The sequence below is a fragment of the Carassius auratus genome, unplaced genomic scaffold, assembly GCF_003368295.1.
Source record: "Carassius auratus strain Wakin unplaced genomic scaffold, ASM336829v1 scaf_tig00216160, whole genome shotgun sequence".
NCBI lineage: Eukaryota > Metazoa > Chordata > Actinopteri > Cypriniformes > Cyprinidae > Carassius > Carassius auratus.
The window spans coordinates 406353-478441 of record NW_020528434.1 but is presented as its reverse complement, the minus strand read 5'-3'; the positions used below and the strand labels follow the sequence as shown (position 1 = coordinate 478441).

At 43.9% G+C, this 72089-nt stretch overlaps 1 protein-coding gene across 1 annotated transcript; it reads left to right on the top strand.

Annotated features, from left to right (window-relative positions):
- The first annotated feature begins 42666 nt into the window (after window positions 1-42666).
- LOC113097235 (nuclear factor 7, ovary-like) lies at window positions 42667-46755 on the top strand. The gene is made up of 6 exons (XM_026262446.1): window positions 42667-43037; window positions 43317-43412; window positions 44284-44514; window positions 44593-44615; window positions 44697-44815; window positions 46038-46755. The coding sequence occupies exons 1-6, from the start codon at window positions 42861-42863 to the stop codon at window positions 46529-46531; spliced, it is 1140 nt and encodes a 379-aa protein (XP_026118231.1). The 5' UTR covers window positions 42667-42860; the 3' UTR covers window positions 46532-46755.
- Window positions 46756-72089: the final 25334 nt, after the last annotated feature.

Genomic DNA, 72089 nt, shown 5'->3' with positions numbered 1-72089 from the left:
TGAAAGCAGGAGGAAGAGGGAAAAAACAAAACTAGAGGATGAAAACAAAACGGGCACAATCTCTGTGCAGGCTAAACGAGAGGTGAGGACAAGGCTGAAACATGAGTGAGATCAACACGACGATCTGACAACAGACAGCAGGGGATCAGGAATACGGTGACGGTCAGCCGGTGCTTTGGTTCGTCTGGAAACCCTAGCCAAGGTTTCCTCAGCCCTCCTCCAGGTGTGGCGACACCTGCGGACGAAGGCTAAGGCAGACGGAACAGCAGCATCGGGCTCCTGTGTGGGGAACATAGGAGGTTGAAAACCAATGGAGCACTGGAATGGAGACATACCTGTGGCCGCCACTGGTAAGGAGTTATAGGCTTATTCAATCCAGGATAACTGTTGGCTCCAAGAACTCGGATTATGGGACGTCAGGCAGCGGAGAGCTTGTTCTAGAACCTGGTTTGCTTGCTCGGACTGCCCATTGGTCTGAGGGTGAAAACCTGACGACAGACTCGTAGAGGCCCCGATCTGTCGACAGAACTCCTTCCAGAACTGGGAGACAAACTGTGGCCCCCTATCAGAAACCATGTCCACCGGAAGGCCATGAATCCGGAAGATGTGGTCAACCACCACTTGAGCTGTGTACTTAGCTGAAGGCAGTTTGGGAAGGGGCATGAAATGGGCTGCCTTAGAGAAGCGATTAACCACCGTCAATACTACAGTTTTACACCTCGATGGTGGAAGACCAGTGACAAAGTCAAGGCGCTATGTGTGATCAGGGGCGGGAGGGGATTGGTAAGGGGTGTAGCAGACCAACAGGAGGCTGATTAGAACTCTTGTTCTGGGCGCAAATTGGGCAGGCAAACACAAACTGCCTGACGTCCTGGGCCATGGATGGCCACCAAAATCGCTAGCGGATGGCAGCCAGAGATCTCCGAACCCAAGGATGACAGACTAACTTGGATGAATGCCCCCACTGGAGTACTTCAGGGCGCAGCACAGCCGGCACGAAAAGTCTATCCTCTGGGCACCCTCTTGGCACCTCTCTCTCTCGCTTGGCTTCCAGCACTCTCCTCTCCACATCCCAGGAGAGGGACCCTGGGACCCAGGTTTAGCATTTTTGGAGCCTGGGCGATACGAGAGGGAGAAGTTGAACCGGCCAAAGAAGAGTTCCCATCGGGCCTGGTGTGAACTCACCCTCTTGGCCGAACGGACGTATTCGAAATTTTTATGGTCCGTCCAAACCAAGAAGGGCTGCGCTGACCCCTCCAACCAGTGACGCCACTCACCCAAGGACCGCACCTACTCCAATCTCAGAAGCATCCACCTCCACAATAAATTGACGTTCAGGGTCTGGAATCGAAAGAACAGGAGCAGAAATTAATCGGGATTTAGGTCATTAAAGGCCTCCTGAGCCTTCAAGTTCCACCTAAACGGTACCTTAGTGGAGGTAAGAGCTGTCAAGGGTGCAGCAACCTGACTAAAGTTTCTGATGAAGCGGCTGTAGAAGTTGGCAAATCCCAGAAACCGCTGCAGTGCCTTGCGTGAGTCTGGAGGTGGCCACTCGGCTACGGCCCTTACCTTAGCGGGATCTGCTTTGATTCCCTCTGCCGAAATGATATAGCCCAGGAAGGGAACTGACTTTGAGTGGAAAACGCACTTCTCAGCTTTAACGTATAGCTGGTTCTCCAGTAGCCATTGTAGCACCTGCCGCACGTGTTGGGTGTGTACCTGAAGTGAAGGAGAAAAAATAAGAATGTCATCAAGGTACACAAAGAAAACTTGTTAACCATGTCTCGCAACACATCATTAACCAGGGCCTGGAAGACAGCTGGGGCATTCATCAAGCCAAAGGGTAGCACCCGGTACTCATAATGTCCTGAAGGAGTGATGAATACTGTCTTCCACTCATCCCCCTCTCGAATCCGAACCAGGTGATAGGCATTACGGAGGTCCAACTTACTGAAGACCTTGGCTCCCTGCAAAAGTTCAAAGGCAGATGACATTAAGGGCAGGGGGTACCTATTCTTAATGGTAATGTCATTCAAACCTCTGTAATCAATACAAGGGCGCAAGGAGCCATCCTTCTTCTTAACAAATAAAAATCCTGTGCCGGCAGGAGATGAGGAGGGACGGATGAGACCGGCATCAAGGGACTCACGAATATATTTGTCCATAGCCTCTCTTTCTGGACCAGACAGGGAATATAACCGACCCCTGGGCGGAGAAGTGCCTGGGAGGAGGTTGATGGCACAATCACAATGTCGGTGAGGAGGCAGGGACACAGCCCGGGACTTGCTGAAGACCTGCCGCAGATCGCAGTACTCCTCTGGCACCCCAGACAGATCAGCATCATCCACCTGCACAACAGGAAACACAGCAACAGGAAAAGAGGCAGAACCCAAACAAGACTCAAGACAAGACTGAGTTTCTGGCCCAATCCACATGAGGGCCGTGCTGCACCAACCACGGTTGTCCCAGAACCACGGGGGCACTCGGGGAATCAAGAAGGTACAGCTCGGTTATCTCATGGTGATTGCCCGAAACAATAACACTTACAGGAGGGGTGAGGTGAGTGATGGTGGTGATAGGAGAATCATCAAGAGACCAAACAGAGATAGGAGTAGAGAGGGGAATGGCTGGAATTCCCCACTGCTTGGCCAGTGCCGTATCCATGAAACTACCACCAGCCCCAGAATCCACCAGGGCCGAACAGGAGTGACTAGAGCCTCCAAACTGGACACCCACGGGAAGTAGTGTACGGGAAGAGTGGGGGAAATTAAGAGGAGATGTGCCCACCGGAATCCCCCTGGCTACTGATGGGCCCTGGCTTTTAGCGGGCATACGAAGTATCCTCCCGCAGTAGAAACATCAGAATCAGAATCAGAATACTTTATTAATCCCCAAAGGGAAATTCTTTGTCACAATAGCCAGCCTTTCAAGCATAAGAAAGTGAATAAATAAAAATATAAATAGTATAAAAATATAAATAAACATAAATATAAAAAGCAACATGGAATATTTCACATATAAGTATTAAAGATAATATAACACAGAAACAGGGATATTGTCAGTTAAAAATTAACTAAAACTAAATGTCAGTGTATCAGGCACTTAGAGGGAGGCGTTATAAAGCTTGATGGCCACAGGGAGAAATGACTTCCTGTGACGCTCTGTGGTGCATTTCGGAAGAATAAATCTTTCACTGAAAGTGCTCTTGTGTTTGAGCAACACATAATGAAGTGGATGGGATACATTGTCCAGGATGGCATGTAATTTGGACAACATCCTCCTCTCAGACACCACCGCCAGAGAGTCAAGCTCTACCCCCACAACGTTGCCAGCCTTACGGATCAGTTTATTGAGTCTGTTAGCATCTGCAACCCTCATCCCGCTGCCCCAGCATGCAACAGCAAACATGATAGAACTGGCCACCACAGACTCATAAAACATTCTCAACATCATCCTGCAAATGTTGAAGGACCTCAGCCTCCTCAAAAAATAGAAACGGCTTTGGCCCTTCCTGTAGAGAGCTTAAATGTTCTTAGCCCAGTCCAGTTTCTTGTCAATGTGCACTCCTAGGTATTTATAATCCTCCACAGTGTCCACAGGGTCCCCCAGGATGGAAACAGGGTTCACCGGTGTCTTTGCTCTCTTTAGATCCACAACCAGCTCCTTCGTCTTTGTTATGTTGAGCTGCAGATGGTTCTGCCCACACCATGTGACAAAGTCCCTCACCACAGCTCTGTACTCGGTCTCATCACCCTCTCTGATACATCCAACCACAACAGAGTCATCAGAAAACTTCTGAAGATGGCAAGACTCTGTATGGTAGTTGAAGTCCGTGGTGTAAATAGTGAAGAGAAAGGCAAAGAGGACAGTCCCTTGCGGGGCCCCGGTGTTGCTGATTATGCTGTCTGATACACAGTGTTGTAGGTGAACATACTGTGGTCTGCCAGTCAGGTAGTCAACAATCCAGGACACAAGAGGAGCATCCACCTGCACCGCTGTCAGCTTCTCACCCAGCAAGGCCGGCCGAATGGTGTCGAAAGCACTCGAAAAGTCAAAAAACATGATCCTCACCATGCTCGCCGGCTTGTCCAGGTGGGGGTAGATACGGTTGAGCAGAAAGATGATAGCATCCTCAACACCAATTCTGGGCTGGTATGCGAACTGGAGTGGATCCAGGATGGAACTAACCATAGGCCGAAGCTGCTCCATGACAAGTCTCTCCAGGGTCTTCATAATGTGGGAGGTCAGTGCCACGGGTCTGTAGTCCCCGGAGTTACTAAGACGTGGCGTCTTTGGCACAGAACTATGCAAGATGTCTTCCACAGTACAGGGACCCTTTGGAGACTCAGACCCAGATTGAAGATATGATGAAGTACTCCACACAGCTGGGAGGCACAGGCTTTAAGCACCCCAGGACGAACACCATCAGGCCCTGCAGCCTTATTTGAGTGTAGTCTCCTCAGCTGTCTTCTCACCTGCTCAGAAGTGAGGCACACAGAGATTGGAAGAGGAGGAAGGAGAGATGAGTCATTTGGCTGGAGAGTGCTATTAACCTGTGGGATGGAGGATGTGGGTGAAAGGATGTCCCAAGAGGAAGAGGGAGGACAATGAGGAGGAGAAGGGAGTAGTTGGATAGTAGGTGAGACAGCCGCAGAGTTAGTGGGTACATGTGCATGAGATACAGTATCAAATCTGTTGAAAAACAGATTAAGTTTGTTGGCCCTGTCCAAGCTGTGCTCAACTCCACTGCAGCCATTCGATCTGAAGCCAGTGATGTTCCTCATGCTGCTCCAGACCTCCCTCATATTGTTTTGCTGGAGTTTACGCTCCAGCTTCCTCCTGTACTTCTCCTTAGCCTCTCTGATCTTCATCTTTAGCTCCCTCTGAATGGCCTTCATCTCCTCCCTATTCCCGTCTCTAAAAGCCCTCCTTTTGGCATTCAGAATGTCTTTAATGTCCCTAGTTACCCACGGTTTGTTGTTTGGGTAACAACGTACAATTGTTGCTGGGACAATGCTGTCCACACAAAAATTTATGTAGTCCGAGATACACTCAGTAAGCCCATCTATATCCTCTCCATGTGGCTCACAGACTGCACTCCAGTCTGTCACCTCGAAACATCCCTAAAGTGTTTTATAGGCCTCATCAGACCATCTACTCACAGTCCTTGTGATCACAGGCTGCCTTTTCACCAGAGGCACATAACAGGGATTGATGTAAACCAGGTTGTGGTCTGACCTGCCCAGGGGGGGAGGGAGGAAGAGCTATATGCATCCTTGACGTTAGCATACAGCAGGTCCAGGATCCTCTCCTCTCTGGTGTGGCATCTCACATACTGGGTAAAGATGGTTAGTGTGTTATTCATATTGACGTGGTTGAAGTCACCCGAGATCACTATGAGGGCACTTGGGTGTTTAGTCTGAAGTTCAGCAATGACGGAGTAAATAACATTACACGCCGACGTCGGGTTAGCAGAGGGCGGAACGTAAACAGCAATGGCATGTGAAATTTCCCATGGCAGATAATATGGCCGGAGTCCCACAGCAAGTAGTTCAGTGTCCGGGCTACAAATACGCTGTTTAATCGTAATGTGACCTGGATTACACCATCTGTTGTTAACTAGAACAGCAAGCCCCCCACCTTTACGCTTACCACTCTTGTTGCAGTCCCTGTCAGCTCAAACAATCTGAAAGCCATCGATGGAAACGTTATGATCAGGAATATCCGAGTTTAGCCAAGTCTCCGTAAAGCACATTAAACTACACTCCCGGAACTCCCTCTGACTCTGGACTAACCCTGTTAGCTCGTTCATCTTATTAGCCATTGACCTCACGTTGCCAATAATGAGAGAGGGAAGACACGGCTGAAACCTCCTTCTCATAAGTCTCTGTTGTCTGGAGGCCTTTCTCTTCCCTCGCCGCCTCATTCCACCTCTGCAACCTCTGTGTGTCCTCTTCCAGATCTCAGTGGGGATGTCTATGGGTCTGTGCGCCGCAGTCGGCTTCAGCGCGATCAGCTGGTCCCGGGTGTAAACAAAGCAGCCACGAACAATTCCGTGGCTTACAAAAACTTTCTCAAACTGCATGATTAGAGAAAGTCTATTTTAAGTTAAATTACATTTGGACCAAATCCCACCAGTGAAGTTTAAAATTAGAATTAAAGTTAAAAATAAGGTGACGAAACGATGGGGCAACTGCAACAGGCTACATGCAAGCTGGCGCATGCGCAATAACAGTAACATAAGTCCCAGGTGAGTCTCTCTTGCTTCTACTCAGGCATGAGACGCAGACGTCCCACCTGCATAGGTTCAGGGTCAGCAGGAGATGGCAGAGGCAGGACCGGGGATGGATTCACTGGTCATTTCTCCCACCCTCCAAGAAGTGCGAGCAGTCAGTTGTTGGTGACGAAGGCGAAGGTGGCTCTCTACACGGAGGGCCAAGTCGACCAGATCATCAAAACTGCGTGGAAGCTTTTGGGTGGCGAGCTTATCTTGGATCTCCTCGTCTAGTCCAGTGCAGAACACGGCTCTGCAAGACCCCTCATTCCAGTCACAGGCCGCTGCTAAGGTTTTGAATTCAATGGCAAACTCAGTCACTGAACGGCCACCTTGCCGTAGCCATGCCAGCTGGGCTGCTGCCTCATCACCCCGAGCAGAACGATCAAATAACTTGACCATCTCCTGTCGAAAGTCCTCAAAAGAAGCACAAAAGGGAGCCCGGGCCTCCCATACTGAAGTTCCCCAGTCACGGGCCCTGCCTGTGAGGAGGGTTAAAACATAAGCCACCTTAGTCTCTTCCTGGGCATACCGGCGGGACTGGAGGGCGAAAACTAGGGAGCACTGAGACAGGAAGGCTCTGCAGGAGTTAGGGTTCCCATCATAGGGAGGTGGGTTGTTGGGATGAGGCTCAGGTTCATGACGGGTAGAGGAAAGGCTAGTGGGGTCCTCCGATCTGGCAGATGTCTGTCTTCGAAGTTCCTGGAGCTGGGCAGTCAGCTCCGACAACTGGGCATTAAGGAACTCAACCTCCCGGGACATGATGTTAGCTGGGAGGCATGCTGGCCCAAGAGAATGCCTTGCTGGATGACGGCTGATCTGAGGGGATCTGCACCTGCTGAGTCCATGGAGGTCAGATCGTTCTGTCAAAGTGAGACTGGCACTCAGTTGCAGGTGCTCAAAAAGGGTCAGTTTATTAGATGGGCTTTAATTTCAAAGGACAGAAAAAATAAAAAAAATTAAAATTAACAAACAAAAACAATCAAGGAACAGGGCAGTCTGGAGCAGATCCAAAAGAGCCTCCTGGATGAATTCCACTTGGAAATCCACTGATGCAATGCCCAGGTAAACTGACAGGGAGGCGGGAGCGCTGTTGAGGCGGGGAACTGGTGGGCCGCCGCAGCGCGGCGAAGAAGAGTTACAGCGGTCGGTGATCGCGAGCCCGGAAGGCTGAAGTATAGCGCTGCCTGAAAGCAGGAGGAAGAGGGAAAAAACAAAACTAGAGGATGAAAACAAAACGGGCACGATCTCTGTGCAGGCTAAACAAGAGGTGAGGACAAGGCTGAGACATGAACGAGATCAACACGACGATCTAACAACATACAGCACACGAGGAGACTAAATAGAGAAGGAGTGATTGTGATGATGCAGAGCAGGTGATGGTGACCAATAACAAGATAATAATGAAACAAGAGGGCGGAGACGGGCACCACGGTGACACAGAAGCACATGGTAAGTGTAAACAACACACACTATAGGGAAAAACAGACAGATCAGCCCGGGGACGTGACACTAGATAAAAAAAATAAATTAATCTATGCCCACCACTAGTTTTTTACTATTATACCTTCATTGAATGTAGTGTTGCTAGAAGGTAGAAAGTAATGTTGAGTAATGTCCATCAATCAGCATGTGCTTAAAAGTTGATGTTTTTACACTATCACTAATATTTTGCTTTTCAAGCAGGAATAAACTTGTTGGCCAAATAGTCCCTTGAAGGCGGAGACACTTGTTTATTTCCCTAAATTAATTAACTATAATCATGTTATACATACTGCTAGATTATATCACGCTTTCTGCCAGGTGTTTTTGTGAGTTTGCCTCTCTGCAATCCCTCCTCCACACTTCTTTCTTCCTTCTCGCTCCCTCCTCCCTTCTGTTCTCTCTCTCTCTCTACTTTTGGTACCTCTCTCTATTTCAATGTATGCACACATGCGCACACATGTATATTTTCTCATGAGTTCAGATGTTCAGACCAGGACGGGGGCCAAGTGTATGCCTAATATGTCCAGAACTTCCTGGCCATACTTCCATTTGATTTAACTTATATTTTTTGGCTTATGTACCACACATATGTAATCAATATCTTAAACTAAAACACCACCTTTTGCAATGCAACTATATAATGTGTCGATGTAATAATAAACTTGAAAGAAGTTTTTGAACAGACAAAATGGCTTCGTGTTCATACATCTTTCCATGAGCTCATGCAAGGACTGAGATTAATCGGACGGCATCGAAAGAAAAATAAATATGTTAATTTCTCACACTCTCCATAAAGCCCCTATTTTGCAAATAAAAATGCAGTCAGGAGATTGTGTGATACAATAACTTGTTAAAACTGTTCCTTTTACACATGGCCACATAAATGTGCCCCCTGCCCATTCTTTAAAAAAAAAAAAAAAGAATATAAAAAAATAAAATATGATTTTCAATTCCTGCACTACAAGCAAATTCAACAGGTTTCACATCACTGAAAGCAACAGATATGTGCTGCATTTTATTCATCACACTTTCAAGATCAAAGACATTAATGGAAGAGTGAGCACTGTTGAGACTGAATTATTATTTCTCTTTTCTGTCATACTGACTCTGTGAGCCTGTCCCAATACCCACATTTGTGTGGTTTTAGTCACTTGAGAGCGTGCATGTGGCAGGAAGTGTGTTTGCATGACTGTCCCAGCTCTTAAAAAAGCAAATGTTCAGTGGTCTAAACACACACAATATCCACATTATGTTTAATAGTGCTTATTTGAGGCCTGTTCCGTTATTCATAATGTTCAGAAAATCACAATCATTTGTCCAGAAATCATGAGATATGAGAGGAATCCTTTGCATGTTAAGTTCAATTAACATTAAAACATTTGCAACTGCTTCTTATCACTTAATTAGAAGCACCAAAAATAAATGACATCATACATAAGAACAACTGAGCAGAAATGAATAAGTTATTAAGCACAATGTACAAATTTAACTTATAAGGTTGCTCACTCAGTGTAAACATATATTATTGTGACAGTTCCCGTTTAGTGTGATATTGCAGTTAAAGGGGGGGTGAAATGCTATTTCATGCATACTGAGTTTTTTACAAAATTTTTCTTCCGGTTTGTCACAAGTTTCGGAAAGTTTTTTTCGAGTATGGCTCTGTGTGACGTTAGATGGAGCGGAATTTCCTTATATGGGTCCTAAGTGGCTCCGGCAGAAGAGCGCGCGCTCCCATATAGCAGAGCACGGAGAGGCTGAGCACAGACTCACTGATCAGAGCGAGAGCGTCGCGAAAAGTCATAAAAGAAGTGTGTTTTTGGTTGCCAGGGCAAGACAACCCTGCACAGATTACCAAAAGAGAAACAGCATTAAGGGACCAGTGGATGGAGTTTATTTTTACAGAGCATCAACGGAGTTGTGCAAGTGTTTTTGTTTGTTCCCTGCATTTCGGATTGCACATTGTTTATTTCTTAAGGATAATGCAGTCCCAACGGAAAAGGGTCACGATTGTGTGTTGGAAACAAATGCGGTGAGTAAAACTGCTTCAAATATCTCTGTGTTGTTAACTTAGCTATCAGCGCGTAAGCACATCAAGTAAACAACATGCGATGTTGTCATCAAACTGCACTTTCCACATGTACAGCTTAAAAAAAAAAAAAAAAAAAAAAAAGAAGACATAAAGTGGAACTTAGTCATTTTCCAAAACCGCTAAGCAAATACAGTTTCAGTACATACCACATAGCATACCGCCTTTGCTGATGCTGCTCTTGTTAAATTTCAGCCTCTGGATCTGTGTCACAGCTTCCACATGCTCTCAACTCAAAAGCTTACTCGCGCTCATGATTCTTTAGCTCCGCCCACACGTCACGCCTCTAGGCGCTCGTGTTTTTCCGGGAAAAATCGGTACAGACTATCTTTCTCTTATAAATATAATAAAAATAAAGACTTTTTGGAGTTATGAAGGATGCAGTACTACTCTATAGGTACTCAACATTAACAGGATATTGAGTGAAAACGAGCATTTCACCCCCCCCCCCTTTAAAAGGAAATAAAATGCAAAGAATGGAATAAGAATAAAAAAAAATGTTTTTAGATTTTTTTTTTTTTTATGTGTTAGACACAGTGGGAAAGCAAGAATACAGTGGGTATGGAACGTATTCAGACCCACTTAAATTTTTCACTCTGTTATATTGCAGACATTTGATAAAATCATTAAAGTAAAAAAAAAATCCTCATTAATGTACACACAGCACCCCATATTGACAGAAAAACACAGAATTGTTGACATTTTTGCACATTTATTAAAAAAGAAAAACTTAAATATCACATGGTCCTAAGTATTCAGACCCATTGCTGTGACACTCATATATTTCAGGTGCTGTCCATTTCATCTGATCATCCTGGTTCTTCACCTTCATTTGAGTCCAGTTGGGTTTGATTATACTGATTGGACTTGATTAGGAAAGCCACACACCTGTCTATATAAAACCTTACAGCTCACAGTGCATGTCAGTGCAAATGAGAATCGTGAGGTCAAAGGAACTGCCTGAAGAGCTGAGAGACATAACTGTGACTGATCTGGCTAAGGTTACAAAACATTCCTGCTGCACTTAAGGTTCCTAAGAGCACAGTGGCTTCCATAATCCTTAAATGGAAGATGTTTGGGACGCCCAGAACCCTTCCTAGAGCAGGCCGTCCGGCCAAACTGAGCTATCAGGGGAGAAGAGCCTTGGTGAGAGAGGTAAAGAAGAACCCAAAGATCACTGTGGCTGAGCTCCAGAGATGCAGTCGGGAGGTGGGAGAAAGTTGTAGAAAGTCAACCAACACTGCAGCCCTCCATCAGTCGGGGCTTTATGGCAGAGTGGCCCGATGGAAGCCTCTCCTCAGTGCAAGACACATGAAAGCCCCCATGGAGTTTGCTAAAAAAAAAGCATCTTCTTGTTTAATTTCTGTTTCAGCTTTTGTTTATAACCAATTCTTACTATGTGTTTTCCGATCCCTACTATCATTACCACTCGTAAACCATGCATCACTCAATGTAGACAGCGCAATCTTAACAACCTGCACACTTTGCCTATGTCTGCTAATACACTACTTTCTTTTTCTATTGGTCTCTGGAATTGCCAGTCATGCTCTAAACAAAGCCGATTTCAATTCCTTCTATTATTAGTCATTCAAAGCTTAATCTCATGGCCCTAACAGAGACCTGGATCAAACCAGAGGACACTGCTACACCTGCAGCACTCTCCAATAATTTCTCATTTTCCCACACCTCCCGTTTGACTGGAAGAGGTGGAGGTACTGGTCTGCTCATCTCTAATGATTGGTTACTGTTATATACCCATTTTGTAGTTGTCTATCGACCCCCAGGACCACTAGGTAACTTTTTTGATTAATTAGATGTGTTGCTCTCAACCTTTTCTGAATATCATACTCCCCTAGTTATATTTGGAGATTTCAACATACACCTAGATAAACCTCTGTTTGCTGATTTCCAACAATTCGTCTAACTCTCACATGCTTTTTAAAACATTTTCCTCACTTCTTTGTCCTCCTCCTCCCCATCCTGCTTCATCTCTAATAGCTGACGACTTTGCAACGTTTTTAATTAATAAAATTAAACACATTAGTGCACAATTTTCCACACCACAATCAGTCAAGCTCATATCACCAGCAAACTTACACTCATTTACATCCTTCTCTTCACTCTCCGAGGCAGAAGTCTCAAAACTCATCCTTTCTAATCACCCTACTACTTGCCTGCTTGATCCTGTTCCATCTCATCTCCTTCAAGCCATTTCTCCTGCAGTTGTACCTGCACTTACTCACATCATCAACACTTCCCTCCACACTGGTGTTTTCCCCTCATCATTTAGACAGGCAGGTATAACTCCACTACTTAAGAAACCCAACCTCAACCCATCTCTTTCCCATCACTACAGACCAGTTTCCCTTCTTCCTTTAATTGCAAAAACACTTGAACGAGCTGTGCTCCAACAAGTCTCTACATTTCTCACACACAACAACCTCCTTGATAGCAACCAATCTGGCTTCAGAAGTGGACATTCAACTGAGACGGCCTTGCTCTCAGCTGTTGAAGCTCTAAGACTGGCAACAGCAGAATCCAAATCTTCAGTACTTATCCTGCTTGATTTGTCCGCTGCTTTTGACACGGTTAACCACCAGATCCTCCTATCAACCCTACTGGCAAATGGTATCTCAGGAACCACACTTCAATGGTTTGAGTCTTACCTATAAGATAGGCCCTTTAAAGTATCTTGGAGAGGTGAGGTGTCCAAGTCTCAACATCTAACTACTGTAGTGCCTCAGGGCTCAGTTCTTGGACCACTTCTCCTCTCTGTCTACATGGCATCATTAGGTTCTGTCATTCAGAAACATGGCTTTTCATACCACTGCTATGCTGATGACACTCAACTCTACCTCTCATTCCATCCTGATGATCCGACGGTAGCTATTCGCATCTCAGCTTGTCTAACAGATATTTCTTCCTGGATGATGGACCATCACCTTCAACCCAACCTTGCCAAGACAGAACTGCTTGTGATTCCAGCAAACCCATCGTTCCATCACAATTTCACCATCAAGTTAGGCACATCAACCATAACTCATTAAAAAACAGCTAGAAGGCTTGGGGTTATGATTGGTGATCAGCTGACTTTCTCAGACCACATTGCGAAAACTGTCAGATCCTGCAGATTTGCTTTATTCAACATCAAGAAGATCAAGCCCTTTCTTTCAGAACATGCTGCACAACTCCTTGTTCAAGCTCTTGTTCTTTCCAGGCTGGACTATTGCAATGCCCTCTTGGCAGGTCTTCCAGCCAATTCTATCAAACCTTTACAATTAATTCAGAACGCGGCAGCAAGATTAATTTTTAATGAGGCAAAAAGTATACACGTCACACCTATGTTTATCAATTTGCACTGGCTTCCAATAGCTGCTCGCATAAAATTCAAGGCATTGATGTTCAGTGTTGGGGAGTAACTAGTTACATGTAACGGCGTTACGTAATTTAAGTACAAAATTAATGTAACTGTAATTAGTTACAGTTACTAAGAAAAAATGAGTAATTAAATTACAGTTACTTATGACATTTTTAATGATTACAAAGGGGATTACATTTGAATATTTACACACATTGTCATGGACTACGCTCCATTCAGTTTAAACACTCCCAAGAAACTCCAGGACACAGATGATTAATCTCCATAAAATTTACTGGGAATATTGTGAAACTGTAATACAATGCAAATGAGATGTATATTAATATTAGATCCAAATACAGAGAAAACAGAACGGATTATCTACACAGCGGTGATCTATATGATAAACAAAATTGAGCTAGTAAACAATCAGCAGTAATAACATAAAGCAAACTTAGCCTTCTCAATAGTCTCACAAAGATAAAAATAGACATTATCCTAATATTGCATGAGAAGAAATACTCACAGACGTTGCTTTAGCAAAGGGAAAGGAAAAACGCGATCGCTGGAGAAACAGGTGACTGAGAGAGATTGCAGGCTGTTGTGATTCACTATCGCATAGCGATCAACTTCCTGATTCGTGACGTGCGCAGTAGCGCGTCATTACAGTTACAAAGATAAACATATTACACTACATTGTTAAAACCCAAAACAAAAGCCTTTTATTATTATTTTCCTTTAAGTGGCATGACACTCCCCACCTGGGGTCTTTGAAGAGCCCACATCAATTGACAGAATCAGACTTTGGAGAAAGAAGCAAAACTACCTCTGTAACAGGCCGAGAAAAGGCCTTTCTGGCTCCATCCTTAACAATTTCCACTTGAACTTTCCGAACTAATCCATCCTCTTCTGGAAAGGTTTTTGTGATGAGACCGACCGGCCATTGATTTCTCTTAGCTTGATTGTCTTTCAAGAGAACCACATCTCCTTCTTGAAGGTTCGGCCTCTTTCCTTGCCACTTGTACCGAAGCTGTAATGTTTTGAGGTATTCATGTTTCCAATTGTTCCAAAACATGTCTGCTAGGCTTTGAACTTGCTTCCATTGTACTCTGATGAGATGCGCTTCTTGAAAGCTTCCTGATGGAGGAGGAGGCACAGAGCCTAGCTTGAGAGTTAGGAGCATCGCTGTAGTGAGGATGAGAGGCGATTCCGGATCTGACGAGACTGGAATGAGTGGTCTGGCATTCATGATCGCTGTTACTTCGGCCATGAGGGTTGTCAGGACTTCATGTGAAAGATGAGACCTTTTCTGCTCAAGCAACATGCAATCCAGAATACGACGGGCAATGCCGATCATTCGTTCCCACGCCTCACCCATGTGAGATGCGTGGGGTGGGTTGAATACCCAGGTGCAGTTCTGGGTGTTCAAGTACTCCTCTACTCGTTTGAAACCTGGATTCGACAGGTCCATTTCTAATTCACGAGAAGCGCCGATGAAGTTAGTTCCGCAGTCGGAACGTATCTGCTTTGCGGGGCCCCTGATAGCAAAGAACCTCCTCAAGGCATTGATAAAACTGCTGGTACTCATGGCTTCAATCACCTCGATGTGAACTGCCCTCGAACACATACAAGAGAACATCACAGCCCATCGTTTAGAGTTGAAGATTCCTCCTCTTGTACGACGTGAAACGATCTCCTAGGGTCCAAAAACGTCGACACCTACGTACGTGAAAGGAGGTGCTACTTGTACCCGTTCTGCTGGCAGAGCTGCCATCTGCTGATGTTCCATTTTGCCCCTCAGTTTCCTACAAGTGACGCATTTGTGAAGTAAACTACTAATGCAGCGTTTAGCTCCCACTAGCCAAAATCCTGCTGTTCGAATAGCACCTTCAGTCAGATGTCTTCCCTGGTGTTTCACTGCGTCGTGATAGTGAGACACAATCAGAGTAGCTAGATGATGCCGGCCAGGAATGATGATGGGATGAACCTCATCCATACTCAGATCCGATTGCTCAATTCGACCTCCTACTCTAAGAAGTTGGTTTTGGTCTAAGATGGGGTGCAATTTCCAAAGGCTGCTATTTGGTGGAAGGTTGGATCCTGAGTTAATACACTTAAGCTCCTCTGAATAGTACTCGTTCTGGACACTCTTCACAATACACACTTTGGCTTTCAACAATTCTTCCTCTGTAGGTCGACAGACATGCCACCCTTGACATTCATCCTGGATAGAGTGAGCGGACAGACATGCCACCCTTGACATTCATCCTGGATAGAGTGAGCGGAGGAACGAGCCACATGAATGAGGCGAGCTACAGCTGTAAGGAGAGTGCTGAACTTGGAGAAGCATTCGAAGCGTTGTGGATGTATCACATTTTTGTTAACACGAGTGAAACTTGCCACCACCTGGGGACGCACTTCAGAGTCAGCGTCAGGGTCGATAAGGTCATAAGCTTCTTGAATCTCAGGTGAATGCAAAGACGCATCATGAAGAAAGGCTGGACCTTTGAGCCAGGTTGTGCTGCTAAGCAAGTCTGAAGTCACAGTTCTTGATCCAATGTTGGCTGGGTTGAGGTGTGTTGGGACGTACTTCCAAAGGCCAGAACAAGGTGACTGACGGATTCTTTGGATCCTATTGTGTACGTAGACATAGAATCTTCTCGACTGGTTCTGGATGTATCCCAATACAACCTTGCTATCTGTGTAGTAGACGATGTTGTCAAACATGGTGTCCATCTCTGAAACTATCATCTCAGCGATCTCGATGGCGAGTACAGCCGCACAAAGCTCAAGCCTTGGAATGGTTAGATCGGGCGCCAACTTTGCTTTCCCGAAGACAAAGCCAATCTCAGTCTGTTCCTGGTGGCTTGTCACCTTGATGTAGGCTACAGCTGCTATTGCCTTTACCGATGCATCTGCAAAGACGCAAAGCTCTCTTCTTAGAGCACCTGCAGTGGAGAATGACGTATAAGGACGTGGTATCTGGAGTCCCTCCAGATCTTGGAGCGATCGTTTCCATCTAGTCCATTCAGTCTCCATGTCTTTGGGAAGAGGTGTGTCCCAATCCTCTGCTTGCTTAGTTAGCTCTCTGAGTATCAGTCTTCCATGGACCGTGATGGGTGCGAGGAATCCTAGAGGATCGTAGAGGCTGTTCACAGTCGAAAGCACTCCAAGAATTTTGGCGTCCGGATCTAAAGCCGGAATCTTATCAGCGATACGCTTTAGGTGGGCTTGATGGTAGGCTGCTTCCGGCGTAGGAATCTCAGTGCGAACGTTAGGGATTTGGTTGCACTCCAGGAGTGTAGGTAAACGAATGCCAATTTTATTGTCCACCGACTCCACAGTATAACCACTGGCTCTCCTTCCCGCCGTCTCTGAACACCCCGCACAGGTCTTGAGGGTGTATGAGTAGGAATTTCCAGAGATCTTAAAAGATTTAACTGATTTCCCAAATTGCACTGACTATTCTGAGACATACGCCTTAATAATTTCTGGGATGCGGAAATACAGTCTGGTTTATAGAATCCAGTCATAAAAACGGAATGCCTAACGCAGACGGAATATGCCATATTTTGGGTGATTATATCAAAAGTAGGTCAGTACACTTGAATCAAAACATGATATGGACTAGTGTCTGTGAATATTAAGCCCCAAAAATGCAATATATGACTCCTACACGTTCTGCGTGTCAGTTGAAATCAGGCGCGGACTGGACACCGGGAGAACTGGGACAATTCCCGGTGGCCTGGCAGCTTCCTCAGTCTTCCTCAATTTGGCCCTCTATTTTAATATCATTATTGTATAATTGCCTGCCGAATGTACTAAAGCGATCATTTGTGAATCCGCCATTTGATAATTAAATCTCGAATAAATCTGTTATATAGATCTTGGAGCGATCGTTTCCATCTAGTCCATTCAGTCTCCATGTCTTTGGGAAGAGGTGTGTCCCAATCCTCTGCTTGCTTAGTTAGCTCTCTGAGTATCAGTCTTCCATGGACCGTGATGGGTGCGAGGAATCCTAGAGGATCGTAGAGGCTGTTCACAGTCGAAAGCACTCCTCTACGAGTGAATGGCCTCTGGTCATCTTCGATTCGAAACATGAATGTATCTGTGCGCATGTTCCAGAGCAGTCCAAGGCTACGTTTTATTGGCAAATCATCAACGAAAAGATCTAAGCTGTTGATGTCCTTGGTGCGATCTTCAAATGGAAATGCTTCGATAACTGCCGTTCGGTTTGAAGCAATTTTGTGTAGCCTGAGGTTAGAAGTGGCAAGCATCTTCTGTGCTCGCCCTAGGACGCTGATGGCCTCTTCCTCTGTGCTGAAGGACTTCAGAGCATCATCAACATAGAACTCGCGTTCGATGAATCTTCTTGCATCACTACCATAGTCTGCTTCTGCTTTCTTAGCTGCCCGTCGCAGACCATACACTGCAACGGCAGAAGAATCAGAATCAGAATCAGAATGAGCTTTATTGCCAGGTATGTTTACACATACGAGGAATTTGTTTTCGTGACAGAAGTATAATAGCTGAAGTATAATAGGCGAGGGACTATTCCCAAAAAGGTGCACCCGCATTCTGTAATCAATGATGTCGGAGGTAGGGTCGTTGTCCCTGTACCACAGAAAGCGAAGAAAGTCACGATGGTCTTCCTTGACTACAAAGCAGTGGAACATCTGCTCGATGTCGGCAGTGATCGCCACCTGTTCCTTCCTGAACCTCATAAGGACACCTAACAGGCTATTATTAAGGTTGGGACCAGTTAGCAAGACATCGTTGAGCGACACTCCTTCGCATGATGCACTACTGTCGAAGACCACACGAATCCTATCTGGTTTCCTTGGATGATACACACCAAACAGGGGTAAGTACCAACACTCTTGTCCAGGCTGTACTGGTGGAGCAACTTCAGCGTGTGCCTTCTTGAACATCTTCTCCATAAACTCTAGGAAATCGGCTTTCATCTGTGGTCGTTTGTCCAGTGAGCGCTGGAGCGAGACAAAACGGTCAAAAACCTGCTTCCTGTTGTTAGGCAGCCGCTGTCTCGGCAACTTTTAGAACTGTCCTGAAAACACTCGGCCTCCATTATCTTCAGAAACTCTAGATCCTCCATGGATGCAGCGAGTCTATGATCATCGGGAGAACGAGCGAAGACAGTTTGCCCTAAGCAGTCTCCACTGAGCGTCATGGAACCACTGATGGAGATTGGTGCTGAATGATGCTGAGGTCTAAACGCTTGCTCAAATACCTCTTTTATTTTGATCTGGTTGTTGCATGGTTGGAGATAGCTCGTACGCCGTTCTCGAAAATGGCTGTTTTGTAGCTTCTCACCTCTTGTGTTCTGTGAGCACCTCCAAGGCACACATCACCAATGATGACCCATCCTAGATCAAGCCTTTGCGCAAACGGTGCATCACCTGGGCCGCTAATCTGTTCTCGGACCTTGTGTACTTGTAAGATGTCTCTCCCCAGTAAGAGGAGAATTTTGGCGTCCGGATCTAAAGCCGGTATCAGCGATACGCTTTAGGTGGGCTTGATGGTAGGCTGCTTCCGGCGTAGGAATCTCAGTGCGAACGTTAGGGATTTGGTTGCACTCCAGGAGTGTAGGTAAACGAATGCCAATTTTCTTGTCCACCGACTCCACAGTATAACCACTGGCTCTCCTTCCCGCCGTCTCTGAACACCCCGCACAGGTCTTGAGGGTGTATGAGTAGGAATTTCCAGAGATCTTAAAAGATTTAACTGATTTCCCAAATTGCACTGACTATTCTGAGACATACGCCTTAATAATTTCCGGGATGCGGAAATACAGTCTGGTTTATAGAATCCAGTCATAAAAACGGAATGCCTAACGCAGACGGAATATGCCATATTTTGGATGATTAAATCAAAAGTAGGTCAGTACACTTGAATCAAAACATGATATGGACTAGTGTCTGTGAATATTAAGCCCCAAAAATGCAATATATGACTCCTACACGTTCTGCGTGTCAGTTGAAATCAAGCGCGGACTGGACACCGGGAGAACTGGGACAATTCCCGGTGGCCTGGCAGCTTCCTCAGTCTTCCTCAATTTGGCCCTCTATTTTAATATCATTATTGTATAATTGCCTGCCGAATGTACTAAAGCGATCATTTGCGAATCCGCCATTTGATAATTAAATCTCGAATAAATCTGTTAATCGTGACTTGCGCGCTCTCCGCGCCTTCGCGCCTCGGCCAAACGGTTTGGATCAGACTCCGAGTAATCAATGCGAAAGAGAGAGAAAAGAGTGGACTGTGGAAGCGCACAGCTGGAACAGAGAAGCAGAACTACTGTTCAGGGTTTCAGGTCAGTTTCATCTGTAAAGATGCTTTTTTGTCTTTGTTCTTTGTTTTTTTTTGTTTCTTTTAAATCAAGCAGCAGCACGTTGCTCATTAGTCATCACTCAAAATATATAAAGGACATCATTATTATCTGTTGTAATGTTACAGTAGTAATTTAGCTGAAAAATAATCAGAATTTTTTGGGAAGCTGAGAAAATGGTTACTATTGTTTAACTGTGGTAACCAAAAATTTAAAATTATTTTACAAATGTATTCATTTAAAAATAAATACAAATCCATTTGCAAAACAAAAAACAAAACAAGGTTATTGTACTTTTATATAGGCTAATAAAAGCATGGTAAATTTGTGTAAAGGAAAAACATGACTCGTGTACAGTATTAGGATTTTTCTATAAATATATTGTTGTATTGTAGAGTATTGTAAAGTATAGTTTTGTTCAATCTTGAGTATTAAAGTCATGAGAGAGATGGATAACAGGGCAAAATAAAGAGACTGAAGAGAAAAATGGAAGTGAAGGTGCAGTTCAGGAGAGAACTTTTAATTATTTGCATGTCCCCAATTTAAAGATTTAAACCTTTTTTATGTCAGGTCCATACAAAAAATAGTTTTATCCATGAATTTGTTTGTATGAGTTTGTATGAATCCATTCTGAATTTTTTTCCCAGTCCGCCCTTCCTGTAAATTAATGGCAAAGACATGGTTTCATTTACTACACATAGGCCTACTGAAGCTTGCAGTGTTATCAACCTCTGCCGTCTCAATATAGGAGTACACAAGCACATAAACATAATTTCTTGTAACGCCACGCCAGCAGAGGGAGCCCTCTCCCGAGTACTGACTGTGATCCGCTCCCTCTGCTTCACCTGTACTTCCTGTTTGTGCTATATATTAGCATGGCCGCCACCACTGTCACGTTGCGAAGTATTGCCAGCCTGTCTGCCTTACCGAGCGTTTTTCCCATTGCCATAGTTTGCCTTCTTGTGTATGATCTTTGCCTGGTTTCCCTGTCTCTGTCTTTGAATTTGCCCACTGTCTTGTTGTTTGGATTGGACTGCCTATCTGTGTATGATTCTCTGCCTCCTATGATTACGATTCCCTGCCTACTGTTTGGATTTGTCTGCTGTGGAAGTTATTAAACTGCACATGGATTCTAACGCCGCCTCCGCGTCATTACATTTCTAGAACTGCTCTGTCACTTCATGCATTTTACTTATTTTGAGAAAACTATCATCATATCATATACAAAGAGACAGCAGTTAAAAAAAAAACACCAATGTTTCAGGAGTTTATTATACAGAATATGACACATGCTTATTAGATAACTGTATTTGAGTTGATGTATATGCTTTTATTTATTATTATTTAATTTTCACAAATTTAGAAAAGTAATCAAAAAGTACTCAAAAGTAATTAGTTACATTACTTTAATAAAGTAATTGAAAAAGTTACACTACTATTACATTTTAAAAAGTGTAACTTGTAATCTGTAACCTATTACATTTCCAAAGTAACCTTCCCAACACTGTTGATGTTTGCCTACAACTGGCTCTGCACCCATTTACCTAAATTTGTTACTTTAGACTTATGTGCCCTCTAGAAGCTTGCGTTCTGCAAGTGAATGTCGCTTGATTGTGCCATCCCAAAGAAGCACAAAGTCACTTTTACGGACTTTTAAATTAAATGTTCCCTCCTGGTGGAATGACCTCCCCAACTCAATCCGAGCAGCTGAGCCCTAAGCCATCTTCAAGAATCGGCTTAAAACACATCTCCATCTTTATTTGACCCTCTAACACTCACTATTCTAATTCTATTCTTAAAAACAATCTAACTACCTTTCTAATCTTTTTGTATTCTATTTTCTTTTCATTTATTATGCAATTGTATATGTGTGGATGTGTGTATGTGTAAAGACTTCTAACTAGCTTGCTCTATTCCTTTTTTATTTTTTTATTCTATCTGTTTTCTTTTTATTTATTATATTATTTAAAATCCCATGCTACGTGTAGTGTGTTAACCTAACTGAGACTTGTTATACCACTTATATATCATTGCTCTTTTTGTTGTTTTTGATTGCTTCCACTGTCTTCATCTGTAAGTCGCTTTGGATAAAAGCGTCTGCTAAATGAATAAATGTTAATAAAACATTATATGAACTGTAATCAGATTGATATATTATAGCTTGACAAAAGTAATGAAAAAAAATCTCAATTACATGTTTAACAAAAAGTTGCCCACTATGCTTGTGTTCACCCTAATGAAACGTTCTACACTCTTGTGATTTTCATGCCCACTTGCATATTTGGTCCGAATACAGGAAATATGTCATATACTTTAGATAGACAAGTGCTCAAGTAGAAATACTACAAGTGTGGTTATTACTTCCTTTTTATAAAGAGTAAAAAAATAATCATTGATCAAAAAAGAGCAACGGTAAACACCTAAAGATTTTTGAGAAAAGATCTTTGGGATTATTTTTCTTTTATCAAGTTTAGATTGCCGGAGCTCAAATAGTGAAAATGGATTGTATAAATATAGAACATTCTTGTCCTGTGTGTCATGAAATCATCGAAGCTCTTGTTCTATTATCATGTGGTCACAATGTCTGTAAAGAGTGACTTACCAGATTCTTGTTCAGCAAAGCCATTTATATAGTTGGAAATGGCTTTGCTGAACAAGAATCTGGTAAGTTGACAACGCGGGTTCTTGATGAGTTTGTTTGGAGTGAGATGGAGGCTTTCATCTGATTCTTCTTAAGATCGGAGAATCCACAGAAAATCAACAAAGTTACTTATTGATAAAAACTGATGGAAGATCAGACTCAAGGGTGCTGATTCTTGGAGAGGGTCTATCTCAAAGGTTTGAGCCATGATTGGTTTGGGTAAGGGACTTTTAATGGTTTCCCAGTTACACCCATCTTTGGTGGAATGGCCAATACATGGTTTGAATTTCTACCAGGAGAAATTTCCCATTTACAGCCCATATGCATGTTTATTGCTGGTCTGTATGATTTGTACAATATTAAGCCAAAGTGTGGTAAAAAGAGAATTGTGGAAGTTATGGTGACATAGTATTGTCATGATTCTGCCCTTGTGTCCTTGATTTTTCTCTAGTCTTGAGGCAGGATCATGACAGGCCCGTGTTTTGTGTGCAAGCACATGGCCTGGTCGTTGGGCCATGTGCTTGTGTTGTCTCATTTCCTTGCCCCGCCCCCTTGTTATCCTAGTTCTGTCATTATTGCTTTACCTGTCTCACCTGTTATGTTATCATTAGTCTCCCTATTTCAATACCCTTGTGTTCACTGTATAGTGCGGTTCATTGTTACACTTTGAAGAGACGTTGTTAAACCTGTGATTGTTTGTCTGTAGTAAGAGTTCCTGTGGGAAGAGTCTTTTGTTTATTGTTTGTTCCTAGTCTCGTTAAATTATTTGTCTTTGCCCTAGTGGTTGTTTTCCCCCTTGTGGGTTTTGTTTTCCCCTTTTGTCGATAATAAACCCTGTGTGTAGTGCATCCTGTCTGTGCCTGAGTTCATCCCAACCCTCCATGTGACAACTATACACTATTAATCTGGGAATCAGAAGACAGTCCTTTTGATAGCATACATGCCAGTGTTTGGAAAACATTAAGGCAGTGATACATTTAGATCCAAGTATTTGGAGATTTACTACTTTACTACAGCTATAACTAAGCTACTATAACCTAGAAACTTGCATACAACACATGAATACACTAAATACACTTTGGGACAATTTGATTGTGGATAGGTGGAGTCAATGTTCTTTACTATTTTGTCACTGGAGGAGCAAACGACAGACACAGTAGGCATGGCGTCAGGCCTCTGATAGGCTTTTGTTAACAGAAAATAAAGCAAAAGAGGGAATAAACTGGCCAAGGGGGAAAAGTGTCCAAAGAAACCGGGAATCTGGTGTCTTCGTCGTGCTGCTGGGTTTGTGTGGGCCGTGCAGTGTTCATGGAGGAAGGGTCCAGGTAAGGGGCGGAGTCCGGCGGCCGTACGCGCTCCGCTCTTTTGTCCGGGGAGTGAAGGGCGGCGGCTTCTTCTAGCGGCCACATCCTTCTCGATGGCCATGGCTCTTGCAGGGGATGGACGGCCTGGCATTCTGGCCTAATGGCCAGACCCACGAGGACACCAGTGTGCATGCACGGGGATGTCCGGAGTCTGATCTCCCGAGGAGAGGCGCGTTGGGCTTTTAAACAGTGGCGGTGATAAGGCTCCATTTCCTTCAGGTGTGTCCCATCACACGTCGCCAGCCCTGGCTCATCCAGTGCCCCTCCCCTCTCACACCCCCTTGTTATCTTTTTTGATCACTGATTCTTGACTCCTGTCGGGAGCCTGGTGAAGGGCGGCGATTTAGGAGTGGTTTCCACATTTCCCTTTGTGTAATAAGTTACAGAAACTATTAAACGCACCCACTTAAATAATAAAATACACTTACCGGTTGTGGTCCATAAACAACGCCTTCTCCAGACAAAGAGGGAACTGCTGCATCTTTCAAGAATAATCTTTGTGTGAATCCTGCATTAAACTGAATGAGACTGAGGAAGCTGTCCTCAGCAAAATGTGCTGCACACTTAGTTTTACATGTGGATTATAATTTTCGGGAACCGAGTTAAACATAAATTGTAACCGTTGATCTCCAAGTACAGCATCCCTGGGAAGGCCAAACAAAGGTGATTGGACACCGAGATAAAAAATAACAGCGTTTCGACGACATGGCGACAAACACACTCAACAAACACAACACTTCCTCTTCTCCGTCGGCGCAACAAGACCACGTCCCCTTTTTGTATATTCCTGTGGGCAGAGGTTAGTCAAAAAACTGTTCTAGTGACATCATTAATGAAGGAAGTAGAGAGATGTGGTCCAAACTGGTCATTCGATGTAGATGAATTCTGTTAAATAAAATATCTCGCTTGGCATTGAACTTTGAGCTTTAGAATTTTACAGATATTATTTATACTCTAACAACAGCATTACACATTAACTAAAGTTTGAAACATGCGATCACGAAGAATGGGACCTTTAATGACAATATGGGATATTATATTGTCAAATATAATGTAATTTAGTGGTGGCAGGTGCTGTGCGCTGCCGATACATGTACAGTCAGGCAAAACGACCTGCACAGTTATCAAAGGCGCAAGTGCGCATACAGTTGTGGGAAATGTGTTTGGTAGTAAAAGACACTATGCAGCACGGCGAGTCTGTGGAGTGCACGTCATTGGAAACAATGTGCTCAGTAATTAAAGAGGCAGGGCAGTGTTTCTGTTATTCGGTTTGTGACATCCTTTACGGGAAATGCAGAATCATCAGAACACCAGCGCAAGGCTGCTAACAGTGCTTGGTCAAGTGATGCACCAGAACCGTTTTCGGAATTTAACTTAGAAATTGCTCATTGTTCCGGTTCTTTTCAAAAACAGAACAGGTTCTGAATAAGAACCGTTTCTCGGTTGCCAACCCTTGTTATTATCTGCATTTTGTAGAGGGTTTTGCCAATCTGGCTGCCCCTCTGCATCGCATGGTAGCAGAGTTGGTTGGCACCAAGAAAAAGAGGGGTTCAGGTAGAACCCTAGAGTGTGAACAAGGATTCCAGTGTCTCAAGGAGATATTGGTAGCAGCTCCTGTGTAAGCATAAGCTGATTTAGCTTTGTACTTGATATTGATGCTAGCCATTTAGGACTAGGGGCAGTGCTTAGCCTGGAGCATAGTGGGAGGTTACGGCCAGTAGCTTATGCTAGTCAAGGGCTTAGGCCTACAAAGAAAAATATGGAGAATTATAGTTCCATGAAGTTGGAACTTCTCGCCCTTAATTGGGTGATGGCAGAAAAGTTGCCAAGGATTATCTCCTGAGCCATCGTTGTACCATCTATATGGATGACACCCTACTGAACTTTCTGAATTCAGCTAAGCTAGGTGCAATTGAGCAGCGCTGGGTGCAATTTTTGATTATGAGATCAAGTATAGCCCTGGTCGTGTTAATGGAAATGCTGATTCATTGTCGAGGCAGTATTCCTCTTGTAATTTGACACAGTTCTCTGGTACACCGCTGCCCAAGATACTCCAGTTAGTGGATATCCATCAGGGGGTGGGAAGTGAGTTAGTAGGGGCAGACCAGCATGCTATTGCTGCCTTTCCATTTCGTTCTAAGGAGATGCAGCTGAATGATCCAACATTGGTGGTATTGTATTTCAAGGAAAAAGTACCCATCTAAGGTGGAGAGACAATCAGTGTCCAAGTCTGAGCTGGAGCTCTTTCTGGCAATGGGGGCAATTGTTTTTTAAGGAGGGATTGTTGTACAACCACCTCCAACTTCCTGATGGAGGGGAGGAGGCAGATCAATAAGGGCAACCAGAAGATTTGTGGGATGAGGTATTTAGGCAGTTACATGATGGGCATGACCATCAAGGCCGAGAACAAACCTATGAATTAATTCATAGGAGATGCTATTGGCCAAGCATGGGTGCCTATCTTCAAGAGCATTATCAGAATTGTTGGCAGTGTACTATTTCAAAGTCCAGTTATCCAGTAGCCTCGTGCTGCCATGGGGCATTTGTTGGCTTCTAAGCCTAATCAAATATTGCCAGTTGATTTCACTTCCTTAGAACAATCTAGTGATGGACGGGAGCATGTCCTGATTATGACAGATGTATTCTCAAAATACACATTGGCCACATCTTTATGGAATTCAGAAGACTTACATGACTCTGTATCATCCTCAGTACAATGGACAGTGTGAATGTTTCAATCGAACACAGCATGATCTTCTTCGTTCCCTTCCACCCAAACAGAAAAGTTCCCGGACTCAGGACTTGGCACATGTGGTTTTTACCCATAATACAACCTGCCATAATACCACAGTTGAGTCTCCCCATTTTTTGATGTTTGGACAGACTCTGCGTTTGTGTATAGATTTTCTGCTGGCAGGGGTGGAAGATCCATTCATGGGTAGTGTAGAAGATTGGGAAGCTAGACATCAGAATGGGTTAAAAGAAACGTATGAGAGTGTAAAGGCCTGTCTTGAGGAAACTGCTGAACATAGGAAAACTTTGCATGATCGGACAGTATGGGGTCAACCCTTGATGGAGGGTCAGTTAGTACATCTGTGTGAGTGTGGAATTTGAGGCTGGAATAAGATTCAGAACATTAATGCAATGGGGACTCTGTGATGGTGGTTATTGACCCTTTAGTTCCGACCCCTATATATTATGGTTCTGTGGCAATTGTCCTGGATGTGACATATGGTTGCACTTTCGCTCTGGCCTCTGCTTCAAAATTGGCTTCTAAAGAAGCCTCAATTGTAAAGGGCTTACATTGTAATCGTTATCATTTGCCTAAAAATCTTACTGCTAATATATCTGCTAGTGTATTAATATAGGCTGATAATTCAGTTCCAGAGTGAGAGGTGGACTGTTATTTTTTCATCCTTGGCTGTAGAAAGTCTTTTGTTTGTTTTTGTTAATTGGTTTGGATTGTTTCATTATTTTTCCCTCCACTCTTGGTTCATGATTTGAGCTGTATCTAATGTTGGGTGTAAAGGTATAACATAAAAAAAAAAAATGTTTTGTAATGTATTTATTTATTTGTTTGTTTGTTTATTTATTCATTTATTATTATTATTATTATTATTATTATTATTATTATTATTATTATTATTATTTTATTCATTGTTGTCATTGTTATAGTCATTAATTACTTTTTTGTGAGCATAGGGGTGGCCGGTACATTTGGTCCGACTAAACCAAAGCCAGTGGGGTGGTTATATACAGTAGTATTGAAGCACAGTGTACAATAATTGAAGGCTTGTCTCTTTGGGGACCCTTAAGCAAGGTACTGTACTTGGACAAATCTGCTTCAATGCCAATGAATGTTAGTTTGGTTTAAGCAAAGTGGTTGACTAAGGTGTAAATTGTCTTTTTTATGAATGATGGACTAAATGTTTTTAGTAGTGATTTTCATAGTAAATTTGATCTTGTTGCATTGTTCCTGCTTGTCCTTATTATTTAATTGAAAGCCTGCTACGTTAAGATTAATACATTTGGGTGTTCATCAGGGGTGTCCGCGATCCGCTTTATTTTTTTTATTTATTTTTTTTAGTTGATGTCAGACTTAGTGGAGGAAATGTGTAAAGCAGTATGTTTGGCCACGGGTGTGCTAGGGCATCCACACCCATAGGCACACCATCTCTCACCAGTGAGAAGAATAGAGGGCTGTGAGTGTTTTGTGCAAGCAAATAGATATATGGCAGCACTGCTGAATATCTTCTACAACTGGCCCACTACCTAAGGGTGGCTCAAGACCTGCACATTTACATTTAATAATTTAGCCAATGCAGATGAGCTTCCCTGAGATGGATTCTGACAGTTTGTGCAGAAATTATTTTGTTCCACATCCAGTATCTTCACCTCCCAGATCGTCTGAGACCAGCCACCCGGACAGCTGCTGCAACAGTCGGTTTGCATAACCAAATAATTTCTGCGCAAACTGTCAGAAACCGTCTCAGGGAAGCCCATCTGCATGCTTGTCGTCCTCATCGGGGTCTCGACCTGACTGCAGTTCGTCATCGCCACCGACTATAGTGGGCAAATGCTCACATTCGGTGGTGTCTGGTACTTTTGAGAGGTCTCTTCATGGATGAATCCCAGTTTTCACTGTACAGGGCAGATGGCAGACAGTGTGTACGGCATCCTGTTGGTGAGGGGTTTGTTGGAGTCAACGTTATGGATCGAGTGGCCTATGGTGGCGGTGGGGTGGGGGAACACAGGTGCATTTTATTGAGATACCGTGATGAGATCCCAAGGCCCACTGTTGTGCCATTCATCCACGACCATCACCTCATGTTGCAGCATGATAATGTTGTAAGGATCTGTACACAATTCCTGGAAACTGAAAACATCCCAATTCTTGCATGACCAGCATACTCACCGGATATATCACCCATTGACCATGTTTGGGATGCTCTGGATCAGCGTATACGATAGCGTATATGACTCCCTCCTGTCTGTGAAGCATGTTAAGCAAAGGGTCCCCTTGTTTTATATGCCTCCAAGGTTGGTGAGTGAGCTCTTTATCATTATCGTCTGCAGTTTGCTGTAAAACTACCAGTGTTTAACAGTGTGTTGATGTCAGCTGCACAAGGGGAATCATCTCAAATTTTAGAGGCATAAATAGCCTTTATTAAGAAAAGGGGCAATCCAGGTTGAGCTTTTACTCCCTGTACTTTCATTCCCAAGAGAGGGGGAGGCCTACATCTCAGTCTGAACTCAGATCGCTACCAAGTGTTTCTATCAGAGGAGCGCTTTTTTAAAAGCTGGAGCTGATGGCCTCTGCAGTTTTGGTTATTCATTTAGGACTGTTGTGAATGAGAGTGTCAGGAGAAGCAGGCTGGATTCAGATGTGGGTTTACACAGAGCTTTATTTAAGCAGAGGAGGCAGAGCAGATGAGTAACGTTCCACAGTTTTCACTCGTAATGAGAGGATGAGAAGTCGAAGCAGATGAGTCAAAGCAGATGTGTAACGTTCCACAGTAATTCGTATGACTGCCAAGACCGGAGAGATGACAGCTGGAACCTTCTAAGGAGCTCTGCACTTGTAAGAACAGGGGGCAGAGAAATCAACTAAACACACTGGAGCCTGAGGACAAGACATGACAAGGTGAGTACAAAGAGCAGCTAGAAGATCGGAGCTATTGGTACGAGTAACAACAGTCTGACAAAAGACAGAGAAACACAGGGAATAATAAAGGAAAAAAAATAGAAGAACAAAGAGAACAGGTGGCGAGCAATTAAGGTTAACAATGGGGAAATGAGGAAGGCGGGGAAAACTCAAACAGGCAGACGCGGTGAGCTGTCAAATGATCCAAATACACACACACCAAAAGGCAAGTGATTAGCCCCGAGACCCGACAGAGAGAGTTTCAGGTTTGATTGGGTATAAAAAGAGCCTCTCAGAGTGGCAGTGTCTCTCAGAAGTCAAGATGAGCAGAGGATAACCAGTTCCCCCAATCCTGCAGCGAAAAATAGTTTATCAGTGAAAAATTGCAAAGCGTTTGAAGTTATCATCATCTACAGTGCATAATATCATCCAAAGATTCAGAGAATCTGGAACAATCTCTGTGTGTAAGGGTCAAGGCCAGAAAACCATACTGGATGCCCGTGATCTTTAGGCTCTTGGTGCATCACATACAGGAATGCCACTGTAAAGGAAATCACAACATGTGCTCATGAATACTTCCAGAAAACATTGTCGGTGAACACAATCCACCGTTCCATTCACTGTTGCTGGCAAAAACTCTATAGGTCAAAAAAGAAGTCATATCTAAACACGATCCAGGAGCGCAGGCATTTTCTCTGGGTCAAGGCTCATTTAAAATGGACTGTGGCAAAGTGGAAAACAGTTCTGTGGTCAGACATATCTAAATTTGAAGTTCTTTTTGGAAAACTGGGACACCATGTCATTCAGACAAAAAAGGACAAGAACAACCCAAGTTATTATCAGTGCTCAGTTCAGAAGCCTGCATGGTACATCTCTGATGGTATGGGGTTGCATAAGTGAGTGTGGCATAGGCATCTTACACATCTGGAAAGGCACCATCAATGCTTAAAGGTATATCCAAGTTCTAGAACAACATATGCTACCATCCAGATGTCGTCTCTGTGACGACTGGGTGAAGGAGGGGCTGGAAACAGGTGAGAGTTAACAATTTAATGGAAAATGAACAAACAAACAAGAGTACAAAAACAATCCAGGGAAGATGACAATCCAAGATGGCGGTGATGCGGTGAGGAATCCGGATGTTGACAGTGAGAAGGCAGCAGGAGAGGATGGCACAGGAACTGCGGGGAATAGAGCCGAAGGTAAGTCTGGTGCTGAGTGATAGTGCGGAGAATGGATGAGGTTCCGGGGAAGACACGGACATCCAAAAAGTCGGTTCCCCATCTACGAGACGCGGCAGTGGGGGAACCGGAGTAGGCGGATTAATATGTGCATAAAACATGGGTTTGATTTTGGACACATGAAAGGCAGGATTTATCCTTCTGTACGCTGGAGGTAGTTTGATGCGGATTGTCACCGGACTAATGATCTTGGTGATAGTAAACGGGCCAATAAATTTGGGAGCTAATTTATTAGAAACGGAATGCAGAGGAATGTTACTAGTAGAAAGCCACACCTTTTGACCCACGACATAAACGGGAGGCTTTGACCGGTGGCGATCGGCCTTAGCCTTAGTGCGCTCCCTCATCCGGAGCAGAGTCTCGCAGTCTCTGGTCCAGGTGCGGTGGCACCTCTGGACAAACGCATGAGCGGAGGGGACCGCGACTTCGGATTCCAGACCAGGAAAAACTGGTGGCTGGTACCCTAAACTACACTGAAATGGAGAAAGGCCCGTAGCTGACACTGGCAACGAATTGTGGGCGTACTCCACCATAGAGAGTTGTTGACTCCAGGAAGAAGGACATCGCAATGTCTTCTCTAAATCTTGGTTGGCTCGCTCAGATTGTCCGTTACTTTGGGGATGATAACCCGAAGACAAGCTAACTGACGCTCCTAGCAATTTACAAAACTCTTTCCAAAATTTGGAAATAAATTGAGATCCCCTGTCAGATACCATGTCTACCGGGAGGCCATGAAGCCGAAAGACGTTATCTAGGACAGTGACCGCTGTCTCTTGGCTGTAGGTAATTTGGGCAAGGGAATGAAATGTGCCGCCTTTGAGAACCGGTCCACTATGGTCAAAACGACCATCATGCCATTAGAGGGCGGGAGGGCGGTAACAAAATCTAGTGCGATGTGGGACCAGGGTCTCGAAGGGACAGACAGCGGTTGAAGAAGCCCATCAGTAGGCCGGTTAGATGACTTACCACTGGCGCAAACTGAGCAAGCCAAAAAAAAATTGCGGACGTCACGAGCCATTTTTGGAACCCGGGCAGTACGATAAAGTAAACTCAAAGCGACCGAAAAAAAAGTGCCCACCGAGCCTGCCTGAAATAGAGTCTTTTGGCAGTTCTAATGTACTCTAAATTCTTATGATCAGTCCAAACAATGAAAGGTACCCCTGAGCCAGCCAGTGACGCCACTCCTCTAACGCTAATTTGACGGCCAACAACTCTCTGTTACCAATGTCATAATTACGTTCAGCAGGAGATAATTGATGAAAAAAAAAACGCGCAAGGATGTACCTTATCATCCGAAACAGCACGTTGGGACAACACTGCTCCTACCCCCACCTCTGATGCATCGACCTCTACCACGAACCGTGTGGGATCAGGGGCCACAAGGATAGGAGCTGAAACAAAGCGACTTTTGAGGTTAGTGAACGCAGCCTCAGCTGCGTCCGACCACCTGAACGGAGTACTGGGAGAGGTCTAGGCTGTCAGAGGTGAGGCTAGTTGGCTGAAATTGCGAATGAAACGCGATATAAATTGGCGAACCCCAGAAACCGCTGTAGGGCCTTACGGGAATCTGGAGATGGCCAATCTATCACAGCCTTAATCTTGTCAGGGTCCATATGTATTCCCTCGGATGAGACGATATACCCTAGGAAGGGAACAGAGCAGGGAATACGCATTTCTCCGCCTTGACAAAAAGCCCATTCACAAGTAACCTCTGGAGCACTCGTCTGATGTGTTGAACGTGTTCCTGGAGAGATGAAGAAAAAATCAGAATGTCATCCAGGTTAACATATATAAACTGATCTACCATATCTCTCAACACGTCATTCAGGATTGCTTGGAAAATTCCGGCGAGTTGGAGAGCCCGAACGGCATCACCAAGTATTCAAAGTGCCCTCTGGGGGTATTAAAGGCGGTTTTCCATTCATCCCCCTTCCTGATGCGGACATGAGTGGTAATGGATAGGTGTTCTTTATCGTGATGTTGTTCAGCTCTCGGTAATCAATGCAAGGTCGCAGAGAACCATCCTTCTCACCCACAAAAAATAATCCCGCCCCTGCTGGAGAAGAGGAAGGAAGGATGAACCCAGATGCTAAGGAATCAGAAATGTATTTCTCCATGGCCTCCCTCTCAGGAATAGAAAGAGAGTATAACTTGCCCTTAGGTGGAGACTTACCTGGCACTAAATCTATGGCACAGTCATAGGGACGATGCGGAGGAAGCAGCATGGGACCTACTGAACACTTCCTTCAGGTCGAGATACTCTGCGGGCACATTTGGTAATACCATGTTCTCCTTCTGAAAGACAGAAACAGGGACAACAGGACAAGCAGAAACCAGAAAAGACTCATGACAACTTTTACTCCCCAATGTTATTGTGTTGGAACCCCACACCACTCGTGGATTATGTTTAGTTAACCAGGGGTGACCTAACACAATGGGAGCAACAGGGGAGTCAATGAGAAAAAAGGATATGGTTTCGCGATGATTGCCAGAAGTGAGTAGTGTGATGGGTTCTGTGTGGTGCATGACGTGAGGCAGTTCCTGGCCGTTGAGTGCTGTGACATGGATGGGGAGAGACACAGGCAGGACAGGAATGTTCAGGTGATGTGCGAGGAATGAATCGATGAAATTACCTTCGGCTCCAGAGTCCAGAAGGGTGTGACAGTCGTGAGAGAGATTCTTCCACCGCAGTTTCACTGGAAGGAGGGTCGATGATATTGTTGAGGACTTTCCGGCAGAGATCCCACCTGATAGTAGCCTCAAGTTTACAACCAGGCTGGCTCTTTTACCGGGCATGAGTAGATGTTGTGTTCCGAGCCTCTAAAGTATAAAGATAGTCCTTGGGACCTCCGCCGTTCCCTCTCCCTCCGGGACAGTCGAGCTCTACCCACCTGCATGGGCTCGTGGTTGTCGATGGGACCGACCGCATTCTCTCGACTCGAGTGCCCCCTAATTGGAGAGATGGTATGGCACGTTGGACTAGGCTGGTGATCCAGGAGATCAATCCGTGCATCAACTCGTAAGGCCAAGGCCTTTTATTGTGGCCAGCCTAAGGCATACCTGTGCTATAATCATGCTAATCAGCATCTTGATATGCCACACCTGTGAATTGGATGGATTATCTCTGCAAAGGAGAAGTGCTCATTAACATATTTAGACAGATTTGTGAACAATTTTTGTGAGAAATAACCCTTTTGTGTATATAGAAAAAGTATTAGATCTTTGAGTTCAGCTCATGAAAAATGGGGACAAAAAAGTGTTGCATTTATAATTTGTTTGTAATGGTCAGAGTGAGGTTTAAGCAAATCCTTTATTTCACTGAAGAAAAGCACCAATTAGGTGGTGCTGAGAACCGTTCTCTTCTGAAGAGGATGAAAAGTCTGCGTTTTGAATGTAATTCAATAGCTGGGTTACCACACACTGGGTTGTTTTATCAGAGGGAGGGGAAGGATTGTATAGTTTGGGACTGACTCAGCACATAACCCAGTGGCTGGGTAACACAGTTTATAGTAAGTGGCCTTAACTACTATCTACTTATATTTAAATTAATCATTTGGTACAATGAACTTATTGTGTCCATATGTGTTTTTGTATTTTACTCATATTTAAAAACAAAAATCTTCATGTTATTACTTCTATAATTCATTTCTGTAATTGCAATTATAATTACACTGTTGAAACATGCCGTACACCTTAACCCAACCTTAAAGCTACCCATACCAAAGCTGTCCCTAACCTTACCCATATCCCACTTCAATAGCAGCATTTTTTTTTTTCAATATAATATGAACACAGTAAGTACATTGTACTTATTATTTTTTATTATTTCAGTTAATAGTAGTTAATATAATATAACTGCCTAATATAAAGTGGGACAGAAGTGTAGGATTAGTATAGTAGTGTGTAAATTCTTCATTAACTTCTCTTTGATTTGTCATGTGTTTCATTAGAACTGCACATCACCAAAAAGCTTAATTTTATTCATCATAATTTAAAGATGAAAGAATGCGATAATAGAGTGAGCACTGGTGAGACTGAATTATTATTTCTCTTTTCTATCATACTGACTCTGTGAGTGTGTCCGAATACACACATTTGCGGTCTAAAGAGTGTTTGCATGTGGCAGGAAGTGTACGTGCAAGACTGTCCCAGCTCTTAAAAATGACAAGTTTTGGGACAGAGATGAGTGTGTACTTTGGTAAAACATAAGTGCAAAGTATTTAATACATTGTGTGGCCAAAGATCAAAGGACGACAGTCTCATTGTGAAAGGTAGAAAAACCTTTGACATAAGATTTTTATTTCTAACCTAAGGTTGTTCATTAAATGTAAACAAAAGGATAGTTTTCTTGTAAGGAATTCCTTTTCCACTTTGGCTGGCTAGATAAATAGAGCCAATGGGATTCAGTTACATTCAGATTCAGTGGACGACCTTTAACCTTCAGTAATTATAATCCAATCTGTTAAATTAATTGGCATTCAATGGTTATTTTATAGTTGGCATGTATAATCTTCTTTTTTAGAAAACAGACTTTGAGTGTGCAATCAGGAAATTCAAGTCAGAGAAGGGAAGGGAAATAGAGTATAGAAAGTTTTATGCATGGTTATCATTTTAAATGTTCATCTTATTCAGTTTTTTTTAGCCTATTTGCATGTGTTGCATATTCTGATTTCTGAATATTCTGATAAACAAATGTTTATCAAAATGTGCGTTCACACTGTCACCATCGAAAGCGTCGTGAGCCGGCATCGAAAAGTGTTGAGCAGCGGCATGACTTGGCCGTTGAGAGTGTAGAGGAGAGTTGAAATCAGGTAAAATTTATGTTAAAGAGCTATGACGCGGTTAGGCAGCAATGAATAAACTTTAATTTCGACCACATTAGTTCCAAAGCAAAATGGAAGAGAGGTTGATTATTGCTCTGGCGGGTTTCCCCTTTACTCTACGACGTCTGTCCATGTTTGCATACAGGGACATAAATGAATATAAATTATTTGTGGACCAAGGTGTCTGAGATTGTTTGTGTTCCTGGCAAGTTGCTGTCTTGCTGATGTGCATAGGAATAATAGTATTATACTCCCAGTTCACTTTTAAACCTGTAAATACATTTCCTGATTATACTTACATTAAGTAATGTTTATATATGACCTGATTATACTTTCTTAAGTAACATTTTCAATGCAGGACTTTTACTTGTATCAAGAGTATTTTTACAGTGTGGTATTAGTACTTTATACATTATTAGGTAAAGGATCTTAATACTTCGTCATTTGCAAGATCAACAAGCTTGTTTGCTTTGCGGCCACTTTAAATACAAGATAAGCATGTGATCTAAGTCAGACCGTCAGAAGTTCCACAAATCTTTCTACAGCGTTGTTGGCAGTGCTTGCAGAACGATTTTTTAAACTCTCGACGGCAGCGGTGTGAACACAGTTGTTGTATATATGTTTGATCATATGTGTTAATAAATGATGTCTTTAAAAGGATTTGATTAGTATTTGATTATTTAGGGATACCTCACTTTACTTGAAAATAAATTTGTCATAATCTCAGAATGTATATTGGTAATTGTAAATAACACAATGTACTGTATGAACTGTATTCAAACTGAAATATTATACCTGGACCTTAAATAAATCAAATGAAATAAGAGGTGTAAAATACTTGAGTGATTTTACTTGATTACTTTGCTTAAGTATTATTTGGGGGGATTTGTACTTTATTCAAGTACAATTTAAACTGGTTACTTGTACTTTTACTTGATTACATTTCTGGAGAAAAAAACCCAGTACTTTTAACTCCTTAAGTTTTATTTCATCTTAAAAAGTACATACAATTTTTATTTTATCTTATGAATAATAAACATGGTAAACAGAAGTTCAAATGTGTGTGCTTGATGTAAGAATCAATGATCATTGTTTTCTCGCATCAAGCACACACATTTCTACTTTACTTGTGACTTTCATCACGTAAATGTCTGGCTTCAAAAGTTCACCATCAAATATGAGGAAGCATATTGAGGTAGCAATGTTGCGTCCCACCCAAACAGTTTATTCATTATGCTTTCTGTTTTGATATAGCCATTAGCTAAATGCACAAGTTTGAGTGCAAATAAATTATACATAATATATGTCAGAAGATAAGTAAAGTTTGTGGACAAACTTTGAAGTTGGCTTGAGAAAGCCTAGCCTGAAAGTTTGAAGCAGACCTAAAAGTTTGAAGTTTGAAAGTTTAGATAGATGAGATAGATGTTGATAGCATGTTATAAGCATGATATACCATGTTGCTAGGATGTTATTAGCATGATTACCATGTTGATAACATGTTTTAGCACAATTCTCATGTTAGCATGTTGCTAGCATGTTTCTAAAATGATTAACATGTTGTTGGCATGTTGCAAGCATGATTTACATTTAATTAAAGAGCCAGTAAGATGAAAATTCTAAGCTTCCTATCACTGTTTATAAGTCCTGTAGATTAGGTTTAAATCCATCCAAGGTTAAAAAACATTGTCATTTTGTCAAAATATCATTTTAAAATTACCTCAATTCTCAGAGATCCCCAACCGGTTCAAAAGATTCAGTTTCCTTAAACCCCACCTTTCGGTAGCATACTGTGTTCTGATTGGTCAACTAACATAGTCAGGTTTGATTGGTTGTTCCGCACACACCTCCATGGTAAACTATGCGTTAGCATCTGTTTGGGGTGAATTATGTCTTATTCCTCTCACTGCGAAGCAAACAGTAAAATAAAAAACTTGAACAGTCTCGCTGCTTTTTCTTCTGTGTGGGTGTATTCAAGTTGCACGTTTCAGTTTGAACCTGAATAGCGCGTTCAGCGCGGGGGCATGGTCACATTAGATATAATGAAGGGAGACGTGAAAAACGGACATCACGTTGTTTTCATATGGATTACTTTATCACAGAATATTTTCGGCAGCACTTGTTTAGTTTTAAAGAAGACATGTCAAGCTTTCTATAGATATCTCTCTCATGTCTCTTCGTTGAGAATTCACGGAGTTACACTTCATTTTAATGATGTGTTTGTACATGACGATCAGCGCAGACAGGCTGCAGACAGCACACATACTGATAAGATGCTCGGGAGAAAACAAACACATAACTTCATAATCATACTTCACGTTGTGATTCGGTGATGCTCGTTGTTCTAAATAAAGTTGGTAAGGAACCCTCTTTTATGGCCAAATGCTTTGAAAATCCCGCTGTACTCACCGAGATTAGAAAAGCAGTCATCAGTGAAATGTTGTGAACACAACAAAAGGGATTTGTTGTAGCTGGTATTGTAGTAAAAATGAATTTTAGCCATTGGTTCTTCTGATTTTCATTCTTTGGCAGTGAAAATAAAACAAACTTGCCTTTACAATTAAAAACACACGTCTCCTCGACATGATGCTCTCACACCAACCAGAGCGTCTGTGTGGGGGGGTGGGGCAGCTCAGAGTTCCGTTTCTCCCAAGACGGTAGGCGGAGATTATTATGCAAAGTGTTCCTAGTGACTTACATAGAGATGGGCAAAAGATTTGAAATCCATAACGACTCGTTTCAGCGATTCGGAGTCGACTCCTTACTTTAGAAGCCAATAACTTTATAAATCGTGTACTTTTTGGTTTAATTACTTTGGACATTGTTTACACTGATTGACAGCTACATCATACACTGTAATACAGGTAATTTTTGATTTGCCATCTCTGTGGCTCTTTAATATGTTGCTAGCATGTTTCTGTAACAGACAGGCCTAATATGTTGCTAACTTGTTATTAAGTTTAAGCATGGATAGCATGTTTTTAACATAATTAGTATGTTGCTAATATGTGTCTATCATGTGTGTTGTTAACATGTTTTTAGCATGATTAGCATGTTGCTAATATGTTTTAGTATGTTACTAACATAATTTAGCTAGAATTAGAATTAACAACAGACAGGACCAATTTCATTTTTATATACATTTTTATTATCTTTAAACACATGCATTGTTCTGTCACGTGTGCTTGCAACCTTTCAGTCTAATATTAAATATAATGTTAACTAGATGTGTTCACTACCTGTCTATCAGTGTGTGTTTTTGCTGAAATATACTAAATAATGGGTTGTCTTTTCAAATCTTTTATTTTGTGTCATTATATTTATTGAATTGGCTCGTGGCTCGTATGTTTTGTGCTTCAGAAATGTGACAATGTTTTTTTTTCCTTTTTTTTTTTTTTGCAGTGCATTGTGGGATTTTTCAGGGAGCAAATGTTTCACTGCTCTGGAATGATTTTGTGATTAAGACGGCCCTTAAAATGCCAGACTCCCTAATCAGTGCCCTGACTACTGAACTAGGGAGCTGATTGAGACGCACCTAATGTCTTCCTAAGATTCACCCTAGGATTCCACCCCCTCGATGAAAGTGTACGGATCTACGAATACGAGAAAGAAAAGAAAGAACGTAAAGCAATGCAAAAAGATAAGGCGTAAGAAAGGGGACCTTACAGGAACAAGCTCACACTAAGCGCAAAACAGCGGAATTTGGAGGAGCTCTCAGGCATCCAACATATCAACCCGAGCTCCCTGCAGTGGCACAGAGACCTGGACCATTTACCTCCATGCACACATATGGACATTGTGAATTATCTCTGGCTGTCAAGTGCCACTGGAACGAGGAGGCGCAGTGGGACATGTTCCTGCATGGGTTGGCTGACCACATCCAAAAAGAGATCTTCACCCTGGACCTGCTTAAGAATCTCGACGGACTCATGAATCTAGCACTGAGGGTGGATGCTCGCTTACATCGACTAGAACAGCGGACCAGAATGACCCTGCTTCCTGGAAACATCGAGAATCCTCAGGCCAGTGGTTGTGATGCGGTCAGTCCTATGTTTGATCACGAGCCCATGCAGGTGGCTAGGGCTCTGCTCTCCCAGGAGGAGAGAGAGTGTCGTAGAACAAGGGGTCTTTGCCTTTACTGTGGTGGAGTGGGACATCTCTTGAACACCTGCCCAGTAAAAGAAAGACCTTAACAGTAGACAGGAGTTTACTGTCGGGTGGGATCTCCATGGGTAAGGCCTCACCCTCCACTTTCCTTCCGGTAAGACTGCTTCGGGCAACCCGGTCATACCTCTGTCAAGCGCTTCTGGACTCGGGAGCGGAAGGTAATTTCATGGATTACACTTTAGCTCAAAGACTCTGTATAACTATCACTTCTCTTAAGAATCATGTTTCAGTCAGCGCACTCAATGGACAAGTACTTCCTGACATTACACTCACCACTCACCCTCTGACACTTATCACATCGGGCAATCACACAGAACAATTGTCATTTCTTCTGTTGGTCTCTCCCATGGCTCCTATTGCCCTGGGTCATTCCTGGCTAGTTCAACACAGTCCGAGGGTTGACTGAGGATGTAATTCAATTTCATCTTGGAGCACTAAATATAATGTGTCTTGTCTGATGTCTGCCGGTTCGTCTGTGTCTAGTTCTGTTTTTCAGAGGGAGGTGGTGAATCTATCTAACGTGCCTGCAGAGTACCTTGACCTGTAGGATGTGTCAGTAAGTCCCGTGCTGCTTCTCTACCTCCGCATCGTCCCTATGACTGTGCTATAGAGTTACTCCCAGGTAAGTCTCCGCCTAAAGGCAAACTTTACTCACTTTCAGTTCCTGAAAGAAAGGCCATGGAGAAATATCTTTCTGATTCTCTAGCATCCAGAATCATCCGTCCTTCCTCTTCTCCAGTGGGGGCTTTTTTGTAAGAAAGAAGGATGGTTCCTTGCGACCTTGTATTGATTACTGAGATTTGAACAACATCACGGTAAAGAATACCTATACTTTGCCGTTGATGTCTTCAGCTTTTGAGAGGTTGCAGGTAGCATCAGTCTTCACAAAATTGGACTTGCGTAATGCATATCATTCAGTTCGCATCAGAAAGGGGTATGAATGGAAAACCACGTTCAATACCCCCAGGGGCCACTTTGAATATTTGGTAATGCCCTTTAGGCTATCCAAATCCCCGGCGCTTTTTCTGGCACTTGTCAATGATGTGTTGAGGGACATGATTGATCAATTCCTACATGTCTACCTGAATGACATATAGATTTTTTCCTTTTCCTTCCAGGAACACGTTCAACACATCAGACGAGTGCTTCAGAGGTTGCTAGAGAATGGGCTTTTTGTCAAGGCGGAGAAATGCATTTTTCATGCACAGTCTGTTTCTTTTCTAGGTTTCATTGTCTCTTTCGCAAGTTCAGCAAACCTGCCATGCCTCTCAATGCCTTGACCTCCCCCAGAATGACGTTGAGGTGGTCCAATACCGCCGAGGCTGCATTTACCAACCTAAAGAGCCACTTTGTTTTGGTTCCCATCTTAGTCGCGCCTGATCCCACACGTCAGTTCGTGGTGGAGGTTGACGTGTCAGAGGTGGGGGTAGGTGCAGTTCTTTCCCAATGCACTTCCTCAGACGACAAGATCCATCGTAGCAACTTTTTGTTCCCATCGTCTATCGCCTGCCGAATGTAACTATGACATTGGTACGTTCGGCAGGTGATAGACGAGAATTGTTGGCCGTCAAGTTAGCATTGGAGGAATGGCATCATTGGTTAGAGGGGTCGGGGGTACATTTTATCGTTTGGACCGATCATAAGAACCTCAAATATATCAGATCTGCTAAAAGACTCAACTCCAGGCAGGCTCGGTGTGCACTTTTTTGGGGGCATTTTGGTTTTTCCCTCGTACTGCCCAGATTCCAATAACATCAAACCATATGTCTTATCTCATATTTTTGGCCCATCCGAACGCCCAGTAACTCCCGAGTGCATTTTACCCAAGAAAGTACTCATACCCACATTCATATGGGAGGCCTGCCTGCCTGCGACACACTGCCCTGGGTGGGAGTGCACACTAAAACAAATGTCAGTCCGACTCAGACTTCCCCCGGCGTACAGGAGAATTTATTCCGTTTTTCATGTCTCCAAATTAAAACCTGTATTTCATTCTCACCTTAATCCTCTGACCACGGATCCTCCACTGCCACGGCTCATAGACGGGGAACCAACTTATTCGGTTAATCGTATACTGGACTCGAGGTGGAGGGGATGCGAATTTCTGTACCTGGTGGACTGGGAAGGTTACAGTCCGGAGGAGAGAAGTTGGGTTCCTGCTAGGGACATTCTGGATCACTCCCTTATTGATGATTACAATCAACAGGTAATTTCCTCTGGAAGCGCCAGGCAGTGCTCCTAGGGGGAGGGGTACTGTCACGGTTGGTGGATTTACTGTCTCTTTTATCGTTTCATGTTGTGAGTGTCTGGTGGGCGTGGTCGCTGTTCATGGCTGCTGATCCGCACGCCGGCTGACTCCGGCTGAGTGCGGCAGCTGCAACGGATCAGAGTACCCTATGTTAGTCTCTCTGTTGTTACTTGTCTATGGATCCTTGTGGATGTTCCTGCTCGTGTATCACCTCCAGTCTCCTGTGATCTCCACCATTCCAGCAATCTTGGTTCATCATGTCACCGTCTTCCAGATCTCCGTTCCTGCATCATCTTCCTCGCTTCATCTTCAAACGGATCGGACTGTCCTCAGCGGTCCTGTGCTGCCAAGGGCTCACACCAGAAGTTCATGCTTCCTACATCTGATCTTCTCTCAATAAAGACACATTATATTTGCTATTGAATCTTTGAATGTATCATTACGCAGCTCATCTGCATTTTTTTTTGGTCCAGTAAATTAATTTTTCCACAACATTCTAATTTATTGAGAGGTACCTGTAGTGTGTCTTTTTTGGACACAGCTACAGACTAAATTGTGGCTCAGAAGAGGAGAAGAAGAAGAAGAAGAAAAACAAGAAGCTTAAAATAGCAGATCAGTAAGCTGTCTTTTTTAAAACAAACTTTAAAAAAAACTTTTTTTTAAAGAAAAGAAAAGAAAAATCTAGGTATCAAATTACACATTTAACAAAAAGTGGCCTTACATTCTCCCTACTGAAAAGTTCTTTACTCTTGTAGTGTTCATGCCCACTTGTGCATATTCGACCCAAATACAGGAAATACGTCATATACTCTTGATAGACAAGAGCAAAATGCAAAGACCACAAGTGTGGTTATTACTTACTTCTAGACAAAAGCCAAAAAAGAAACAGTGATCGCTGCAGAGCAAGGATAAAAACTTCAAGAATTTTTTACAAGGTTGGATCTTCTTTTCTCAAGTGTAGATTGCTGGAGCTCAAATAGTGAAAATGGATTTATTAAATGTATACAAACTTTCTTGTCCTGTATGTCATGGAATTGTCGAAGCTCCTGTTCTATTATCATGTGGTCACAATGTCTGTAAAGAGTGTCTTCAACAGTTGTGGAGAACCAAGGAAACTCAGGAGTGTCCTGTCTGCGGGAGAAAATCCTGTAATCCTGTGTTAAAAACTTTGTGCAAGTCATTCCTGATGGAGAGAAATGAGAACCATTCTCTTGGGTCTGGGGAGATCTGCTGTTTACATGGTGAGGAACTCAAGCTACTCTGTCTGGAGGACAATGAGCCTGTGTGTTCAGTGTGCAGAGATTCACAGAAATACACCAATCAAACTTTCAGACCCATCAGTGAGGCTGTTCCATTATATAAGGTAAGACAGATTTATATATGAGTATAAACTTGTGTTTCACAGACGTACTTGGTGATTTTAATCCCGTCCGAATCTACCAATCTCTGTGATAATTCCAGAGCAAATTACCTACTGTTTTTCAGCAAACTTTCAGAAAACTAATCCCATCCGAATGCGAATGTCTGTGATTGGTAGTGAAATTTTATTTCACAACATGTTTCCTCATGTGTTTTTTAATAAGGCTCAAGATTACATTTCAGAAATCTCTGGTGTCTTACAGATTTTCACTTTAAATTCTAGGAGGAGCTCAATACAGCAATGAAGTCCTTACAAGAGCAACTTAAACAGAGAGAAAACTTTAAAAGAGAGTTTGAGAATATAGTTCAACATATTAAGGTGAGGATTGATCCTACTGACAAATTAGATATTTAGATGATTAAACACTGATTAGAACAGCTGAATTGATTTGTTAATTCTATATGTCTGTTTCTCGTTATATGTCTTGCTGCTCGTTCAGCATTGCTCCGGCAACAATGGGGCTGATGAGCGTCGCTGCACCTGATGCTCATTCTGTCGTGTCTTTATCTGTCTTGTGTTTGTTACTGCATGTTGTCAGATTGTTGTTTGAGTTTGTTGATGCTGGTCTTTCTCTCCAGTCCTCAGATTCTTTCCTTGCTCTCAGCCGAGTGTATCGCTCAGTGTGCTTCTATGTCTGTTTCCAGGAATATTCTCTGGCATGGTTCGGGTCAGTGCCTCACAGTCTCCATGTTACTGCTCACCAGCTCACCTGCTCTATTTTCATGTATCTTGCTGGTTTGCGTTGTGGCAAATAAACTGTATTACTTGCAACTGGATTATGTGTATCATTACCTGACACTACAGCTCTAAAAGAGCCTTTAGTCTTTAAAACCGTCACATGCTGAATGCATCCTGCCAATGATACTGACACAAGTTAAGATGTTAACCCAGGGTTTAGGAATGTAGTGTGACTACACAGGATTTATGTGAAACATAAAGCAAGAAACCCCATAATTTTGTTTAGCAAGTTTAAATGTAAAAAGCATTAAAAGTTTCACATAAACACTGATTGTATGGAACCTGATGAGATTCAATTCATGTGTATTTTCAATGTACAGACACAAAACATCTACTACAGCACTACAGAAAGTTAATGTTAGTTAACTAATCCACATTTAGCAAATTACATTTCATGCTGTTCCAAAATAAATTGCATCTGTGAAATTACGTGTATGTACTTTGATTTCAGTCTCAAACTGAGCACACAGAGAATCAGATTAAACAACAGTTTAAGAAGCTTCATCAGTTTCTCAGAGATGAAGAAGCAGCTACAATTGCTGAACTGAGGGAGGAAGAGGAGCAGAAGAAGCAGAAGATGAAAGAGAAGCTTGAGGAGATCAACAGACACATATCAGCTCTTTCACACACAATTAAAGACCTGGAGGAGACCATGAAGGCCAATGATGTTTGCTTTCTCAAGGTCTGATTTCAGATCATTCACTGATTGACTCATTGATTTATTGAGCTGTTGATGATAAACTGTGTGTTTGTTCTGAAGAAGTTTCCAGTCACAATGGAAAGGTAAGTGATCTGCTGGTGTCTCTGGTCTCTCTGCTTCTGATCCAAAGCCCCTGCAGTTCTGACTCCTTCATGCTCATACAGAGTCCAGATTTCACAACCAGAGCCGCAGATGCCTTCTGGAGCTTTGATTCATGTGCCACATTACTTGGGGAATCTGCAGTTCAGAGTCTGGAAAAAGATGCTGGACTTTATCCAAAAGAGTGAGTCTGGAGACAATATGAACTGTTACACACACACACACACTAGAAATGATGTACTGGGGAGATCAACAGGTTTTAGCATTATGTGTGAATAACCAGATGAGTTAGTAACAAAATGAGCTATAAACATAAGAAAAGCATGGTGTAAAGTTATATATCAGTTCACTTTGATTGATTATATTTGTCATTATAATTTGACATGGGATGCAAATCTGAAATTCCTCAAGCACATATTTGTTTTTTGTTTTTTTGTTGTTGTTTTTTTCAAGTGGATTTTGAATGCAGCATCAAAAAGACGAAAAATAGCAGATTGAGAAAGTTCAGCGAGTCATCTCAGCAACTGCTAAATTCAGATCTGCATTTGCTGGCTAGCGCTGAGCCAGACTCGTTTTTACAGCACTGCGCATTATAACCGATCACACAATATTCTGTTGAGCTTATGAATGCAATGTCCAATCAAAGGTGTTCCGATGATTCATCACTAAAATGCGGGTTCTTCCTTCACTCGCTTGCTGACTGAATACCTCTTTCTGGTGAATTCTGTTGTCAGAAACAACAAAGTGCATATGTGTACGAATCTATTATAAATAAGATGTTGATTTCACAGTGTTAACAGTTTCAGGTATTTTAATGGGAGTTTTTGAGAGTGATTGAACTTTAGACTATAAGTGAAAATGTTCTTTGATAATGTAAATGTTTTTTTGCTCTCTTTCTGTACAATGAAAGATTAGTAGCCTGACTTAAAACATTTTTATATCACATTAACTTTCAATGTTAAATTCACATTAAATATAAAATCAGTCGTATTAAAATTATGTTTTGGCATGACACCCATATCTGTTACTTTAGTAAACAGACAGGTTTTTATGCATAGTTAGCTAATAGATTACATTATTAGTCTACTTTGACCATAGCATATTATCTAATATAAGCCAAATCTATGAAGGTAAAAATCGAGATGTTTCATGATTTAGTTCATATGTCTGGGAACTTATAAATAATGCTTAATAATAAATTTCCATTATGCTGATGTGGCTGTTATGTGTCACATGACAACACCCCACCCCCCTCATGCCCCCTCAAAAATAATGAGTGCATGATGCCACTGGATGTATTTGATCAATAGGATGAGTTTCATAATTCAAAATAATCTGTGTACAGTTCATTCTTGATCCTTACATGAATATCTGTATAAAAGCAGCTGTTGATTGTGTCTCATCAGCTCCTGTGATTCTGGATCCAAACACAGCTCATCCATGTCTCATCCTGTCTGATGATCTGACCAGTGTGAGATACATCTGGGACAAACAACTGCTTCCTGATAATCCAGAGAGATTTGACATCTGTGGGTGTGTTCTGGGTTCAGAGGGTTTTAACTCAGGAACACACTGCTGGGATGTGGAGGTTAAAGAGAGTGTATGCTGGAGTCTTGGGGTAACTACAGCATCAAACCAAAGGAAAGGACGTGATTTCTTTAGGAATGATGTCTGGTGTGTGCAGTATGATCCGTACAGACTGCTTGGGCCTGGTTTTCTTGTTAAATGGGAGCTTGAGTTTGTGAGAGTTGATCTGGACTATGATGGAGGAATGGTGTCATTCTTGGATCCTGTAACTAACACACATCTACGCACATTCACTGCCACCTTCACTGACACAGTCTTTCCATTTTTCTGTAATCTTGATGAACTTAACTATCTAAGGATTTTACCAGTCTAACAATAAAAACAAAATCACTGAAGCATCATGTGGGGCTATTGATAAAGTCACTCCGAGTTAAAATTGTAGTATTAATGCTATAAAAATTCTAAGAATTATGTAATTTTTCTCTTTTTCCCAAGTGTTTTAGGCTTGCATAGTGGAATTTGAATAAAAGGGATTTAGAGTTGAACAAACAAGTGAAAAATTATATATTATGTTATTTCATTTAATGAATTTATTTAAACTCATTATTCTGAACTTAATGAAAAATCTAAATGTCAATAAAATTTTCAAAATCAATGATAAACATAATAAATATTATTACTTTGAGCCTTTCAGTGAATTCCATAACGGTCATTATTAGGGCAAAATCCAACCTCATAATATTCCAAAAGACCAATCGGATTCGAGCATTTTAAAGGGCTGTGTAAAAAGGTGCTTTAAATAAAGACATTTCAAAGTGCCTTGTGTAAAATACTTTTCAGAAATTAATTTATGGTGCTTTGAGAGGATTCCTCAGCGGTGTTATATATATGTACAGTATTGTTCAAAATAATAGCAGTACAATGTGACTAACCAGAATAATCAAGGTTTTTCGTATATTTTTTTATTGCTACGTGGCAAACAAGTTACCAGTGGGTTCAGTAGATTCTCAGAAAACAAATGAGACCCAGCATTCATGATATGCACGCTCTTAAGGCTGTGCAATTGGGCAATTAGTTGAATTAGTTGAAAGGGGTGTGTTCAAAAAAATAGCAGTGTGGCATTCAATCACTGAGGTCATCAATTTTGTGAAGAAACAGGTGTGAATCAGGTGGCCCCTATTTAAGGATGAAGCCAACACTTGTTGAACATGCATTTGAAAGCTGAGGAAAATGGGTCGTTCAAGACATTGTTCAGAAGAACAGCGTACTTTGATTAAAAAGTTGATTAGAGAGGGGAAAACCTATAAAGAGGTGCAAAAAATGATAGGCTGTTCAGCTAAAATGATCTCCAATGCCTTAAAATGGAGAGCAAAACCAGAGAGACGTGGAAGAAAACGGAAGACAACCATCAAAATGGATAGAAGAATAACCAGAATGGCAAAGGCTCAGCCAATGATCACCTCCAGGATGATCAAAGACAGTCTGGAGTTACCTGTAAGTACTGTGACAGTTAGAAGACGTCTGTGTGAAGCTAATCTATTTTCAAGAATCCCCCGCAAAGTCCCTCTGTTAAAAAAAAGGCATGTGCAGAAGAGGTTACAATTTGCCAAAGAACACATCAACTGGCCTAAAGAGAAATGGAGGAACATTTTGTGGACTGATGAGAGTAAAATTGTTCTTTTTGGGTCCAAGGGCCACAGGCAGTTTGTGAGACGACCCCCAAACTCTGAATTCAAGCCACAGTACACAGTGAAGACAGTGAAGCATGGAGGTGCAAGCATCATGATATGGGCATGTTTCTCCTACTATGGTGTTGGGCCTATTTATCGCATACCAGGGATCATGGATCAGTTTGTATATGTTAAAATACTTGAAGAGGTCATGTTGCCCTATGCTGAAGAGGACATGCCCTTGAAATGGTTGTTTCAACAAGACAATGACCCAAAACACACTAGTAAACGGGCAAAGTCTTGGTTCCAAACCAACAAAATTAATGTTATTGAGTGGCCAGCCCAATCTCCAGACCTTAATCCAATTGAGAACTTGTGGGGTGATATCAAAAATGCTGTTTCTGAAGCAAAACCAAGAAATGTGAATGAATTGTGGAATGTTGTTAAAGAATCATGGAGTGGAATAACAGCTGAGAGGTGCCACAAGTTGGTTGACTCCATGCCACACAGATGTCAAGCAGTTTTAAAAAACTGTGGTCATACAACTAAATATTAGTTTAGTGATTCACAGGATTGCTAAATCCCAGAAAAAAAATGTTTGTACAAAATAGTTTTGAGTTTGTACAGTCAAAGGTAGACACTGCTATTTTTTTGAACACACCCCTTTCAACTAATTGCCCAATTGCACAGCCTTAAGAGCGTGCATATCATGAATGCTGGGTCTTGTTTGTTTTCTGACAATCTACTGAACCTACTGGTAACTTGTTTGCCACGTAGCAATAAAAAATATACTAAAAACCTTGATTATTCTGGTTAGTCACATTGTACTGCTATTATTTTGAACAAGACTGTATATATATATATATATATATATATATATATATATATATATATATATATAATGTGAGTGTGTGTGTGTGTTTGTAGCTGCATTTCATGTGCACATGGTGTTTTGTTTTGGTTTGGATCGTTCGTCTTGCACCTATCTGTGGCGTTCCTCCCTCCCCCTCGTTACTACAGTTTCCGCTTATAATTGTTTGACTCCGCTCACCTGAATTCAATGTCTGTTCATCTCTTGCACTATTTATTCCCATCTGTCGTGCCAATTGGTGCCAGATTGTTGATCGACTATAGTTCATGTGTAGCCATTCTGTCTGATCCAGTCAAGTCTTCTTCTGTCGTGCCATTGTTTGCTGCTACTGCTTTTGTTTCTATTTTTTCCCTCCCTGGTCCAGGTGCATTGGCACCTCTGGATAAATGCGTGGGCAGAGGGGACCGTGACTTCGGATTCCAATTCTGGAAAAAAGTGGTGGCTGGTACCCTAAACTACACTGAAAAGGCAATAAGCCCATAGCTGAAACTGATAACGAGTTATATGCATACTCAACCCATGAGAGCTTCTGGCTCCAAGAGGAGGGGTTCTGAGAAACCAAACATTGCAAGACTCATTCTAGATCTTGGTTGACCCTCTCCATCTGACCACTACTCTGAGGATGAAATCCAGAAGAAGGACAAACAGTCGCCCCCAGTAATTTACAAAATTCTCTCCAAAATATGGAAACAAACTGAGGCCCCTTATCAGAGACCACGTCCATCGGGAGGCCATGTAAGCGATAAACATGATCTATGACAACAACCACTGTTTCTCTGGCAGAAGGTAATTTAGGCAGAGGAATGAAATGAGTTGCCTTCGAGAACCGGTCCACCACGGTCAAAACCACCATGTTTCCCTGTGAAGGAAGGAGGCCAGAAACGGTCAAAACCACCATGTTTCCCTGTGAAGGAGGGAGGCCCGAAACGAAATCTAGCTAAATGTGGGACCAGGGTCTCGAAGGAACTAACAACGACTGAAGGAGTCCAGCAGGAGGTCGATTAGAAGACTTCGAAACAAAACCGCTGTTTAACGAGAAACATGGTACGATTAAACCCAGGATGGCAAGCTACCTTGGAATAATGACCCCCATCGGATAACTCTGGACCTTTAAGCTTCTGGCACAAACAACCGACCCGGTGGGCATCCGGGCAGGGGCATTACCCCTTGCGAGGCTGTGCGAACCTTGGACTCAATGCCCCATGTAACTGCAGAATTAAAGATTTTTTTTGTGGTACAATAGGTTCGGAAAAAGATGGATGATCCGAAACATCAAAAATATGGGATAATGCATCTGGTTTGATGTTCTTAGAACCTGGATGATAAGAAATAGAAAAGTCAAAACGACCGGAAAAAAGAGCCCACCAAGCCTGCCTAGAGTTTAATCTTTTAGCGGACTTGATGTATTCAAGATTTTTGTGATCAGTACAAACAATAAAAGGAACCCCCGAACCTTCCAACCAATGACAACACCCTTCCAATGCAAGCTTGACTGCCAACAGCTCTCTGTTACCAATGTTATAATTATGCTTGGCGGGGGGAAAAACAGTGAGAAAAATACACGCAAGGATGCACCTTACCGTCCGTGAGGGAACACTGGGATAGTACCGTGCCAACCCCCACCTCTGATGCATCAACCTCCACCATGAACTGCCGGGAAGGATCAGGGGCAATGAGGATGGCAGCTGAAATGAAGCAGCTTTTCAGTTTGGAAAGACCACCTGAGGGCAGTCTTGATGGAGGTTAAGGAAGTCGAAGAAGCGGCTAGCTGGCTGAAATTGTGAATAAACCGCAGTAGAAATTGGCAAAGCCCAGAAACCTCTGCAGGGCCTTGCGAGACTCTAGGGTTGGCCAATTTACCACAGCCTGAATCTTGTCGGTATCCATGTGCACCCCCTCGGGCGAGATGATGTGTCCCAAAAAAGGAACAGACTGTGCATTGAAAACACCTTGACAAAAAGCCCATTCTCTAACAGCCTCTGAAGCACTCGCCTGACGTGTTGAACATGTTCCTGGAGAGAATGAGAAAATATCAGTGTGTCATCAATGAACTGATCTACCACATCAGGTGGGGGGGGGGGCTTTACAAAGTCCAAAATGAAGGACCCCTCTCTCTCACCTTTTTGGACTCACAGGACCTTATTTGTTGGATACTGTTTGACTCCACGCCATTTTTCATTAATGACTTTTTGGACCTCACCTTGACCATCAAACAAAGATTTTTACTGTTAGCTACTCTTACAGCAGCAAAAAAGTTGCACACAATGGACAAGGGCTTGAAAACGAAAAGAAAATTAAATCGGTTCACTCTGAGCAGAATCGATATTTTAAAGGGGGGGGTGAAATGCTATTTCATGCATTCTGAGTTTTTTACACTGTTAAAGAGTTGGATTCCAATGCTAAACATGGACAAAGTTTCAAAAATTAAGTTGTACGTTTGAAGGAGTAATTCTGTTCCAAAAATACTCCTTCCGGTTTGTCACAAGTTTCGGAAAGTTTTTTAGAGTATGGCTCTGTGTGACGTTAGATGGAGCGGAATTTCCTTATATGGGTCCTGAGGGCACTTCTCCCGGAAGAGCGCGCGCTCCCGTATAGCAGAGCAGAGAGAGGCTGTGCACAGACAATCACTGATCAGAGCGAGAGCGTCGCGAAATGTCACAAAAGAAGTGTATTTTTAGTACCCATGGCAAGACAACCCCTGCACAGATTACCAAAAAAAAAAAAAACAGCATTAAGGGACCAGTGGATGGAGTTTATTTTTACAGAGCATCAACGGAGTTGTGCAAGTGTTTGTGTTTGTTCCCTGCATTTCGAAGATGCTTGTTTTACAAACATGGCCCAGTTTGACGACGGATTTGCGGATCGTTTATTTCTTAAGGATGATGCAATCCCAACGAAAAAGGGCCACGATCGTGTGTTGGAACCGCGTTCGGTGAGTAAAACTGCTTCAAATATCTCTGCCTTCTTGTTAGTGCGTCCCCTCCCATGCCGAGACCCGTGTTCGAGCCCCGCTCGGAGCGAGTCGTTTCTGCTGCTGCTCTCGTTCAGTTTCAGCCTCGGGATCTGATTCTGGATCATAAATATACGCTGAATCTGACTGTTAGCCATGGTTTGTTTTGGTTGGTTTTGTCCTCACGGTGTCACAGCTTCCAAATGCTCTCAACAAATCCTACTGGCGCTCGTGATTCTTTAGCTCCGCCCACACGTCACGCCTCCAGCCACTCGTGTTTTTCCGGGAAAAATCGGTACAGACTATCTTTCTCTTATGAATATAATAAAACTAAAGACTTTTTGGAGTTATGAAGGATGCAGTACTACTCTATAGGTACTCAAGATTAACAGGATATTTAGTGAAAACGAGCATTTCACCCCCCCTTTAACGTTTCTGTTCCTGTGTTCCTCTGAATTATTACCATTCTGAAACCGGTATGGGTGGAAAAAATACAGGTTAATAACGTTATTTAAAAAAATATATATATATATTATGTGTCTATAATTGACCTAATAATAATGTAGCGTGCTTTGTTTCTATATGCAGGCTTTACAGTTCTTACCATGTGCTAGCTTGTTGGCATTGTTGGAAGGAGGACTACAAGCTCGGCAGATCATAACACTTGATTTATTAAACATGAAGAGGTGAACATTAGGAATTAGCCACATCTGATAACACAGTGTGCTTCTGTCACAAACACAGCCTCTGTGGCTCCCTCCGATCACCACCAGAGGGAACCGTCGCCTGAGTATTAACCTCTTTCAAAACTCCATTTCCCATAACACCCCGTACCTGGGGCTGATTACCTGCACAGGTGTCGCTCATCTCCATCCCCTATTTAATGAACTCGCCTTGTTCTCTCAAACGCAAAGTCTTGTTTTGCCCATGCAGACATTACCGAGCGTTTTCCCATTGTTTGATCTCCCGTGTATGACCTGGACTGCTTATTGGACTCTGATTCTTTGCCGCCTGCCTTACCGACCACTGCCTTGTTCTCTCGTCTCTGCCTGCCAGCCGCCAGCCCTGATTCTACGCTCTGTCAAGGTTTATGATTCTGATTTGTCTACGTTGTATCTAACGCCCCTGATTGATCTGTTTCTGTTTACTCTGTTGATTATTGAAATAAAGCTGCTTATGGATCATAACACCCCTGACTCAGCGTTACAGAAGACTTTGACAGATATTGATCCAGCGGCTTTTTTCCAGATCACGGCAGAAGTATCCGCTCAAGCCGCGGCGCTGACAGCCCATCAGCAGCAGCTGAATCGACTCACCAGTCTCACCAAAGAAATGATCCGAACCCTCCAATCACTCCGCCTGCAAACCCCGGTGGGAAATATTCCAGCAGGACCTCAACCACAGCAAATGGCCGCCGCCGTGGCCACACCTCCTGCTTCAGTAAGCCCGCGCTTGGCGTTCCCAGAAAAGTTCGATGGATCACCTGCCAGATGCAAGGGGTTCCTATTACAATGTTCGATGCTTGTTAACCAGCAGCCCTCGTTATATCCCACAGAGGACAGCCGAATTTCGTTTGTGTGCTCTTTGCTCACGGGGAGAGCACTAGAGTGGGCCACAGCCATCTGGAACGGTGATCGATCAGTTTTCACCACCTTTTCAGCATTTCTGCTCCGATTCAGAGAGGTTTTCGAACATCCCGCGGGAGGAAAGGTGGTTGGCGAACAGCTTATCGCACTCCGTCAAGGAGGAAGATCGGCCGCAGATTATGCTCTCTCATTCCGCACCCTAGCTGCACAAACTTGCTGGCCAGACGACCCTTTACGCCTGCACTTCAGGAGGGGACTGGATGCTGAGCTGCAGACCGAACTAGCCTGCCGAGATGAGGGCAAAACCCTCGAACAACTCATCGATCTGTCCATCAAGGTAGACAATCTGATTCGGGCACGTCGGCCCCGATACCGAACTTCATCACTCACCCCAGTCAACAGCTCAAGCCCGGATCCAGAACCCATGCAAATCGGAGTTACCCGATTAAGCGAGGAGGAAAAGTCACGCAGGCGACAGCACAACTTGTGTTTATACTGTGGCTTGGCTGGACATCTATGGGCTTCATGCCCCACTCGACCGCCGCGACATTCAGCTGCGGTGAGTTATCCTTCTAGATCTTCTTCTATGTTAGAAATACCAGTCATGTTATATGTTAAGGGAATTAGCATCGAGGTGAGGGCATTGACTGATTCCGGAGCTGCGGGAAATTTTATTGATACCACTTTCATGGAGACTCATAACATCCCTTGTATTCCATGTACCTCTCACTTGGCAGTGGCAGCTCTAGATGGGCGACCGCTGGGCTCCGGTCGCATCCAAACCATCACTGAGGAGTTAGAACTCACCGTCGGGGCCCCTTCATTCTGAAAAGATCCACCTCTACAGCTTCCAATCTCCTCATAACCCCATCATCTTGGGACTGCCCTGGCTGGAAAAACACAATCCAATCATCTCCTGGTCCAAGAAACAGATATCACAATGGTCAGATTACTGCAAACAACATTGTCTCCATTCCTGCACCCGACCCACGATCACTCATACTTCCTCATCGGCCTCTCAACTGCCTCAAGAGTATGACGATCTCCAGGAGGCTTTCAGTAAAACCAAGGCTGCGCAACTACCTCCTCATCGACCAGGCGATTGCGCCATTGAGCTGATGCCAGGCGCTCAACCACCCAAGGGAGTGTTTCCGTTATCTCAACCCGAAGCCGCAGCCATGAAGGAGTATATCGAGGAGGAATTAGCCAAGGGATTCATTCGACCTTCAACTTCACCAGCTTCTGCAGGATTCTTCTTCGTGAAGAAGAAGGACGGAGGACTCCGCCCTTGTATAGATTACCGCGGCCTCAACGACGTTACGGTGAAGTACCGATATCCCTTGCCACTCGTCCCAGCAGCTCTAGAGCAACTACGCCGAGCAAAGTACTTCACGAAGTTGGACCTCCGAAGCGCCTACAACCTGATCCGAATTCGAGAAGGGGATGAGTGGAAGACGGCCTTTTCAACCACCACTGGGCACTACGAATACCAGGTCATGCCGTTCGGCCTTTCCAACAGTCCTTCCTTGTTCCAAGCCTTTGTGAACGACGTATTCAGGGATATGTTGAATCGTTGGGTCATAGTCTACATAGACGATATCCTCATCTACTCCAAAACGTATACAGAACATGTGAAACAGGTCAAAGCCGTCCTCCAACGCCTAATCCAGCACCAACTGTATGCTAAACTGGAGAAATGTGAATTCCACAAGCAGACTATCTCCTTCCTGGGTTATGTAATCAGCGCTGGAGGAGTAGCCATGGAGGAGGGGAAGGTTCGCGCTGTAGTCAACTGGCCCCTACCCCAGACTCTCAAAGAACTACAACGCTTCCTGGGTTTCGCTAACTTCTATAGAAGGTTCATCCGCGACTTCAGCTCCATCGCAGCACCAATGACTTCTATGGTTAAGAAGGGCTCTCAGCGTCTCCACTGGTCCTCCGCAACCCTCAACGCCTTCCAGGCCCTCAAGGATAGATTCACCACAGCGCCCATCTTACATCATCCTGATCCAGAGCAGGAATTCATTGTGGAAGTAGACGCTTCAAGTTCAGGTCTCGGGGCTGTACTCTCACAACGTCAGGGAGATCCACCGAAATTATACCCATGTGCCTTTTATTCTCGGAAACTAAACGCAGCCGAGAGGAATTATGATGTTGGAGATCGCGAACTCCTCGCTATGAAAGCAGCATTCGAGGAATGGAGGCACTGGCTAGAGGGGGCTAAACACACCTTCACAGTCCTTACGGATCACCGCAACCTTGAATACCTCCGGTCAGCCAAACGCTTGAATCACAGACAAGCCAGGTGGTCGCTCTTCTTCACAAGATTTAATTTTCAAGTCACTTATCGTCCGGGTTCCCAGAATACCAAAGCAGATGCACTCTCTCGTCTCTACGAAACCAACAACCAAACTTCAGACCACGAACCCATCATTCCTCCCACGATCGTTCTTGGACCCATCCAATGGGACATTATGACTGAGATCATTGAGGCCCAACGCATCGAACCTCCACCTCCTGAGACTCCCCAGAATCGCACATTCGTCCCTCAAACACTGAGACAACGAGTACTACATCAGGTCCACTCTACCCCAAGCTCAGGACACCCCGGTATAACCGCCACCATCCAGCTCCTATCTAACCACTTCTGGTGGCCCTCAATGCAAGCAGACACCATCAATTACGTTAGAAACTGTATCACTTGCAACACCAACAAATCATCCCATCAATTACCCGCTGGTCTTCTTCACCCGTTACCCGTTCCTCAACGTCCTTGGTCCCACATAGCCATCGACTTTGTTACTGATCTGCCTCTCTCGCAGGGCAAAACCACAATTCTATCTGTGATCGACCGCTTCTCCAAAGCCTGCCGCTTCATCCCATTACCCAAACTCCCGACTGCCTTCGAAACAGCAGAGGCACTTTGTGAGAATGTGTTCCGGTTCTATGGCCTCCCGGAGGACATTGTCTCCGATAGGGGTCCCCAATTTACCTCCAGAGTATGGTCGGCATTCTGCCAACAGTTGGGCATCAATGTTAGTCTCACATCAGGTTACCACCCACAATCCAACGGACAGGTCGAACGTCTGAACCAAGAACTCTCCCGTTTCCTTCGATCCTACTGCAACCAGAATCAAAATGATTGGAGCCGCTTCCTTCTCTGGGCCGAGTACGCTCAAAATTCCCTTCAAAAACCTTCCACTGGCATGACTCCCTTCCAGTGCATCCTAGGATTTCAACCTCCTCTCTTCCCATGGTCGGCGAACCATCCGAATTACCTGCAGTTGATGCTTGGCTGAGACGCTGTGAGGAGACCTGGGACAGCGCTCATGTTCACCTTCTCCGAGCAGTTCGTCGGACCAGAAATCAGGCCAATCGACACCGCAGAGCTCATCCGGATTACCAGCCCGGACAATGGGTCTGGCTGTCCACACGGGATCTTCGCCTCAGACTACCATCCAAGAAACTTAGTCCCAGGTACGTGGGCCCTTTCAAAATCCTCCGTCAAATCACCCCAGTATCATTTAGACTATCTCTCCCATCTCATTACCGCATCTCACCCACTTTTCATGTTTCCTTGCTCAAGCCCGCTGGTGGACCGAGAGGAGCGGAGAACCTAGAGGAGGCTGGTGACCAGAGAGCGCCTCCCCTCATCATCGATGGCCAGGAGGCCTATCAGGTACACGAAATCCTGAATTCACGTCGCCGGGGCCGATTCCTACAGTATCTGGTCGATTGGGAGGGGTGCGGTCCGGAGGAAAGGTCCTGGGTCAATGCTGATGACATACTGGACCCCACTCTCATCACGGACTTCCATCGAGATCACACAGACAGACCCGCTCCTAGACCCCGAGGAAGACCCCGGCGACGATCACCTCATCGCGTCAGGAGCCGCTCGCAGGGGGAGGGCTCTGTCACAAACACAGCCTCTGTGGCTCCCTCCGATCACCACCAGAGGGAACCGTCGCCCGAGTATTAACCTCTTTCAAAACTCCATTTCCCATAACACCCCGTACCTGGGGCTGATTACCTGAACAGGTGTCGCTCATCTCCATCCCCTATTTAATGAACTCGCCCTGTTCTCTCAAACGCAAAGTCTTGTTTTGCCCATGCAGACATTACCGAGCGTTTTCCCATTGTTTGATCTCCCGTGTATGACCTGGACTGCTTATTGGACTCTGATTCTTTGCCGCCTGCCTTACCGACCACTGCCTTGTTCTCTCGTCTCTGCCTGCCAGCCGCCAGCCCTGATTCTACGCTCTGTCAAGGTTTATGATTCTGATTTGTCTACGTTGTATCTAACGCCCCTGATTGATCTGTTTATGTTTACTCTGTTGATTATTGAAATAAAGCTGCTTATGGATCATAACGCCCCTGACTCAGTGTTACAGCTTCATCTCTCTCTCTCTCTCTCTCTCTCTCTCTCTCTCTACCTCTCACAACTGTGCGCAGGCTATTCTCTCCTGCGATTCTAATCGTGAGTCTCTGTTCTCGCGATATTACTTTTATATCATATGTAAAGTTATAGAACATTCATTTTAACCTTAAATTTCACTCCCTATAATAATAGTAATGTAATAATAATAAAGTACAGCGTTTTATATACTCAAAAATAAAAATAAAAAATAGAGATCTAACGTTAGTCAATAACCTGCTGTGGTTAGTCATCTTTTCTAGATTTTGGCCAAATGTTGGCTACTAAAAAAATAATCTATAAACACTTTAAAGACATCAAAGTTTTTTTTTAAGATGTTTAAAAATATTTGCTGCATTGTAAAAATAAAAATAAAAAAAAAGGAAAGAAAGAAAAAGGATGAAAGTGGAAAAAAAATAAACTGAAGTTGCGGCATTGCATTTTATTAGCCCTATTAGTTTACGAAATAATGAAGGCTAAAATGCCTGTAGTCTAAAGCTAAATGTTTACAAACAAGGCGTTATTATGAGCCACGTAAGGCCAGTGTTGTTGGTTTTTGTCGTGTGCCGTCTGAAAGAGAGTCAAATGGGCACTCTGGGGTTGACCCATCGGCATGAAAATGTCAATTCGGTTACTGTCTTACAACTGCCGTGGCCTGCGCCTGGGACAGAGTGCAGGGGATAAAGCTTGACGTTCTGTGGTGGACAGTTTGCTAGCCGAATGTGACATTTTATGTTTGCAAGAGACTTTTATTGCTAAACAAGATTTAGAGAAACTGAACACTCTTAATGAAAACTTTCTTGGAGTGAGAGAGTCAATGATTGATCTTAGCAAGGCTATAGTCAGAGGCAGAATCCCAGGTGGGGTGGCTGTGCTCTGGGATAAAAAGCTTGATGCTGTGATAAAACTGATCATGCTTGATGTTGACTGGTGTATTGGTATACAATATACTTATAAATGTAATAATTTTGTCATTTTAAATGTTTATACTCCATATGAGTCTAGTGAGAATGAGGTTGAATATCTAAATAGACTGGCTTTTATAAATGCTTTTATTCAAGACAATAGCATCTGCAGTGTATATGTTGTTGAGGATATGAATGCTGATATCAATGACAGTAACTCCTTATTTGCTAAGCATCTGATCTGCTTCAGTGAAGATAAATAACTTCACTCTATCAAGTAGAGTACTGTTGCCTGCAGACAGTTATACATACATAAGTGAAGCCTGGCACTCAACATCATGGCTTGACCATTGTTTTAGTACAGCTGATGGGCATGCAGCCATAGAGAATATGGGTATTAAGTCTGGGGTCACAATAACAGATCATATACCTTTGGCCCTCACAATTAACATTGAAGAATTACCATCTACAGTCAGCAACAACAATGCTATCATTGGTAATGTGAGTACTAAATTAGACTGGTCAACTATTTCTGAACAGGATCTTTTGGCTAATTATAGGCTACTAATACAGACCATTATCTAAATAATATTTATCTGCCCAGAGAAGCTATTATGTGTAAGGATGTCAACTGTCAGATTGAGGAACACAAGAGTAATCTATGTGTCATGTATGATGATGTTGTGGCTGCTCTGTTGGAGGGTGGTAAACCTCTTCAAAAACACAGGAGAAACAGGGCCAATAATATTAGACCAGGATGCAATGAGCATGTAGCACCATATCACACTGAAGCTTGGGAAGTTTACCAGCTTTGGGCCCTGGCTGGGAGACCCAGATATAAGTATGCTGTTCGTTTTATATGATTTGAGAGTGCCACCATGATACTGTTAATAGACTCATCCAGACGTTGCATAAATTTAAACATAAAAATTCTTAAAAGTGCTTTCAGTGTGGTTACTCCTACAGATACAAACATCTGACTAGCACTCCCTCCTCTGGGAACCTTGAGTAAAATTCTCATTGCATCATTGTAGGCAACTTGTAACTTCTGCATGCTAGATTTTTTGTAAGAAGATGGGCTGTATGGTGTGGTGTACAGTAAGCTTTGAACAGAGCCACTTTAACTTGAGTAGAACAGTAACTAAACTTATGTGCTATGGTGTTTGCCTGTGCATATAACTTATAACACTGTCTGTATATGACATCATCATCATTCATATCATCTGCATTACAATGACCAAGGTATTTAATCTTTTTGCAGACCTCAAGACAATTATTGGCTAGCGTGAACACAGGAAAATTAAGCAATTTATCCTGTTTCGTTTTGCATATTAAAACAGCACTTTTGCTGGAATTGTATTTTATATCAAATTCCACCCCATAATCAGAGCATATGTGATCTGTTGAATTCATCTCACATTATCCTCAGATAAACTCTAAGTGCGGTGCGTTGCTATTGAGACTTGCCTATGATGAGTTCACAGCGGAGCTGACATTTCACTCGCTGGCTTCAGCGTCACATTTGCATAGGATATACTTCCGGAATTCATAATTCATTGACAGCAAATTTCAAATAATAAATGGAACGATAAAATAACGTTATTAACCGGTTAATGGCCATTTCAAATTTTCGATTCTATTCGGAACTATACAATTTGATTTCGTTTTTGTTTCTGGTTCTGTTCCTGTTAAAATGTTGTTTTCGTTTCATTTTCGTTCCTTGAACCGGTTCAGAGCCCTGCAAATACTGTGTATTTGTTGGATATTATCTCGATGGAACTCACAACTTCTCTTACATGGATCTAATGTAAAACTGATGGCTTTCAGCTTTTAATGTTTTCACTTTTTCTAAAATCTTTGTAAAAATTATTTTATTGTTAGTTATGTATTAATATTACTTAATCTATTTTTATTATTATTCTTTATTTTATTTTATTTTTTATTTTAAGTTTCAACTGTGAACATTTGCACTCCCCCACTTTACATATTCTGCACAAATGTAGAGTTAATGTTCATGTTCAGGTTAATTTTGTATTTTATAATTTTATCTTCCTGATTTTTTTCTGCTCTTATTGTATAGCTTTTACTTGTCTTGTTTTAAAATAGCTTATCTCATTGTTCTATTATTTATTCTTGTTTTTCTTTTGTCTTTTTCAAGCACCAACTTACCACAACAAATTCCTCATACATGTATAAATAGATGTGCCCAGGAAGTGGAATCCACAGTGTGTAAATAGATTCTGATTCTGATTCTATATGTGTGTGTCCATGACTATATGCATGTAATGACCTTTGTACAACATATAGGTGACAAAGAACATGCAAAGGAACATGCAGAATCCCTCAGTCAGGACACCTTGTTTTTTCTTATCAGTGGTATGACCAAAGGGTAGAAAAAGGATTAGTTAAAGACTAATCCCAAGGGATACTGTTTATGTTTAAAAACATTGTTAATATAAAAGCTGAGTACTGGGGCTCTTTTGCTATCTCTTTGCACATAAAGTCTTACTGTATTTAAACCTTTCTGCAAAAATTCAAGCAAAGATAAAGACAAGCTCTTGGTTTAGTTTTTCATTCTAAGTTTCACATTTATTGATTGACTTAGAATTTCCACGAAATCTGATACTTGTCTTCAGTGACTTTGTTTACATGGACATCAGTAATCTAATTATTTACCTTATTCTGAATAAGACAATATTATAATTAAGGTGTTTACATAAGTTGCTTTTAGAATATTCCTTTTATGTTCCTGTTTTAGATGTTATAGTACATAGATCGATTAATGGCACCCGTCATTACGTCACCACGAAATGCCATCCCACGTCCCCTCCACATTTTCACATATAAACATATAGTTCATATAGTATATAGTTAATCTTCATTATGATGCCATATACAGTCAAATCTGACACACCACCTTTGGATTGAGCCTCCATTACCTGGGCCTCGGGCCTTGTCTCGACAGGTTGTCTGCTCCCTGTTTGAGATGCCCAGGGATGTGAACTGCTTTCAGTGGAAGGCGTTTCCCTTGGGCCCACACAAGGATCTGGTGTGCCAGCTTGTACAAGGGGTGCGACTGCAGACCTCTCTGGAGGTTGATGTACGAGACCACTGATGTGTTGTCAGTGCACACCAATACATGGTGATCTCTTAAGTCTGGGAGAAAGTGTTTCAATGTTCAGAATACGGCCAGCATCTCCAGGCAGTTGATGTGCCACATGAGATTGTGGCCGTTTCACAGACCAGGTGGCCACTCATGTCCACACCCCAACTGGTGAGGGATGCATCTGTCGTTAACGTTACGAGACGACAAGAAACTCCCATCCTTGATCTTGCAAAGCGGATTTCTTTTCAAGGAAAACCCCTAGGTCTTGAGCCACCACTGTAGGGGTCTCATGTGCAGCAGGCCAAAAGGTATCACGTTGGATCCAGCTGCCGTCAGACCCAGCAATTTTTTTAATTGCTTGACAGTGAGTGACCTGCCCACTTTGACTCTTGCGACTGCAGTAAGGATCAACTCGATCTGAGCAGGAGACAGCTGTGCCTGCATCGTGGTCAAATCCCACACCATGCCCAGATAAGTTGTCCTCTGTAATGGAGGAAGCACACTTTTCTTTGCTTTTAGTCCTAAGCCAAATTCTTTCATATGGGCGAGAACAACATCTCTATGTCAAACCACCGTCTGCTCCGATTGAGCTAGAATCAACCAATCGTATATAATTTAGTATGCAGATGCCCTGGAGTTGCAGTGGAGCCAGAGAAGCATCCACACAATCCATAAACATTTTGTGTGAGAGTGCAAGGCCTCACACGCAATCGCTCCCACTAATGCATTCATATAAATGTAATCTTTACTGTGCTACTTTATCTGTATCTCATTTAGAACGAGTAGAAATCTGTGAGAAATAAAATGACCCAAAGGCAAAATAACTGATAAAAAATGAGCTGTTATAGGAGCAGTAGTCGTCCTCACTACCTCCTCACTACCGGCTGATCTGGCACAGCTGCTCCCCATCAGCCTGCGCACTTTTAAGCAGCACACGCTGCACTCACAAGACGGTCTCGAGCCGAATGAAACGCTGGTCTAATCCTTCTCGTTTCTCCTCAAAAAGCAGCGAGTGACCGACAGCCCACTCACCTTGGAGCACGTCTGGACACCCACTTTCGCTTTGGGTTTGCACTGAAGAGCACAGGAATGCCCGGGAAGCACCAGCCATCACGCAGCGGCTCACCTCACTTCACCAGGCATTTTGCACCTTGAATAAATCCACCCTCCGGGGCTTTATATTCACGAAACCTTGTCAAGTGATTTTTCACCCCGTGACAGTGGTGGAGAATGTGGGCATATTAGTGAAGGATCACCGACAAGTTCACCGCCCCAACCCCTAAGTTTTTTTTCCCTTCTTTCCTTGTTTGTGGCCCATCACCACGGAAGGCGGCGTGCGGGCCCCCCGATGGAAGAAGTCTTGCAACATCTCGCGGAAGTGAGTATCTGCCAGCAGCAAATAGTGGAACACCTCGCCACTCGCCTGGGCATGACGGAGGATGAACTCACTGCTGTCCAGGCCTCCGTAGCCCAGCGCGTTACGCTACCTGAACCTCGGGCACAAGCCACCCGCCTGTTACCAAAGATGACAGCCGATGACGATGTGGAGGAATGGGCATGTGCGCTGGCACCCCTCCTCACCGGAGAAGCACAAAGGGCTTACTTTTTGCTCCCCTTGACGGTCGCCGATGACTATGCCAAAGTCAAGCGAGAGATCCTGGTGAGGCTCGGCCTCTCCCCTGTCTGCGCCGCCCAGCAGTTCCACGAATGGGAGTTCAAGCCCCGGGTGCCCAGCCCGTGCCCAGGCAGCTGAACTCGGCCGCATCGCCCAGCATTGGTTGCTGGAGGGAAACCCCACCCCAACACAGGTAGCGGAACGAGTTCCCCCGGAGAGTGGTCCAGGAGCGACGCCCGCTCGAAGGCACCCCGCGACAGGTCAGCAGGCCGACTGTTCCCCCACAGCGAGATGAGCCCATGCCTAGCGCTGACCCACCATCTCACCCGCAAGCCTGACTGGCAGGCTGCATCGTCCACCAGCGTGTACCAGCGGGAGCCCCGAAGCAGAGGTGACAGTGGATGGGAGACAATTTCCGGGCCCTGCTGGACTCAGGCAGTGTGGTCACCCTCATCCAGTCATGGTTGTGCACTCCCAGAAGCGGCCAGAAAAGCTTCCTACCGATTACCTGCATGCATGGAGACACTCGCCAAGTACCGGCACGTGAAATGGTCATCCGCGACAGCTTCCACTGGCCAGGCCTGGAGGCTGAAGTGAAGGACTTCTGCCAAGCCTGCCCGACCTGCCAGGCCAAGTCACCTCAGACTCCTCCACCCAGCCCGCTCATCCCGATGCCTATCATCATCGAGGCAGCCGGGACGACGGCAGACAGAGCAGCTCTACCATATTAACCTACTGAAAAAGTGGGTGGGGACCTGGGACCAAGTGGTGGCCTTAAGCCTCACCGAACCCGTCGTGGTAGACGTTAACCCCCATCTCTCCGCGGCCCAGAAGACGGAGCTGCAGCACCTGGTCAGTCAGTTCCAGGATGTGTTCTCTCCCCAGCCCGGGCAGACAACGTGCTCCTGCACAACATCCGGACACCCCCAGGGACCATCATCAGGCAACGGCCCTACCATGTCCCGGAAGCTCGTCAGCGGGCTATCGAGGAGGAGGTCTAACAAATGCTGAAGTTGGGGGTAACTGAGCCATCCCGGAGTCCCTGGTCCAGCCCCATCGTGATGGTCCCAAAGCCGGATGGCACTCTGCACTTTTGCAGTGACTTCTGCCGCCTGAACGAAGTCTCCGAATTCGACGGGTATCCCATGCCTCGGGTCGACGAGCTACTGGACCGACTGGGAAGGGCCCGGTACATCAGCACCCTGGACCTCACTAAGGGTTACTGGCAGGTGCCACTCTCGGAAGCTGCGAAACTGAAGACGGCCTTCTCATCCTCCAGTGGCCACTGGCAGTACCGGACCATTCCCTTCGGCTTGCACGGGAAGTACGCCGCCATGGAGTGGGAAGCCCTGGCCATCAAGTGGGCAGTCCTGGAGCTCCGATACTACATCCTAGGCCGCAAGTTCACCCTGGTAACCGAGCACGTGCCCCTACAGTGGATGGCCCGCGCCAAGGACACCAACGCCAGGGTGACTCGCTGGTTCCTAGCACTCCAGGACTTCCACTTTGAAGTTCACCATCGAGACGGGGCTGCCAATGCGAATGCCGATGGCCTCTCCCAAATCTGTACAGCTTATGCAGGTCGTAAGAACAAGCTCGACAGCAACCCATGCCACCCGCATGCCCACTGGGAAGGATGTTTGTACCCGAGGATCATCGCAAGGCTCTGATTTCCCAGGTACATTCCTCAGTGGGGACAGGCCACCCAGGGGTAACAAAATCTCTTGATTCTTTGCAGCGCAAATATTGGTGGCCAGGAATGCAGGAGGACGTGCAGGAATTCATCAGAGGATGTGTGCTATGTGCCATAACCAAGGTACCATGAAATCTACCCACATGAAAACTGTTACCCTTACCTATTCCCCATCGCCCATGGTTTCACATTGGGGTCGATTTTGTCACGGATCTCCCAGTTTCTGATGACAAGACATGCATTCTAGTGGCCATTGACAGATTTTCCAAGGCATGCAAACTAATCCCTTTACAAGCTCTTACCACATCATTTGAAACCGCAGAGTTATTGTTCGAATACGTGTTCCGGAACTTTGGGATCCCAGAAGACATCGCCTCCGACCGGGGACCGCAATTTATTTTGAGGGTATGGAGGGCGTTCTTTTCTCTGTTAAATGTAACTGTCAGTCAACGGACAAACGGAAGGCAAAATCCAAGACATCAGTCGCTTCCTAAGGACATTCTGCCACCAGAACCAGAACCGTTACCTCATCTGGGACTGAGTATGCACAAAACTCGCTCTGTCAATCATCCATTAACCTCACTCTGTTTCAATGTATTTTAGGCTATCAACCCCCACTCTTCCTCTGGTCAGGTGAAACTTCAGAGGTCCTAGCAGTCAATACCTGGTTCCAGAACAGTGAGAGGGTTTGGGACCAGGCTCACCAGCATCTCCAACAGGTAGTGAACCTGCAGCAATGCTTTGATGATCTCCATAGAAGAGCAAATCTCTCTACCCGAGATATTTGTTATTAAGAGAACCCTGTAAGAAGCTCAGCCCTAAGTATATTGGACCATTCCCCATCGAACACCAAGTTAACCCTGTCATGTACCGGTTACGATTAACTGCACAATATAGGATACACCCCACCTTTCATGTGTCTTTGCTAAAGCCTCATCACGCTCCTGTCTCTGTTCCCTCCACAGACCCAGTCTCTGACGCCGAACCCCCGTTGCCGCCCATTGATGCCGGGGCCTATCTACACAGTACAAGAGATACTTGACTCCCGGCATCGTGTTGGGTGACTGGAAAATCTGGTAGACTGGGAGGACTATGGACCAGAGGAGAGATGTTGAGTACCACGTCAAGATATCCTAGACCCCAACCTACTCACGGACTTTAATAAACAGAATCCCGAAAATCCCGCTCCACAACCCAGAGGTAGACCCCCATGATGTCGGAGAGTTAGGACCCTGGAAGGGGGGTAGTGTCAGGGATCTGGCAAGCCCGGGCCCCGCCAATCACCAACACTCTAAATCACCTGACTATTAACCAGCCACACCTGCCACTTATCACGGAACCAATCAAGAGCACTATAAATACACTCACCCACACCTCAGTTCCCTGTCAAGCCTCCAACAGGAAAGATCCTCGCAGTTGTCTCCCAGCGCCTTCAAGTCAGACGTAACGTATACTCACCTCAGTGTTACGCTATCCTGTGTTCTTGTTCTGCTGTTCCCAGGACTGTGGATCACCGTGCGATGCCATGTGATTCTATGGTCGCTGTATTCTCCCATGATCCTCTGAAAAAAGATCTAGCAGTTTTTAAGACTTTTCTGTAGGATAGAGTACTTTCCGGCCAAGCTATAAGAAATATCTCTAGTTTTGTTTTCCTCCAGCTGCCCTCCATTTTCCGGACTGCCCTCTTTAGGGTTTGAGTGTGCTCATTATACCACGGTGTCAGACTGTTTTCCTTATTCTTCTTTAACCTGTTAACCTGCACCCCGACGCTGGCATCCTGAACTCCTCCTGTTTTCACGTCAATAATTATGAATAGATTAAATGAAACAGGACAAATTTAGTCTTGACAAACTATACAGTATATCATTATAAAGATCTAAGCCTTAAGCATCGACAACAGATCGCTGTTTTTCAATGGAAAGCAGTTCATACCATATTCGTCATAATAACGAGTCATAAACACATCCACAGCTGTAAATTATGGTTTAGTTAGAAAGGTAAGGGTCCACTGAACAAAATCTCATGGAACACATTTAGTCCAACGAAGCAATAACATTGTAATATGGATGATAATTAATTTGTTTACATTTCAGTTCTTCAGGGACAGAATTGTTTGTGTACATTATAGAATAACTCATTCTCAGAAACTACATCTTGGTGGTAAAAAAAAATGGCATGGTTTTGTAGCGTTCAGTGTCACAAACAGAATGAGATGATCAATAAAAAAAAGTTAAATATAGGCAGAAGATTGTTTATTTGAATTCTGGCACTCTGCACTCTGTGACGCACCTGTCATCTGATGGAAGCGGAACTTAGCGATTATCTTTTTATTTATTTGTTTTATTTTTAAAAAGTTTTCATATGTGTGAGTGTGTTTTATGTTGAATGTGCCTGTATCTGCATGATTACCATCTGTTTGAGTGCAAATCAGCTCGCTTTTACTGTGTAATGGCGCATTTTTATTATTACCATCTCTATAACATGCCTTCAGCACATCAGCACGTGCTAATTGAGTTATTATGACCATAATTCATTGTAAATGCTGCATTTATAGCAATCTTAGGGTGTACTGTAATTGGCATGCAAAGTTAAATCTTTTTAATTGTATTTATTTATTTTTCTTACTCAAATTATTCTTATTGTATCTTTTCTAGTGCTCAAATAAATCACTTATATGATGGCTAAGTTTCTGTCTATTGTTTTATAAATTAAAATAAAAACTATGCAGTGTTATTTTTATTGACTAACATTGTTTGTATAACCCTTCAATATAGTTGGTAAATATTTTTTAAAAGGGGAGGGGGGGGGGATCAAATTTGAAATAGAAACTCATGAGACATTTTACTTTCAACCCATTACTTTTCTAGATTGCTCCAGGACTGATTTTATGTATTTTATGTATCAAATACAAATAAAAATAAACATTTCAAGGCACTTCAGTGTCTATAACTTTTTATATTTTTGCGCGTTATCAAATCTGGTTGATAAAAAGTAAAGCCCAAATGGCCTTCTTTCCAAAGACACCAACATTATGTGTGTAACACATTGAAGTAAGGAAATGTTGCAATTTTAAATTACGTAGGACAATTTCAGCTGTGAGTCCCATAATGGGGGCTGCTGGCTAACAGGTTAAGAGTATAGGAGCAAACGTAAATGGTAAATCAAAAATGGTAGAAAAGAGAGAGTCCATAGTTTCTCTTACATCATCAAGTTGTTCTGAGCTATTGGATATGCTAAGGAATTAGGATAAATCAGGAACATTACTTACAAAGTAGTCTTTTGTGGTTGAAGTGATGGTTCTACCATACTTGTAACAATCATCTAGGTTGTCCTCAGATGAGCCTTCCATCGTTGCCTCCAGTCATCCCGATTCTCCATACATCTGGCCAGTTCATTGGTGCTCTGGGCTCCTGCATCCCTCTTGAGTATGTCCATGTAAGTTAGCGTGGGACGCCCTCTTGACCGATGGCCATGTGTTGGTTCCCATAGCACCAGCTTGCTGGCTGGCAGCTCTCGATGCCTTCAGCAATGTCCTGCAAGTCTCATTCTCCTCACAGCAATCTTGTTGCTCACTCTTGGTACTCCCTCATACAGGATTTTGTTGGTTACATGCTCACTCTTGCTGATGTTAAGCACTGCACGCAGCATCCTGGTGTAGCAACCGTCCAGGGACTTCTCTAAGGTTGGATTCAGGGTCCAGCATTCACTGCCATAGAGGAGAACGGACTCTACCGTCGCGTAGAAGAAGCTGAGCTTGATTTGGCGGGAAAGGTTGGAGTTCCATACACTGTTCATGCCGTTCAGGGCCCTCCATGCAAGTGCCTTCCTCACTTTTAGATCTTGCTCAGTTGAGTTGACCCATGCGCCCAGGTATTTGAAGTCCTCAACTTCTTTCAGCACAGTGTCTCCTGCTGTTATCAGAGGTTGATGTTCTGGTGGAACGTTGTAGGTCATGACCTCAGTTTTATTTGCATTTATCCTAAGGCCAACCTTGGTGCACTCTAGCTCTACCCTGTGTAGTAGTTCCTGTGCTTGTTCCATGTTGTCGGAGAGCAGACTGATGTCATCTGCATAGTCAAGGTCTGTCAAGACTACTGCCGGGTGTCGGCTTGACTTCCTTGGTGTCAGCGTGAAGCCAAGTTCCTGCTCTCACCCACTGATTGCCTTCTTGAGCGCATAATCAAGGACTATGATGAAGAGGAAGGGGGCTAGTGTGTCCCCTTGCACAACTCCAGCCAGGATGTCAAACTACTCACTGTTGCCATCTGGGGTCACCACCCTGGCCCTTGTTCCTGAGTTCATGGACTCTATTGCCCAGAGTAGGTTCGGAGGAATTCTGTATGCCTTCAGGATCTTCACCATCGTACATCGGTGAATCGAATCAAATGCCTTTTTGAAGTCTATGAAACATAGGACTGCAGTCAGGTTGTCCTTCCTCACCTCCTCTATCAATCTTCTGAGTGCCAAGATCTGGGCTGTAGCAGTTCGCCCTTTTCGAAAGCCGTTCTGATTTACTCTCAGGTGAGGGTCGATTGCTTGCCGGACCCTGTTCAGAATCATGCGGTTGTAGATTTTCGCAATACTACAGGTCAGGCTGATGCCTCGGTAGTTGTCCGGCTTCGAGAGGTCTCCGGATTTGGGCACTGGCACGATGTTTGATAGAGACCACATATCAGGCAGCCGATTGTGCAGCAGAGCAAGGTTGCAGAGCTCTAGAATGATGTCATCAAAGTCACAGTTCTTCAGCACCTCTGGGGGTATGCCATCCGGACCAGCACTTTTTCCCACTCTTACTGTGGCTTTTGCCCTGACGAGCTCACCGAGTGTGAAGGGACCATCATTGATGTTCAGGTTTGGGAGGTCTGATGGTATTTCCTCTTCCTCAGCTGCATCTGCTGTTTCCCCCAGCAGCCTTTTGAAGTGGCTTGACCAGGTCATCACCCTCTCCTCCGGGCTGTGTCCCTTCACCTGTCCCTCCTTTGTCCAATTCCGCCCCGTCATTTCATTGATGACCCTCCAGGCCTCCCCATACTGCTGTTCCCCTTGCGCCGCCTGCACCCTCTGCACTCTTTCCATCAGTTCTTCCCCTTTGATAGCATCATAGGTTCTGAAAAGAAACTGTTTGGCTTCGTTCAGCTTGCTGCGCCTCTCCGCAGTTGGTTCCCGCTCGAAGTTGAGGCGGGCTTCCTCCACCATCCCACGTGCTGCTATGACCTTTGGATGTTTTGATCTCAGGGAGGTTCTGACTTTCTCCATCTTAGGCACACACAGTCTAGTCGCCTCCTTGTTTACTGTGACGAATCTCCTGTATTCGTCGCTTGCCTCCACTCCCCTGTCCAGCTGCTGGAATCGTCTCCTCACCTCCTCTGTGTATCTGGTTAGAAGGCCAGGGTCACTTGAGAAAGCTTTCCAGTTATACTGTATTTTGGGACTTGGTTTGGGAACCCTGAGGCTCAGGCGAACTCTCATTGAGACCGCGCGGTGGTCTGAGCCCACAGAACTAAAAGTGCTGTATGGCTCAGCATTCATAATGGAGTTCCTCCACTTCTTCCTCACTAGGATGTAATCTAGCTGCCGTAGCGTTCCTGAGGCTCGGTCCCGGAAGGTCCAGCTCTTTCCTGTTCTCTTCCGGAATATGGTATTTGCCGCCAGTAACTCATGCTCTGTGAGGAAGGCAGTGAGGTAGGTGCCATTGCGGTTGGTAGAGTCGTGGTAGGGGAAAGGTACGTCCTCTGGTCCAAGCCTCGCATTGAAGTCCCCAAGAATTGCCAGGAAGTTGTGCGCTCTTACAAGGTCTTCAAAGAACTTCCCCACCTCGTCCGATGGCGCCACATTGGTGGGTGAGTACACGACTATGACTGTTGTTACTGGGTTACCCGAGAACTCTGCACACATGATCCTGTCGGTGTTGTGGTAAACCCCGACGTAGAGCCTTACGTGCCCGTGGGCCCAGCATTAACCCTACACCGCCTGTTGCGGCTTGGGCATCGTTCCTCTATGCTGATGTGGAAATAAACATGCATCTCTCCACTCTGCAGTACAGTATTAGGTCATCAGTGTGCACTCTCCTATGTTCTTGGACCCCCAGGATCTCCACTCCCCGTTCCTCTGCACAATGTGCAAGTTCTATCAACCTCGCTTCTTCTCTCGCTGTGCATGCGTTGAAGTTTCCCATAACAACTGGTTTCCGACAGCACATGATTGCATTTGACGGGGTGATGTAGTCGGACAGGACCCTCCCCGGGACAATCCCAGAGTTTAAGGTCCCGTTGTCATGGTATCCTCCAGGAGGAGGACCAGCACCACCGTCCACCACGATGTTCCTGCGGACTCCCGCTGCTGGAAGTATAGGATTTGGGATGTCTTTGTGCTCCATGGTTGGCTTTACTATGCTGATAGTGGACTGTGGGGCGCAACTCCTCACAGTCCCGATTTTATTTCAGAGTGACCTTCTCTTAGACAGGTTTCCATCCAAGGCTATGAGCCCTGTCTGCCCATGCTATTTGACCCCTAGCTGGGGGCAGTGGTTGGCAGACGCCAGGGCGTATCCACACGCCGGTGGACCTGCACGTCGTGCCTCTGGGGCCCACTGCTGCTCCGAGATCCCCTGCAGATTAGCCTGAGGGCCTCGCGGCACCCAGTATCCATGTGTGGCCACGTGGAGGCACTGCAGGAGTCTTGGTGGTAGAGAGGCTGTGTACCGGCAGGAAGAGGCTTACGCACTCGGCTCCTCTTATTCACCTCCACTAGGGGGGCTAGCCGGTGGCAGTAGCTGAAAGCAGAGAGTAGCAGGCAGGAGCAACATGCAGCACACAACATGCAACATGCACTGACAACAAGTACTTCTACGCACTACTGCACGTGACGCATCACACACACCCTGTGCAAGCACACACACACAAACAATGTAACAATGAGTAGAATTTACAGTTTTTGCTATGTGAAGTTTACGCAAGACTAGATAATGATCTGAGATACATTTACATTTATTCATTTAGCAGACGCTTTTATCCAAAGCGACTTACAAATTTGGACAGTGGAAGCAATCAAAAACAACATAAAGAGCAATGATATATAAGTGCTATAACAAGTCTCAGTTAGCTTAACACGGTACATGTAGC

Bases quoted from the DNA above. Each gene is read 5' to 3' on its own strand.
- LOC113097235 (XM_026262446.1), top strand. From the start codon at position 42,861: ATGGAGAGAAATGAGAACCATTCTCTTGGGTCTGGGGAGATCTGCTGT. The intron at 43,038-43,316 runs GTAAGACAGATT...TTTAAATTCTAG, and splicing joins AGGCTGTTCCATTATATAAG to GAGGAGCTCAATACAGCAAT. The intron at 44,616-44,696 runs GTAAGTGATCTG...ATGCTCATACAG, and splicing joins TTTCCAGTCACAATGGAAAG to AGTCCAGATTTCACAACCAG.